A 72,089-nucleotide genomic window follows, 5' to 3' on the forward strand; every position below is an offset into this window, starting at 1 on the left:
GGGTTGGGTCACAACCCTAGCTAGAAATTTAGCTACTCATAGATGAAAATGAAGAAATTAAAGAAGAATAGAAGATTAAACTCATATTCAATGATAAAGAGATAAAAATCCAATGTAAAATAGACATACTATCATGAAATTTCTTAAAGCAGTAAATAAAAATGGCTCCCAACTTTTAGATATTCCAAAATGTTTTACCTAATTTTGTCAAAAAAGACTATTTATACACAAATGAAATTTTTGGACAAAATTGCCCTTTCGGAGGTTCTGCGGCCACACAATTCTGTGTGCGGTGCACACTTTGATGCAGATCTTGATAGGAGGGACTTCTACGACCACACAATTTTGAATTACGGTCGCACTTCTTCAGGTTCTGCGGACCGCACATTTCTGAGTACAGCTGCACTCTTGAGTTCTGCGGCCGCACAATAATAGTGCGGTCCGCACTTTTTGATGGACATAAAGTTGGGCCTCTCTGATCTTCCTCTTCTGCGGACGCACAATTATTGTGTGGTCCGCACTTTTCAAAGAAGCTCTGACAGAAATCCCTTCATGATCTGCGGCCGCAGACAAAATTCTGCGGTCCGCACTTTACCCTTTTTGCTTGGTTGTAGTCGTTGTCCAAAAATACTCCTTATTGAGTTGAATTTCATCGTTTTGGCACATTTTCCAATACTCCTGCAATAAATTATATTTTATCAGTTTTCGGAAATATCTTTAAGCATATTTGAGCTAAAATGGAAGTAAAATGGGCGCAAATAAGTAGTCAAAATCCCCATTTATCAATCATCTTCCTAAGAATCTTCTCGTTGTTCTTATTTGCCGCTTCAATGGCTCTATTGGCTTTTAGATGACAAGGGATAGAGTGGTGATGCACAATTTTAAATTGCTTGCAAACCTCCTTCATCAAGTGACTATTTAGATTGGCTGCATTGTTAGTGATAATGGTCTTTGGGATACTAAAACGACATATGATGTTGGGATGAACAAAATCTACCACTGCTTTCTTGGTGATTGCTTTGAAAGTAATTGCCTCCACCCACTTGGCGAAGTAATCAATGGCGACCAAAATGAATCTAAGAAGAGGACATAAGATGCAATTCCAATGGAGGCGAGTGAATCAGGTCACCATGAATCTGGAAGTGGTGACACTTGCGAACAAAACTGAAGCAATCTCGCTTCATAGTAAGCCAATTATACCCCGCCCTTAGAATCTTCTTCGCCAAAACATATCCATTCATGTAAGGCCCGCATACCCCTGAATGCACTTCACTCATGATCCGCTCAGCTTCAGTGGAATCTATGCATCTTAACACGTTCAAATCTGGGGTCCTTTTGTACATAATTTCTTCATTCAGGAAGAAACCACCGGTGAGCCACCTTATAGTTATTTTTTGATCTCTTTTGGCATGCTCCGAGTATTCCCGCATTTTCAGGAATCGCTTTATGTAATGATACCATGGTTCACCATAAGGTTCTACCTCAATTGCATTACAGTAACCATGTTGATTGCGAACTTGGATTTCCAATGGATCAATATGAGTGTTTCTCGGATAAGGGAGCATCAAGGCTAAGGTAGCCAAGGAATCAACTAGCTCATTGTGAAACCTGGGAATGTACCTAAACTCGATAGACTTGAATCTTTTGCTTAGGTCTTACACACATTGTCTGTATGGAATAAGCTTCATGTCTTGAGTCTCCCATTCACCTTGGGCTTGCTGGATAAGCAAGTCGAAATCTCCCATAACCAATAGTTCATGCACATCCAGATCGAGGGCCATTTTTAGACCCATGATACAAGTCATGTATTCTGTCGTATTATTGGTACAGAAGAATTGAAGTCGTGCCATTATAGGGTAATGTTGTCCAATAGGTGACATGTGGATCGCCCCGGTCCCAACTCCTTTGATATTGACAGCCCCATCAAAATACATTTTCCATACATGGCTGTCATCCAGAACTACTTCCTCTATTGAGTTGACCTCTTCATCTGGGAAGTATGTGCTCAGTGGCTCATAATTATCATCGACTGGATTCTCTGCCAAATGTTCTGCCAAAGCTTTTGCTTTCATTGTTGTGTGAGTGACATAGATGATGTTGAACTCCATGAGCATAATTTGCCATTTTGCGAGCCTACCAGTGGGAATTGGCTTTCAGAAGATGTACATCAAAGGATTCATTCTGGATATGAGGTAAGTAGTATAGGCCAAATGATAATGCCTTGGCTTCTGAGCGACCCAAGTCAAGGCACAACATGTTCTTTCTAAAAGGGTATACTTAGCCTCATAATTGGTGAACTTCTTGCTCAAATAATAGATTCATGTTCCTTTTTACATGTCACATAATGTTGTCCCCAGAGCATATCCAAAGGAATTATCCATCACCGATAGATATAAAAACAAAGGCCTGCCAGGTTCAGGTGGGAACAGTACATGGGTGTTTCGACAGATAATCTTTGATCCTGTCAAAAGCTATTTGGCAATCATCTGTCCACTTGATAACAACATCCTTTTTCAACAACTTAAAGATGGTCTCACACGTGGTTGTGAGCTGAGCAATGAATCTACTGATGTAGTTCAATATCCTGATCAAACTCATGACACCAGTTCTGTTCTTCGGGGGTGGCAGATCTTGAATGGACTTTATCTTAGATGGATCCAATTTGATGCTTCTCCGGCTGACTATAAAACCGAGGAGCTTCCCATATGGAACCTCGAATGCGCACTTGGATGGATTGAGCTTAAAGTAATACCTTTACAACTGTTGCAAGAAATCTTTCAAATTACACCATGATCAGCCTATGTCTTTGACTTTATGATGACATCAACATATACTTTAATCTCTTTGTGCATCATGTCGTGGAAAATGGTGGTCATGGACCTCATGTAAGTTGCCCCTGCATTCTTCAAAGCGAATGGCATGACCTTGTAACAATACGTACCCCATGGAGTGGTGAAAATGGTCTTTTTTGCATCATCCTCATCCATTAGAACTGGTGGTATCCGGCATAGCAATCCACGAAAAATTGTATCTCATGCTTTGCGCAATTATCTACAAGGATGTGGCTGTTTGGTAAAGGAAATTTATCCTTTGGACTCGCTTTGTTCAAATATCTGTAGTCAATACAGACTCTAGTTTTTCCATCCTTCTTCTGTACATGCACAACATTTGCCACCCAAGTAGTGTATCGGACGACTCTGACCATATTAGCACTGAATTGCTTCATAATTTCCTCTTTGATTTTATCACTCATATCTGTTTTAAATTTTTGTTGCTTTTGTTGGACTGGTGGAAAATCAGGATACGTGAGAAGCTTATGAACCAAAAGATAAGCACTTAAACCCAGCATATCATCATAAGACCAAGCGAACACATCTCTGTATTCAAATAAAATCTAAATCAAGGCATCTATGGTTTTTTGTTCTGTGTGAATGCTTATCTTTGTTTCTCTGATTTCTTCAGGACTTCCGATGTTAATTGACTCAATTTCATCGAGGTTGGGCTTAAGCTTACTTTCAAATTGCTCCAATTCTCTTTTTATTTCCTCAACAACCTCATCTTAATCATATTCAACCTCTTGATGCATTATTTCAAAATTAGACAGCTTTTTAATATTTGGGCGTGAGTTCCACATGCATGTCATGTTATTAAAGCCAGTATTAACAAAACTGAAATAGAAACAAAATGACAGGAATTAATAATAGGAAAAGATACAGAACTTAATACGAATCTGAACTGCATTCCATTGAATTTGAAAGGATTGAAGGGTTAACATCAAAATAAAATAATCATACTGAGATGTTTGGATTACAATAGTGAAAGTAACCCAAATACCAAAAAGAAGCTGCAAAAGCAAACTACAAAGACTCCTTCCTTGTGGGGAGAAGAGTTGCTTCCCAATTGTTGAGCATGGTGTCTGGGCAATTAGTTGATCGACACGACTAGTGCCTTCACCAGCGTGGATCATATTCACTTCAGCAAACATCTTTTCGAGGCCATGGTAAATTTCATCAATGTTTTCCTGCACCGAGGAATTTTGACCCTCTTGGAGTTGTGGCTTGACAAAAGTATAAAAAATGTGAGGGATCGGTTTCTGCAAGACCCACCCATGCTTCTTGCGGTGCTTGGCTTTGTCCTCATCTTCTTGTATTAGCCTGAAACCTAAGCCAAAAATACCCTTGTTACCAAAGGGAGAAATATGCATCAAAATTCCTTGCAATGATGCCCCTAGCCTTTTTATGGCTCATAACCCTATCTTAGCATAAGTGCAGCCACCATTATAGATGTGGCAGAAAGACGAGGATGCAGAATGGGCTTTCCTTCCTCAACATGGTCCACATCAACCACGTCGAAATCCTAATAGACAATGGACTCACACCCTTACTTGGCCTCAATACACGAGATTAATAGGTCTTTATAAATGGATCACTCGTCTTTTTCGTGAATAATAATTTCTTGCCTGTCATGTTTGAACTTGAGCATCTGATGCAAGGTGGATGGCACAACTCGAGCCATATGGATCCATGGCCTTCCAAGAAGAAAGTTATAAGAAGTTTCTGTGTCTAATACTTGGAAGACAATTTCAAAATCAACCGGCCCAATTGTCATGGTGAGGTTGATTTCTACAATGGTGTCTCTCACTGATCCATCAAAATCATGGATGCAGACATTGTTGGGTTGGATTCTGTCTGTATTAATCCTCATGCTTTGCAAGGTAGAGAGAGGGCACACATCTATGCTCAAGCCTCCATCAACCATGACTCGCATTACGTAGTGTTCCTCACATTTGATAGTCAGGTGCAAAGCCCTCTTGTTCCCGGCTCCCTCCTCAGGGAGTTCCTCATCAGTAAAAGAGATTCTATTCACCTCAAAAGTGTTGTTAGCCATCTTCTCTGAGACATATGCCTCATTCAGAATCTTGATTAGTACATAAGCATGCTCTTCTGAATGTATGAGCAGAGATAGTAGAGAGATTTGGGCAGGAGTCTTTCTCAGCTGGTCAATGATTGAGTAATCCTGAACTTTTATTTTTTTCAAAAACTCTTTCGCCTCTTCTTCAGTGACTGGCTTCTTTATTGGCATTTGGCCTTCTCTGATTTTCTTGGCCTTCCTCAACTCTTCTGGAGAGTAACACCTCCCCGATCGAGTCAAACCTCCAGTTTCCCCCACTTCTTCTATGGTTACCTTGTATTTGTAGGTCACCACAATTGTGTTGTAGTTCCAAGGAATGGTTTTTGTGTTTGTCACACGAGGTTGCATGTCGAGTTTGATTATGATCAACTCTATTATACCTTTTATACCACCTTGATTCTGCCTCATGATGGGGTGGCCTCCCAGGACATACAACCTTGGGCTTGGAACACTGGAGCGGACTTCCAACCTTGAGATTTTTGGAACAAATAAAGTTGCCTCTGAGATTTGGGCACGTTTCACAACCAACGACACATCTCGTCTTGGACTTACTTCTAGTCCTGTTCCTTCTTGAATCGTTCCCACTGTCATTTCTGCTTAACCAACCGGCTTGTATTCTTGATCTCGGCCAATCATTCCCATAAAATGAACATCATTGTGTATTGACAACTGGTTGTTGTCACATTAGGAGGGTCCTCGCCAATTGTTACCACAATCAACTTTTCAATGTTGAGTCTTTTTATGGCCCTTTTCAGAGTCGAACAGTCATCATTGGTATGCCCTGGGGGGTACCTGAATGATATTCACATCTAGTATTTACTTAAAATCCATTTGAATCGAGATACATATGGTAGGGAGCATTGGGTCCAATCACGCCCATCTGCTTCAACTTCTGGAACAAACTAGAGTATGATTCAGTCAATGGATTGAATTTTTCCACAGGCCTCTGCTTTTGACCATAATCCTGCCTGGGACGAGCATTGTAGGGTTCCTAAAAATTTTACTGCTAAGGTCGGGGGATCCTTAGAGCTGGTGCCCGTACCAGTTGATTGGAAAGCCGAGCATAAGACTGGGCATTAAGCATTGTGTACTGTGGTGGGCACATAGAGTATTGTGGAATTGGTGGGGGATAATAATGTTGAGGGTAGCTATACTGACCCTGATAAACTTTCATATAAGGGTGTGCTGCCCCTCTTTGAACTTCCCTGGATCCCAAAGTCATCATGTATCCTTCATCTCTCTTCTTTCTATTTTCCAAACTTCCCAAGCCATTTTGGATTGCTTGGATAGTGGCTTTGAGAGCAACTTGACTTATAATTCTGTAATTCTTGAGGCTATTTTCGACCATCTCCTCTATATTGATCGCTTCTGCAAAAGGATTACCCATTACGGACATCATATTTTGGAAGTACTCAGGATCTTGAGCCTCCAGAAAAATAGTGATCAACTCATGGTTATCCATGGGTGGCTTAACTCTAGCCGCTTGTTCCCTCCATTTGATAGCATACTCCATAAAGCTTTCAGTCGCCTTTTTTTTTTTCATATTGGACAGGGAATTGTGATATGGCGCAATATCAATGTTGTACTGAAATTGTCTGATGAAGGCCAAGGATATATTGTCCCAAACATGCCAGTGGGAGATATCTTGGTCAATGAACAATTCAGAGGCTATCCCCACTAGACTCTCACCAAAATAAGCCATTAGCAATTCTTCTTTTCCTCCTGCATCTCTCAGCTAGTTGTAGTACCTTTTCAAGTGGGTGATAGGGTCGTCATGTCCATCATATTTCACAAATATTGGGGTTTTGAACCCTGGTGGCAAATTGATATGAGGGAACATACATAGATCACTGAATGAAATACTTTTGTGACCACCTAGTCCTTGTATGTTCTTTATGTTCTGCTCGAGACTTTTCATTTTTCTGGCCGTCTTATCTGGCTCACCCGTCTTGGTGACCTTTTCAGTTTCCAATGGTGACTCGTACTGAGGAGTCTGATTGTATGGATCCGAGACCCTGGAAGACAAATTTGGAAAGTAGCATTGGGCATCATAAGCATGATATGGTGTCTCATTATTTGTCCTTGTCACAGGAGGTGGTGGCGGGATTGAATATGCCGGCGCGCCAGACATGACGAGCGGGTGTTCCTTGCAGGTGAAGCTGGAGGTCACACATTAGAGGTACTAGGGGCAGTAGGGAAGCTATAATTTGGCACATACCCTGGTGGTAGAATGTGATCGCTCATTGCATAGAGCGGAGGTTGAGTAGCCAGAGGTATGGTGGAAGTTCCCTCTAAGGGATCTTGAGGCGGAGGCTGACCGGAGACCCAAACCCGATACACATTAGATAGTTGTTGTTCCAATATTCTTATTCCCTTCGACTCTTGCTCAACTGACTGACCCTGGGGTCATCACTGACCAACTCGATTTCATCATTGTTAGTCATTGCTACCTTTTTCTTAGATCTGGTGAACTAATGATATGTTGCCAGTTTCACCACAAACCAACCACCTTAAGCTTACTATATAAGAGACAACAAACATGTTAGGGTTAAGCATTTTAAAGATATGAATCACACATAACATTCCATGCTCCTAACATTATCACCGCCTCTAACATGATTTTGGAAGGCTTCATGTTTCATTCTGGCTTATAAGGTTGCTGCTTATGGAGCTCTTATTTTCTTCTCTCTCACTTTTATTTTCGCTTTTCTTTTCACTCGCGTTATTTTGATCCCTCATTTTAGGGTCGATGGAAAATATTTCGATCGAATCTTTTGGAGGTTACCTACATATCATGTCGTATGAATCGGATCATTACGTAGTTGAGGGACATGACCTTTTTTAAAAAATTGGTTTTTACAAAACAAACATCTTTTTGGTTCATTTTCAAATTTTTCTAAAATAAAATAATTTTCGTTGATTTTCAAACTTTTCCCTTTTTTTGTTTTTGTTTTGTTTTGATACAAGACTAAAAATAAAAATTTACATAAAGACAAACATTTAAAAAAAGACCAGACTCGACTCAAACAGAATTTTTAAGATAAAAGGCAAAACAACAAGACTCAAAACACCAAAAGACCCTTACAGACTCGATGAAAACAAAGGAACAATCAAAGTGGACTGCCAACTAAAAGAAGACTCTGATCTCTGCAGTAGAATCCACCAGCATCACTGTAGTCAATGGGCTTATTCTTGCGGCTGACCCCAACATTGTGGTATATCCTCTCTAAGTATACATCTATGTGACAGGCGATGTTCAATGATACTTCTGCAAACCGCTCATGCATCATTCCATGGCAACTCCTGCATGCTCGGGAGCTATATGTGGCTACCTCGAGGATCTTTCCCTTAATGTGCTCCAAATCCAAATGCAACTCATAATTTCACTGACCACGGGTTTAGGCTAGATCCAATGCATCATGCTCGTGCTTCAAGGCCATATCTCTCTGGCACCAAATTTCTAGTGACTCCCCCTCTAACCGATCGATCACCTTTTGGTCGTGATGTCTTTCTATTTCAAACTCGGCGATCTGGCGCTCCTTACTTGACTCAACTCCCTCCAACGGATCCCTTAGACCTTGGATTAATAGAGCAAAACCTTTGCGCTCATGATCACGGACCACCTTGAATTGTGCTTCTATTTCTTCTTATTGTTGAACAGTAGTGACTATTTTTTTTCTGCCTAATCTGGGTCTTGAGTGCTTTCTTCTCTCGTTCTCAGTGAGATTTCTCTTCCTCGAAAGCATCATACTGCAGATCCCTATCCACTTTAACGATGCTGAGCTCTTCTAGTAATGCTCCAAAGGTAAATTCATAATCTCTTTTCATCTCTTATGTAACCAGCCTAACTCTGTTTCGAATCTCAGACTCCCAATCAAATGCATTCCTTATGGATCTTTTTGGATTTTGCTCCGGGATTGCCTGATTGCGAAACCACTCAAGATACGTGAGTCTCACCTCTCCACGTTCACGATCAGCTACCATCTCGTCTAAGTCAGAAAACCTACTACCGAACCAAACTTTGTGTGCATATGACTCACTTGGAAGTTCCTCTTCCTTGAATTCCCACACAAACGGACGCATGTCCTCAATCTGGGGCCTCTTTTTCTCTCTCCCTAGATGGCGCATGACACGTAGGGTGTGTAGGGTTGGAAACCTCTGAAACCTATTAGTATAAAGAACGGGTGATACATCGACATATGCATGACCCTAGAAGAAGAGAACCAATAATAGTTCCAAGTGATTCTATCAGCAGTCAATGAACCAATTAGTGCCTGCCAGGCCCTTACCCTCTCTAGAAGATTACAACTCGCGACCCTATTTGGGTGAAATCCAATGTAATTCAACCAATTATCATTGAAATTTACTACTATTGGACGATGATAAAGGTGCTCTATGAACCACATCTGCAACAGAATGTTGCATCCCTCGAAGTAATCTTCGCCATTTTGGCAGCGGGTCAAAGCTCGAAAAATATCTCCCAGAATCATGAGAAGAATAGTATGATCCTCGCTACTTTCCAAAAATGAGACAATCACAACCAATTGAATTCTGATGTGCCACCATGCTCTGGAAAGACCATGATTCCCATAAATGACATCATAAAAGCGCAGATTCTCAACTCCCCAGGCATTGTAACTCAATTTGTTGACGAATTCTAAGCCGGAGCAGTTCTCAAACCCTTTCACATCCCCAAATCTGTCATACAAATATTCCAACGGAACCCAACCTTCGTTCAAGCAGCCCATTGGAATTTGACGGAGGTATAACTTCTTCAAGAATTTTTTCTCGCCAACTTTTCTCGGAGCCGCAGGATTTTTCCCACGAAGGTTTCACCCCAATTCTGTAAACCCCCCTAATTCTTCCAATGTAGGCATCATTTCACAATCTTTGAACTTGAAGACATTAATCACAGGATCCCAAAACCCCACTAGGGCCTCGTTTAAATCTCTATTGGGCTTAACTCCATGATGTTTGTGAGGAACTTGAGGTGCATAAAAACTTGATTTTGTTCCCATGTGGCGAAACTAGCCCACAAATTACTGAGACTACTTGGGGTCTAATCTCTGATAAAGAACATAGGAGATGTCTCGTCCCTTACCCTTTTTTGACTTCTTCTTTGTTGAGAATGCATGGTGAACCTGAGAATAAGAAAGGTGTCACGACCCAAAACTCTAACCTGTCGTGATGGAGCCTATCGATGGTACTAGGCACGCAGACCTTTCAAAATACTTCAATATTTCATAAAAAGGATAATTCAAAGCCTTTTCATACTAGAAAGATTTTTACAAAAACCGGAGTTGAATTCAAAATAAAATGCGGAAAGATAGCCCCAAACATCGGGGTGTCACCAAATCATGCGCATCTAGATATCCAGTCTAATAAAAATAGTGTCTAAGTATCATACAGGAAAGAAAGAAAAACATAGAAGGAGAGACAAAGTCTATGGACGCCGGCAGCTACCTCGTAGTCTCCGGTACTCGATCACGCACAAACTCAATGACCTCCGTGAACAAACACACTTGGATATGCACATGAAATACAAGGTGTAGCATGAGTACAACCAACTCAGCAAGTAACAGAAAAAAATAAGGAACTTAGAAGCAGTGACGAGCTATATAATTACAGTTCAGTTTCAATAATTCCAGTAAAGAATAGACATGCTTTCGCATCCGGCAGTTTAAGTCCAATAAGTTTTATACAGTTAAAGTTCAGGCAATTCGGATATAGAATGTTTCAGGAATTTCACAACAATGACAGATAACAACTACGTGCATCAACAAATGAAAAAGCAAGTACAGCCTCTCAGACCAACAGTCACTCAACTCGTCACAACAACTCAAATCACTCGGCTCTCAGCCCTCAGTACTCACACTCAATAGGTACCTGCACTCACTGGGAGTGTGCAGACTCCGAAGGGGCTCCTTTCAGCCCAAGCGCTATATCGCTGTGGCGTGCAGCCCGACCCAATCATATAAGTAGCCACTAGTCTTGTTACGGTGTGCAACCCAATCCACAGTTCATAAATAGCCATAAGGCTCGTTGCGGCGTGCAGCACGATCCATATGCCCTCACATAGCTCGCAGCTCGACACTCAGGCCTATCTTAGTCACTAACCTCTCCAGCCCTCTTGGGCTTTCAGAAATCATAAAAATCAGCCAAAAGAGTTAATAACAAGTGTCAACAAGAAAAAAAAAAGGAAACGGAGATATGACTCGCAAGTAGCATTGTGACTGAGTTCAAGACAACAAATAGCAGTTTATCAACAAGTACTCGACCGATGTGAGTCCCAACAGTGATGACATATGGCCTAAGCATGGCTTCGAACAAGAATGACAGTCAAATTTCTAGAAGACAGAGGGAACATGTAATTAACAATAAGCTATTCGACTTTATAGTCTCACGGGACGGATCAAGTCACAATCCCCCATAGTGCACGTCCACATTCCCATCACCTAGCATGTGCGTCACCTCCAAAATAATCACATCATACCAAAATTCGGGGTTTCAATACCTCAAACCGCTCAAAATCCTACTCCGCAATGCCTTTTCCCCTCTAATCAATCTCCAAATGCCCTGAATCCAGCCACAAGCAGTACAATATAATTAATATAGGCTAAATGAATCAATTCAACAAGAAAAACACGAAATTAGAAGCCAAAAGCTGAAATAGGCTCAACCCGGCCCCCCGAGCCCATGTCTCGAAATCCAACAAAAGTCACAAAATACGAACACGCATCTACTCACGAGTCCAATCATACAAGAATTACTCGAATCCAACCTCAAATCACCTTCCAAAACTCGAAATTTTAGCCTATGAAGTTTCTACCATTTTCCCCCTAATTTACAACTCAAATCCCTAATAAGATGATTAAAATAGTAATAGATTCATGAAATATAGTCCAATCCGAGTTAGAATCACTTACCCCAACAATCTTCTTGAAGAAACCTCGAAATATTGCCTAACACCGAGCTCTCAAAGTCCCAAAATTGAAATGGGAATCAAACCCTTGAAATTTCATTTTTTGCCAGTTCTTCCGCATCTATGAACATACTGTCGCACCTGCGACGCCGCACCTGCAGAAGTTCCCTCGCAGGTTTGGAAATGACTTAAGGGACTGGATCTACATCTGCAAGCAAGAGGTCGCACCTTCTTGTGCGCACCTGTGGACAAGGGTCCGCTTCTGCGAGCTTTCCCTCCAGCTCACTCTCCGCATTTGCAGAGATTCAAGCGCATCTGCGGGCTCACAGATGAGGAAATTCCCTCGCACTTACGACCCCTGGCCATCTCCTCCATTCCCATTTCTGCGCTAATTCACCCATACGTGCGAGTACGCACCTGCGGTCTCCCCACCGCAGGTGCAAAACCACTAGATATCAGAAAACTTCAGCCACTTGCCTAAGTCCAAATTCAAACCGTTAAGTATTCGAAACACCCCCGAGGCCCCCCGGACCTCAACCAAATATATCAACAAGTCCTAAAACACCATACAAACTTATTCGAGTCCTCAAAACACGTCAAACAACAACAAAAACACGAATCACCCTTCAATCCAAACTTAATGAACTTCGAATTTCCAAATACTACAAAAGATGCTGAATCATACAAAAGCACATCCAATTGACCCCAAATTTTATACACAAGTCATATTCAACATTACAGACATACTCCAACTTTCGTAATCGGAATCCGACCCCGATATCAAAAAGTCCACCCCCGGTCAAACTTCCCAAAAATTCGACTTTCACCATTTCAAGCCTAAATTAGCTATAGATCTCAGATTCATAGAGGATCGGGGCTAATACACACAAAACAACCGGCCGAGTCGTTACAAAAAGGGGTTAGGACTTATATATATATATATATATATATAAAATTCAAAAAACCAATTTAGGACTCGATCTATTTTTTATTATTTTTTAAAAATTACCGGACACAAAAGGTAAAATGATAAAAAATAGAAAAAATGACTATTATTACGAAAACGACCCTTTAGTACTCCCAAGAGAGGTTTAAAGGTAGTCTCGGAAAAAATGACCAAACATAAGGACAAAATGATAAAAGGTAGACAAAATAAATAAAATAGCTATTTTTAAGAAAATAACCATTCGTTACTCCTAAGAGAAGTTAAAAGGTTGACTCGACAAATACGACTAGACAAAACTAGAAATGTTGGCTATTTTTACGAGAACAACCTTTCGATACTTTCGTAGAAGGTTTAAGGATGTATTTGGCAAATTAGCCGTACAGAAAGGCAAAAAATGGTAAAAAGTGAACCAAAAAAGGACAAAATAGCCATTCTCGGCAAAAATGGCCAGATACAAAGGCAACACAGTAAAAAGCAGACAAAACAGATGAAATTCTCATTTTTACAAAAATAACCTTTTAGCGCTTCCGTGGAGTTTTAAGGCTGTCTCGACAAAAATAGTCGGACATAAGGGAAAATTGGTAAAATATAAACCGACTATGTTTTCTCTTTTGATTTTTTATAAAAATTAATCCTTAAAACCATAGCACTAGACCACATCGTCCTTTTTATATATTTTTTAATAACGAATATTTGTACAGAAATCGGGAGAAATTCTCTCTTGTTCATTCAACTAATTTATCCTAAAGCCGATCAACATGCAAGCTTCCCAAATAATGTAACAAGTAGCATATAACATGAACATAATAGTTTCAAAAATGTACCTTTCCTAAAACAGAACCCGGCCCCTGTGCCGAGCACAACTAAGTCAAATGTACATGATGCAAATACAGTGAACCTACTAGGGATATTCTGCATGAGATTTGTTCTTCTAGATTTAAATCCTAGTGGAGAAGGTATCTAGACTGACTTACTCGAGCGGACAACTCGAGCCGACAACTCAAGCGGACAACTCTACATTTATGGAAATGAATTTTGGAATTTAATAAATGTCGACTATCGTGCTACACAAGCGAATCCGCGATTTATAACCAGAGATTGACTAATTTAGGAATTAATTAAATCTAATGGATATGATATGAGATTATTGAATTAGTTGAATGTTAAATATCACGCTACGCAAGCGAGTCCGTAAAGTTAAAGCGCACCTACTAATTGCCTAGCGTTTAAATTAATTACTAAGGAAATGAGATAATTAACTAGTAACAAAAATCTTATTTTTATTGGAAATTATTAGTGGTGACATGACTCTTAAAAGTTTGGTCTAACTTATTATTTTAAGGAATGGGCAACTTTGTTATCAAAATAGAACGTGTCAACTCTTATTGGTATTGGCCAATAAAATAAATGGGCCAGCTATTTGAGTATTTAAACTGCTGGCCAGTTTTGGACAATCTTAGCATTGGGCCTGATCAAGAAGAGAAATATTTTAGCCCATAATTGGGCTCATTTTGAGGCAAAGGTTCAAAGGCCTAACAACCTCTTTAAACCCCAAATTTGTAATAACATCCTGTTACTATGCTGAAGATCTGGCCTCTTTATTTTACAGTCATAGCCCCTTTTTAACAAAACATAATGGCAGGCACATCCAGTTTATAAAATAGCCACTTTAAACTCAAGTTAATAACTTAAAAAAAGATGAGTTGCACCTTGTAAACCAAAACCTTAAAACCTCTCACATACATCCACTAAACCTGTTTTTTTTCTTTCAAATAATAACTCCTCTTTCGTCAACTTAACGTCACATACAAGAAGCAAAAATATTAAGTTTGCATGTTTCGAATCCATACCTTATTAATAATTAAACAACTTTTAACGGACTATACATGAAATATTAGTAACTTCAAATCCTCAACCAGATACACTGGAATACAACCTCAACTATAAAGGTAATGGAAAGCATGATGTTTCAACTAACTTTAACAAATTTACATCCTTAAAAAATGTAACATTCATTTTTGGGCAAACTTCAAATGTGTCATGCTTTATCAGTTCAAAAACGAGATCACATCTTCATTAATGTGAAAGAATTTGCAATACAAGGTTAAAGAGTTACCCGGGTCATAGAATTACAAACAATACAACAGTGAAATGAACAGAAACAACAGTAGAAACAGCCTAGATAACCAACAAGGATGCTTGAAGCTAGTAGCTAAACAACTTCACAAATTTTCTAAGGGGTCTTTCTATTTTTCTCAAAGGTTTTACACTCTAAGAAACACTCACAAAGCTCATAATTTTCAGCTTACTATTAGTATTCAGCTGCTGATGTTTCTCAAAGATATGTATTTTTTAGAGCGTAAAAGATGCCTTCTAAGTATCATAGAGTGTGTCTATCCAGTGTGGGAAGAGTATCCCCTTAAGTAGGTAAAGAAAGATACTTTTTGGATAGATTTTGATTCACCAAAAGTCTGTCAAAAAAAGACTGATTTTGTGTGCTAAATATTGTTCAAAAGCTGTCCAAAAGGTGAAAAGACAGCCTGAAAATCTGCTGTAGCAGAAGCAAGGAAGAAAAAAGTTATCTCAGCCACCCTACTAGTAAAATATTGACTACTAGTACTCTATTTTATAATAAAATTACCTAAAGTTCAGATTTTACAATATTAGTACCAACCTATGTAAATAAAACCAAATCAAGAAACAAGTAACTAGAATTGATTAAATTGATAAGGCAAACATACTTGGATTACAATCAAAATGAGCATTCAAACGAACTAGATTAAAACCATTTCAACTTATGCAAATTAACGTAGAGCGACTGAAACTATAACCTATTGCACTAAACAGATTTAAACATAGCATCGTTGCACTATCGGACAACAATTAATAGCAACAAATGACTAACGATTAGACAATACGACTATTGCAAAATACACTAATGCAGCCAAACGAATCAGTAATGACCAAAACGAGCGAAGAAATCAAACGAAACCTAAACCTAAATCACAAAATCAAAAGCAGAAAAGGAACGAAAGAAAATAAAAAGAAAGGGAGGTAGGGTTTTACCACACGAGGGAAAGTCGATGCCAAATCGAGCAACGAAGAGATGTCGGGGACCTCGAACAACGGTTGTTCGATCTTGGAACACTCGTTTAATTTTGGTAGACGATGAATTTGGCGTCATACCAAAAGAAAACGGGTGTCCTTAGGTCGAATATACTTTAAAACTGAGGGCTAAGGTGGTTTAGGGGCAGCAATGGTGGTGGTGGTGGCCGGCAGTAGGGCGGCCACAGTGGCGGAGCGACGACATTTATGGGTACAATTAGGGGGGAAGTGTAGGGATCGTGGAGCTCTATCTATTCATGTATGTGTTGTGGGGTGATAGTGGCCGGAGTTCTTTAATTTTGTACAAATAAGGGCAGTTAGAGTTTCGGTTGAGGTTACATATACGGAGATTGGTGGAGATTTAAAGAATATGAGGCTTGAATTCATGGAGAGAAGGTTGAGAGGAAGAAATGGTAAAATGTTTTGGTGGTTTAGACGATGGCCGCTGGCTGCGGGAGATTTCCGGCGGTGGAGCAGGGCGGCAGTGTGGAGAGCGAGAAGAGAAAGTGAAGAAAGAAAGATTAAAGGGGAAATAAGGGTCAAAATTTGGGGGTTTTGAGGCTTTAAATAGTAGGGATGGGGTGAATGAGAGTCGTTGGATCATGAGGGAATGGAAGGGAAAGATTGAGACTTTGGCCACTTATCCAAAGCGACATAGTTTTAGGTTAAACTACGCCATTTTGAATCCTCCCGTGGTAGGCCCTCTACTGGACCGGGTTCAGGGTGCTTTGGGCTTAGATTTTTGAGTCAATTTTGGCCCAATTCAGCTAAAAATATAATTTAGCCCACACATTTATTCTCTTTTAATTAAACTACAATAAACTCATAAAACCTACACATACATGCATAATAAACATAAAAAAAGAAAAGGAAAGTGCAAAATTAGGCATTTAGAACGACTATGAATATTCTATACTCATGTAATGTTATACGGAATATATCGAGAGTGATGCTTTTTCAAGAAACTAAAATATTACCAAAATAACCACATTACTACTACAATCTGCAGGCATCCATAATTCCTAAATTCTACATAGATGTGAAACTTGAAAGATTTCAACACAATGAAGAAACTCTTGCATGTGAATCGAATAATGGAGATCCCACTTCTAAAAGTATCATAATTTACAAACCGAAACTTTTAAAGCTGATATTTTCTTTGCCGCTAATAATAAATTCGAGCCGAAAGTTTGATTTTATTTTGCTCCACTTTGATACAAGAGGGTATTACTTAAGAAACACTGCCTACTTATTAACTACTGGAGTATTTTATGAATTAAACCACAAATTTTCATATTAGTAAATAAAGTTTTTTACAATAATATCCAAAGTAATATTTTGCAAACACATGACTAACATAGTATCACTTATATTTTGCTTGTTGTGTATCTATATATAACTACAAGAATTTAGCCTTTTTCCTGCGATAAAGTCGCCACTAAAACAAACTAGGTCACTAAAAAAGGGTTTTGGTGGCGACACATCGGCCGTTGGCTATAGTAAGGTTGATGCTTTGCAGTGGCGACCATAAAAAGTCGCTACAAAATGTCAAGTTTTAGTGATGACCTTCACTGCCACATAACCAACCCATGAAAGTGCTCCACAAAAGGTTGCCACTGAAGAACGCACTTTTAGTGGCGACTCGATCGAGTAAACACTGTTTTCATTCGGTGGCATCTGAGGTCGCCACTGAAGTCAACTTTCTGCGGTAACCGAGGTCGCAACTAAAGCTTCCTCTTATTCAAAAAAATTTATTTGGCAGTTGTAAACCACTAATTGCCCAACAATATTAACATTATAACAAACAACACTAAATACACTACAACAAAATGATATAGGAATTTTTTATTACCAAATAGTCTATGCAACAACGTATACAATGTTTCATAATATTACATTGTACTCCCTCCGTTTTAATTTATATGAACCTATTTCTTTTTTAGTTCGTGTAAAAAAGAATGACCCCTTTCCTTATTTGAAAACAATTTATCTTTACGCAATGATTTATAGCAACACAAAATATATGTGCCTCATTTTACACCGCAAGTTGAAAAGTCTTCTCTCTTTTCTTAAATTTCGTGCCCAGTCAAATGAATTCACGTAAATTGAAATTGAGGGAGTAATTGTGTATACACATGAAGGAAAAAAAATCAAATTTCTTCCGACTCCTCCTTGGCCAACATCATTTCCCTCTTAGAAAGAGCTTGTTCCTGTATATAAACAGAAAGCTTCCAATTTACAATTATGTTTAGAACTAATCAACAATATAAGATCCAAAGAAACCAAAGATAGTGAAAATACTTCCAACCCGTGTATTTGTTTTACACACTACCCACTAATCTACCAGTCAAGCTAACTAGACTAACATTCACTATCAACTAGAATGGTTAATTTCTTATTCTAAACAAAAAGTGAAACAAACTAAGCTTTGAAATACAGAGGCTCTCATGCAATGGTGTTCCTACCGGTACTTATTTGTCATAAATTAACATCACCTAAAAATAAACCTTGTATTGCAATCTTCTACAAAGTTAGAAATACATAGTGATACAAAGGGAATCAGAAGCTAATGGTGTATGTGAAACACATGGAGATCAAATGTAACATCGAAAAGTTAACGTTTGGCTAATAAAGTGAAATGATGACTTGGTGTAAGAAATTTCTCATCATCATGACTCCTTAGTGAGTTCAGAATTACTAACGACTTTAAGCTATATAAATTAACTCTGGAATGCCTGAATCTTAAAATCATAAATCCAATCTTTCTAAGTAGATTGCCATATATTTATTAATTTCCTTTTATCTCATGGAAGAAATTTATAACTTTAGGTATTAATATTTGTTTTAATTGTGTTAGATTTATGAGTTTCATTGTGATTCTCCCGAACAGTAAATATATTTATGGTCACCTCTTCTTTTGATTTAAAAGAAAACAAAAGAAGAAAAGGTTGGCCCAACTTTCAGAAAAAGAGTCAATCAATATCAGCTTAGTAAATGAAAAGAGAATTAGCTTTTACAAAGAGATAGAGATAGAACTTTACCAAAAGAAGCTTGCTTAGATCATTTAAAAACATTTACAGCTTCTAAGTTTGTCTTTTCTTCCTCCTCCGCCGTTGTTTTTTTCTACATCTCCTGTAAATAAATAGTTTCTCCTTCAACACAAATTTTAAAAAAAAGAAAAGAAGGAAAGATACAACATATTTTAATATCCTGCAACTAACCTTACCCAGGAAAAATGAAGAAATGAACAAGTTAAACAGGGTCCTACACACCATAAGATACTAATAAGGACATGAGTACTAGACAAATAGAAGCAAACACTAAAATATTGGAAAACTTACTAGTTAGCAACTACAGAGCTTCGTACCATGGCTAATGTTGCGTAGAAAATTGCTGAATCAATCATCAAGTAATAAAATATTAAAATAATTAAACATAAAACTAATTTATTATAAAAGTAGAGAACGTGAAGTCAAATAGTCAAACGATCATGGTTTTGCATAAAAATCAATTAAACTAGAGAGGCCAAACTCCAGTTTGATGAGATTACATGTCAGTAGCTCATACTCAAGAAACATAATATTCATTTAATAATAATACACATAATACCAGAAAAAAGTGACAAGGAAAGCAATGAGTTACTCAAGAAACATAATATTTATTTAATAATGCACAGAATACTAGAAAAAAGTGACAAGGAAAGCAATGAGATACTCAAGAAACATAATATGTATTTAATAATGCTCAGAATACTTGAAGAAGTGACAAGGATAGCAATGAGTTTTCAGTTGAAAATTAGAAAGAAAGATTTATCTTTTAAGAGATGGAACTTATCGACTTTGGTCAGGTAAAAGCTTACTTTGAAGTACTAAGAATCAATACTTCCTTTTACTGGTATAGTTTTTAAGTTTTGTTGTGCTGAAATTATTTTCAGTCACAGTTCAATAGATCTCTTCACTAGGCCTACATGCCAGAGAACCTTTATCGTACATAAAATACCCACTATGAACCATACAATTCTATGTATTTGTATCTGTAACAGACCAGTCAATTAGTATTTAGTCTTACTTAGCCAGTCACCTGATATAACTTACAACTGCTACGCTTGAATACCTAGCGCCTAATATTGATTATATTAATTCATTACTCTTCAAAATGCATGTTTTGGAACTCCTAGTTCTATTAGAAGAATACACTTGTTTTCCACAAATTAAGATTGCAAAAGAACATAGTGTCTCTGAATCAGAAAATCCAAAGAATATTTATTTGTAAACTAAAGACTCCAAAATGGGTATGACAATCACAAAAAAGTAGATGAATAGAAAGCAGTAGGACCTTAGTTTCGCTGGTGGACTGAATGGAGCTAGAATCCAGATACATAAAGAGTAAAGATGATCACTGTCACAGGTCAACGAGATGAGATTTAGCTAGGGCTTGGGTGTATTTGTCTACCGATATCTCTCTTTGTTGGTTGTGTATCCTACCCATGAGAACATCACCATGTCTAGCAGAAATTAATCCCAAGAATACTGCTGCTGTAAACAAGCAAGAGGAAGAAAATATCAAGTTCACAATGCCAAAATAATGAATAAGCAGAGAAAGCACCAACTTATAAACACAAGTTGGTGTTACAAACAATCAGCGCTGAAAAATCTTACTCCATTCGTTTCAATCTACGTGAACTTATTTTCTTTTTAGTCCGTGCCAAAAAGAATGACCAATTTCCTTATATGAAAATAATTTACCTTTATGCAATGATTTATAGTCACACAAAATATATGTGTCTCATTTTATACCACAAATTCAAGAAATTTCTCTCTTTTCTTAAATTCCATACCTAATCAAATAGATTAACATAAATTAAAACAAAAGAACTATTTCAGTCAAATAGGTTCACTGGTTATATTTGAGGGAAAAAGATGAAGGAGTGGCGAAATCGTCGGTCGAACTTGCTAAGTAAGCGTCGTCGATGAATTTGGGGAATTTTGGGGAAAAAGGAATTTGGGACGTCGGTATAGTCTGTAAAGATAATTTACGGGTGGATCCCTTTGGGTTTGATATATCTAGCAACTTTTTTATTCTTTTAAAATAATTAAAGTAAAAAAAAAAGATTTTAAAAAATAAAACTTAACTCAACGACGAACAAGTTGGTGCTTTCTCTATTTTTTTCATCGAATAAAGATATTTCCTAAATTGCATAGATTTTATAATGTTTTAAACTTGCAATAATCTGTAAGATATTTTTTAGCAAAAGATTAGTGGCGACAACATCCCCACAAAAAGTCCTTGCCACATTGTGCATTTAGTTCTAGGCGAAAAATGGAAATTTGTACACATTCGTCGCGATGTAAATTATGTCGCCACTAATACAATCACTTTTAGTGGTGACCTTTTAGAGTCGTCACGAATAAACTAATAATTGTGGCAACTATAAGGGGTCGCCTCTAAAACTATTGCGTTTTGTGATAACGGTGTAAAATCGCCATTACTGACGATTACAAGGGTCTCCACTAAAGGTTGCCACAGAAAATCTAATTTCTTGTAGATAAGCACTACAAGAAATCGTCACTAGGAAATGGTTATATTTGAGGGAAAAAGATGAAATCGTTAGTCGAACTTGCTAAGTAAGCGTCGTGTGATGACCCAATAGGTCATTTATAGTTTTACACTTTATTTCTGTATTCCAAGACCTCGAATAGTTCCATTTAGCCTTTTTCTATTTGCGCACATAGTCCGCATCCTTTTTTTCGGAAGGTCTATATGAGAAATTTATGAAAAAGTGAAACTGTGCCTTAAAACTCATTTGAGTTGGTTTCGGTTAACATTTTGAGCAAACAGACCCGGATCAGTATTTTGATGGTCCCGATGGGTTCGTATCGTGATTTGGGATTCAGGCATATACCCGGAATCGAATTCGGAAGTCCCTAACTTGATTTATCACAATTTATTGAAAACTAAAAGTTTAAAGGTTTAAAGAATTCTTAAATTTGACTTAGTTTGACTTTGTTGCTACCAGGTTTGGATTTCGGTTTCAGAACTTGGTATAGGTTCGTTTCAGTATTTATGACTTGTTTGCAAAATTTGGTGCAAAACGGAGTTGATTTGCCGTGATTCGGACATCAGGTTGAGAAATTGAAAGTTCTTAAGTTTCTTTGAAATTTTTATTTGTTTTGGTGTCCAATTCGTAGATTTAGATGTTATTTTGGTATTTTGATCATGCGAGCGAGTTCGTATGATGCTTTTGGACTTATGTGTATGTTTGGTTTGGAGCCCTGAGGGCTCGGGTGAGTTTCAGATAAGTTGCAGATGATTTTGAACTTAAGGAAATGCTGGTTTCTGGTGCATGCTTCTTCGTAATCGCGAAGACACTCCCGCGATGGCGAAGAGTAAATTGGGACTGGGGAGGAATATATTCTTCGCGAACGTGAAGAGATGGTCGTGAACACGGAACAGTGGAGGGGTCTGTCCTTCGCGAACGCGGCCATTCCTTCGCGAACGCATAAGGGTAGAAAGGGGAACTGTGGGATGGAACCATTACTCTACGCGAACGCGAGCCCAGACTCGCGAAGGCGAGGTGGGCTAAGCCTACACGAACGCGTAGAGTATGTCGCGATTATGATGGCCATCAGGGCAGTGCTCTTCGCGAACACGTCAGGTGTCTCACGAACGTAATGAATACCTGACGCCCAGTCATTTAAACTCCTAAAAATCGGGATTTTCCTCATTTTCACCATATTTTCATTAGAGCTCGGCCTAGAGGCGATTTGGAGGAGAAATTTCATCACCCTTTTATAGGTTAGTATACTTTAACTTATTTTCTTCTATTTCCATCATCACCCATTAATTTCTAGCCTTAATCTTTGTTCTTTCATGGTGTAAAATTAGGGATTTGGGAATCATTGAGTTTGTTTTGCAAATTTTGGATTTAGACTTCAAATTGAGGTCGGATTTCAAAACTCATTACATAATCGGGCTCGAGGGTGAATGAGTAAATGAGTTTTGGTCCGAATCTCGGGTTTTGACCAAGCGAGCACGGAGTTGACTTTTGTTGACATTTTAGAAAAAAATATAAAGATCTTAGCTTTATGTATTGTAATTGATTTCCCTATCATTATTTGATATTATTGAGTCGATTGTGGTTAGATTCGATTGGTTTGGAGGCGAGTGTTAGAGGAAAGACCCCGATAGAGCTTTGATTTTCTTGCGGAGCGAGGTAAGTGTTGGGTTTAACCTTGATTTAAGGGAATTAGGAGCCCTTGATCTATGTGCTATGTAAAATTCATATGTAGCGGCGTATATGCGAGGTGACGAGTGTATATACGCCATCAAAATACTTGTTTCCATGCTTTTCCGTATTTCATTAGTTATTTTATTCCATGACTTAACTGTTACATGCTTTAATTGCTTCTCATGTCTTAATTTGCTACTTGTCATTTATTATTCTCGTATTAAAATGTTAGATTCTCCCATGGTTTCATGATTAACTGCTAATTGCCTTAATTGACTTACTTGTACCCTCTAGTTGTTATTTATTTGACTTGTCTTACTGCTTAGTATTGATTATTGTAAATTCTTAATTTGGGACCGCATTTCCTTTCTGGTAAAGCTTTCATATTCGTTAATAGTAGAGATTCTTATGATTTATGTTGTTGAATTGATTTCATTTATTGATTTATGTTTATAGATCGGGTTGTACACCGCAACAAGTGAAATAAGGGAGGATTGATATTGATATGGTGGGATCAGGTTGCACGCCACAATATGTGAAATAAGGGAGAATTGATATGGTGAAATAAAGGAGGATTATAATATTGATTATGATTATATGGTGGGATGAGGTTGCACGCTGCAATATATATTTTACTTGTTATTATTGATATTTACATGAGGGAGGATTGTGTTTGTGTGGTGAGATCGGGTTGCACGATGCAACAGTTTATGTATTTGGTATTCCTTGTTGTATTGTGTTGGATTCGGTGTTTTCATACAAAATTCTGAGAATTTGGTATCTCTAGTTTTACTGGTTTTCGAGGATTGAGTTTACGGTCATGAATTAACTGCTTTATTTTCCTATATTTCCTTTCTTGTCATTATTATTATACTGCATACAGGTTATTGTAAGTGACCCGCCTTAGCCTCGTCACTACTTCGTCGAGGTTAGGCTCGACACTTATATAGTACATGGGGTCGGTTGTACTCATACTACACTTTGCACTTCTTGTGCAGATTTTAGAGTCGGTCCCAGCGGCGATCAGTATATTGCTTGGGTTAAGGTACAACTGCTCGACGTTCATAGCCTTGAAGTCCCCTTCTACTTTATCTTAGTTGTGTATTTTCTTTCAGACAACTTTACTTTCATTCAAACCTTTATCTGTATTATTCTAGTAGCTCGTGCACTAGTGACACCAGTTATGGGTTGTATTAAGACATTTCGATTGTTATGACTTTTTCGCACTTTATTATAGTTCCATTATAGTTGTTTCAGTTTAATAGGAAACAGTTAATTTGATTTGTTAAAAATAGCTTAAAACCATTCTAACGTTGACTTTCCTAGCAAGTGAAATATTAGGCGTCATCACGGTCCCGAGGGTGGAAATTTCGAGTCATGACAAGCTGGTATCAGAGCACTAGGTTGACTAGGTCTCACGAGTCACGAGCAAACTTAGTAGAGTCTGGAGGATCGGTGTGGAGACGTCTGTACTTATCTTCCAGAGGCTATGAAGTGTAGGAAAAATATCATTTCTTTCTTACTCTATCGTGCGATTTTATTCTATCATTGCTGATTGAACCTTTCTATTCTTGTCCTCTAGCAGATGGCGAGAATACCCAATGCATCTACCGTCAGATAGGAGCCAGATCCCCATGTGGAAGCTATGACCAGGGGCAGAGGTCAAGGCAGAGCCAGAGCTCATCCTAGAGCTCGAGCAACAACACCCGCAGTGGAGCTTCAGGTGGATTTGAGGAGGAGGTTCTAGCTCACACTATTCCCTTCGGACATGCTTAGGTCCCGGAGGGGTTCATAGCCGCTCCATTACTTCAGGACGCTCTAGTCCATTTGGTGGGTCTTATGGAGAGTGTGGCCTAGACTAGTACCTTTCTGGTGGCACCAACCGTCTCTTGAGATAGGGGAGGAGCACAAAATTGATATACTCACACCCTAGAGAAGGTGGCTCCCTTGTATCAGACTCCAGCAGCTCCGCCAATTGGGGTAGTTCAGCCAGTCGTTGGGGCACATGCTAGTGATAGGCCCGCTTTGTCTTCTAAGGCTATGTTGAGGTTGGATAAGTTTACCAAGCTCTTTCCTGTACATTTCAGTGGTGCATCTTCTGAGGACCCACATTACTTTCTGGACCATTACCATGAGGTGTTACGCAACATGGGTATAGTTGAGATCAATAGGGTCAATTTTATAGCATTTCAGATGACTGGTTCCTTCCAGAGATGGTGGAGAAATTATATGTTGACTAGACCAGCTGGGTCGCCTACGCTTACTTCGGATCAGTTCTCACAGATATTTCTAGAGAAGTTCATTCCTATCACCCTGAGAGAGGAGTATCGCAGGCAGTTTGAGCGTCTCCAGCAAAGTAGTATGATTGTTACCCAGTATGAGACTCGATTTGTGGACCTAGCTCGCCATGCCACTATCTTGCTTCCTACTAAGAGGGAGAGAGTCAGGAGATTTATTGATAGGCTCACTTTCACTCTCAAGCTACAGATGGCCAAGGACACCGAGAATGATATATCCTTTCAGACGACCGTCGATATAGCCAGACGGATCGAGTTGGTTCGTGTTCAGGAGAGGGGGCCAGTGTCAGATAAGAGGCTCCGTCATTCCGGTAGTTTCAGTGGTGCCTCGTTTGGAGGTAGGTGTACTTTTGGTAGAGGCCATCCTTCCAGGACATTTCATTCAACTCTTCATGCATCTTACAGTGCTTCAGGGAGTCATGGTCCTATGTGCCTCATTCTGGATAGCTAGCCTACAGTGCACCTCCGATTCAGAGCTATCACCGTGGTTATTTGGCCCGTTGGGGTCAGCTTTAGCTTCAACATTCACAACAGCAGGATGGGGTTTTTTAGTGTGGCGGTATTGGTCATTGATGGTAGGCTATAATCACGTATTTTAGTCGCTTATTGCACTCTAATTCACTGTACTTTACTTGTTTTGAGCTTTAATTGATAATGTTTTGCCCTTATTGTGTGTTTTATGCCTTGTAGGAGCGATTCCGAGCTATGTAGATGTTTTGGAGCTAAATCAAATAATTGGAGCTTTAAAGTCTGAGTAAAAGCCCAAGGATCACTTCTGGACGTCAAAAATCAAGGAAAGAAACAACACTCTGAGGAAATGCACTCATGCGACGCATCAATGCAAATGTGCGTCAGAAATTTGAGAAGTTCAGAGACTTCTAATTTCTGACAGAAAAGTACACTAATGCTAGGCATAATGCGTAGCATCGGTACAAAATTCTGTCAGACAAGATAAGTTCAGAGAGTTTACGACCTTGAAAATTTCACTAATGCGACGCACTGGCGACGCACGGTGCGATGTACAATGCGACACATGAAAAATATTAAGTTTTCAAGTTTTCCTATTTCCTCTAGGAAAGGGTGATTTCGTTTAGGCCCGACCCTACTTGGTATAAATACATGGAAAAACGTTATTTTCTAGACTTTTGACATACTTTAGACCTAAGGAAGCTAAGAAGGAGTTGGAGGAGTAAAAGCACAAGGATTTCATCATTCCGTCCTCACTCAAGACCCGAGTTTGGATCGAATTTATGTCTTTCTATACTTTAATTATATATGTGATAAATTTCTCCATATCTATGGAGTAGTTCTCTTTAAGGTTTGATGGATTTGGTGTATTGATGATTGTTTGTGGATTATAACTCTAGTTTTATGTATTGAAGAATTTTTGGATGATTTAATTGTTGCATCTATATTTACTAGTTCATGTAATCGAGAGAGGCATAACTGGTGATATCTTTGCATTATATTATTGGTTGAGTTCATTAATTCTTCTTAGTAATCGAAAGAGGCTAGTTGAATCATTGATTAAACCTTGTTAGGAGGATAATCGAGAGAGGTTCTCCTAAAGACCAATCCACTACGCATTCTTGCATATCATCACGTGCTTAAATTGGTTCATCTTGTGAGGTTAAAACTTAATCGAGAGAGGAGTTTTTCCTGAACGTTTGAACTAATAATTGAGTGAATTCGAGAGACTCACTTGAACATTAGAAGTTAATTATCTAGAGTTAGATCCAAAACAATTATCTTGCACCTATCCTATCAAAATCCTATTTTCTTTCACTGATAACTTTCTTTGCTAAATCCTTATTTCGATTGTCATTAGTCAATAGCTTAATACTCTTAGTTAATTTTAGTTAGAAATCATATAAATCTCAATTGTTGATCCTCTTGGATAGCAATTAAGCTAGAAACTACGAGATTGCTATTTAAATCCAATCCCTGTAGATACGATATTATACTATACTATATTTGATTAGCGAGCATAATTTAATTGTGTGTTTCGAGCTCGTCAAATTTTGGCGTCGTTGCCGGGGATTGGAAATCAATAGTGTTTAAAACGTTTGTAGTGCTAATTCAGGATTTTGTTTCTTTTTATTTAATTTTTTTCCTCTTTTTAAGGTTGGTGTTCTTTGACTGTGCGCAAGTTACAGGTTATGATTGGTGCATGACTCGAACTTCTACAAAGGAAGTGCTATCATACAAGCCAGAAATAGAAAAACAACTACGACAGCCGAGGAAGGAAAGAAATCTAATCGAGACATCAGATAAGGTTGGGCAATCCTCAACCAAAGAACTTATGACTGGAAATAGTGAGGATAATGTAGATTTGGCCGCGAGAGAAGCAACCTAACGACGACAACAAGTTGTACGGGATGCTGAGGAAGCAACTATTATAGATGCACAAATTATCGATGAAGAAGAAAATGATTGGAGAATTGCTCAAAATCAACCCTTGGCTGCAGATAAGTTTGGAAATATAGCTCCCGGACAAGGGAGACCACTTGGCGATTATGCTAGACCGGTCTACAATCAAGGATTATCAAGTATTAGACCACCTCCCATTTCAGCTAACAACTTTGAATTGAAGCAGGGGTTGCTTCAAACCATTCAGAATTGTTGTATCTTCAGAGGGAAGCCAAACGAAGATCCAAACACACATCTAATGGACTTTGAGGAGATTATGAACACCTTTCAATACAATGGGGTGTCACAAGATGCAGTGTACTTAAGGTCAATTCCCTTTTCACTCAAAGATGATGCAATCAATGGCTTCGGCACTTGCCCACAGGATCGATAAGAGCATGGGAGGAGATGACCAGAAAATTCCTTGACAAATATGTTTCCTCAGCTAAGACGGGCAAGTTTAGAAGAGAAATCCATAATTTCTGCCAGAAAGATACGGAAACTATTTTTGAAGCATGAGCTAGGTTTAAGGAGATTATTTGAAAGTGTCAACATAGCGGAATTGAAATTTGGATTAAACTCCAAGACTTTTGGGAGTGATTGACACCAGCCTTACGTAGCACATTGAGCGACGCAGCTGGAGGCCTGTTGATAAAAAAGACTTCAGATGAGATAGTCACAATCCTTGATAAGTTATCTGAAGATGCAAATTAGTGGCCCTCTGAGAGTGCTGAAAGAAGAAGATCAACTGGTGTTCACCAGGTTTATGCTAACGTATTTGTGCAAGTACAGTTTGATGCTATGGCTAAAGAGATAAGGAAGCTGACCTTAGCCTCGATACAAAATGAGCCTCACACAATTTGTGATATATGTGGAAGAGGACACCCTACTCATGAGTGTCAAGCCTCAAATGAGGAAGTGAATGCTGTGGGAAACTACAATTTTAATGCAATAGGTCAGAGGCACCTCGATTTTTCATGGAGTTCACCTGGGGGTATCGCGAATGAATGGCAACAAAATAACTCTAGACCTCAGGGACAAAGAGCTCCAGCATTCCAAAATAAGCAAAGGGAGCAATTTCAGCCTCAACAGCCCATTCAGTCTGGCATAGAAGATCTCATGAAAGATCCCACCCCGATCCAAGATGATGTGATACTTGAAAAAAAAAGTGGGAAGCAACTGAAAAATGATGTGGATAAAAAGAAGAAGGGCTCGATGAAAACTGAGAAGAAAAAGAAGGAAGAAACTTCGAGAAGGGAGGAACCCGAAGAGAGCAAGCATATACCTTCTTTAACTATCCCTCAAAATCTATGTAGAGAAAAGCTGGACAAGCAGTTTTGGAGATTTCTGGATGTGCTGAAACAGGTTCATGTAAATTTTTCATTCACATAAGTTCTCTCACAAATGCCTGCCTATGCCAAATTCTTGAAGTAGATCCTGACAAAGAAGAGGAAAATAGAGGAGACCTTGGTGGTGAACCTCATAGAGCATTGCAGTGTGATCTTACAAAATAAACTCCCACAAAATTGTAGAGATCCATGGAGTTTTACTATACCTTGCTCTTTAGGCTTTATTAATTTTAATAAGTCTTTATGTGATTCTGGTGCCTCAATTAATTTAATGCCTTTATCTATTTACAGGAAACTAGAGAAAGAAATTAGTGAGATAAGGTCGGTGCTAATATCTTTGCAACTGGTAGACCAAACGACTTTAATACCCAAAGGGATAGTGGAAGATGTGTTATTTCGGGTGGATAAGTTCATATTTCCTGTAGATTTTATAGTGATGAATATGGAGGAGAACAAGGACGTCCCCCTCATCCTAGGAAGACCATTCTTAGCGACAGGTAGAGCTATATTTGATATACATGAGAGCAAACTCATGCTTAGAGTGGGTGAGGAGACTATGACTTTTGAGATGAATGCAGAAAAGGGAGCACAAAAGGACAAATCAACTGCGAGTGTTGAGTGGAAAGTGAAGGGCTCGAAATTGAAGGCTGCATTGAGTGAGAAAGATATGTGTGGGGTGTAAACCCAAAAGGCTGAGAAGAAGCTGTCAGCATGGATGTCCGCATTAGTCCGGAGACGAGGAATGGAGTCCGACTTTGACTCAGACCTCGACTAGATGTTCAGGAAAGTTTTCTTTATCTTATGCTTTTTCATTGTGTGTCATGGGGACATGAAACAACTTAGAGAGTAGGGCGGGGGATATTTGTATGTTGTATATATGTATTTTAGTTTTAGTTTTGTTAGTTGTAGTAGATAGAGATAATTTTTGTTTTTTGAAAAAACCATAAAAAGTTAAAAATTTGCGATTTTTTCCGATGATGGATATCATTCGACGGGTTTCTTGAGGGATTAAAGTCGAAAGAAAAAGACAATTCTTTTTCTTTTGATAGGTAGTGTATTCCCCCTTGGGTTTTCTTTGTGTCGGGGTTCTTTTCCAAGGATTTTGTTTGAACCAGGTGTAGTTAGTTTTTATTTTGTAGAGTAGTAGGAAACCTTGTGCTATGAATTGATTGGAAGGAAATACCTCTTTAACTTTATTATACCTCGAGAATAGTAATTGCTTTAGTTGTGATGCTTGGGCTCAGTGTTTGACTCTTGTATAAGTACCTTAAAGTGTATGATCTTAACTTTACTTAACTGCTTTGACTAGAGTGTCTTTATGAGTCCGATACTGAGTGAATTATGTTCCATGTGTGTGTGAGGTTTTGAGTATTTTGTACATTGCATTTGGTGTCTAGAACTTACCCCGTATGTTTACAAAGCGAAATAGTTGTTTTAGTCAGTCTTAGAAGTGATATAGGCATTTATTTGTTCAGCAAAATATATGTTTTACCCACCTAATTTTTATGTATTTTAGTTAACCCCATTGAGCCTATAATCCTATTTCTTTGGCAACCATATTACGAGCTTTACCCTTTTGTTTGAATTGACCGTTTATTTGAACCTTGAACCTCTCGTGAGCACTTGAATTTGTTATGAACTTTTTAAAAGTTAAAATGTGTAGTGGTTGGTTTGGCCTTTGAGTGGAACTATTGAAATAAGGAGAAATGTGCATTGTTTAGAAATTGTAAGAGCCACTTGAATTGAAAAAAAAATAATTAGTTGCATTTTGGTGCAAATATTCCTTGATAAGTGGTAACTCTTCTTGTAGTTGTGCCTAAAGAAGTAGGGAGTCAACGTATATTGATGTGAAGGTGGAGTTATGGTTTGACATAAGTGTGGGGTTTTGAATGGTTAATTGTATGTATTAAAGTGTTTAGGGAGGTGTAGTCACGCTTATATCTAAATGTATCCTACCCGTCCCGCAGCCTACATTACAACCAATTAAAATCCAACTTGATCCTTGACTAAATAAGCTAAATTAGTATAATAGTACACTACGGGCAAGCCTATGGTACGTCTTTTGTGGCATATGAATGTTGTTCCTAAGAGTGAGTGAATTCTTTCTATCTTGAGTTCCTGATTATTCTTAAATTTTATTGTGTATGGAACTACTCTCTATTGTTGTGTGAGGGAACTTGATTCACGAAGAAAAGGTAATGTCGTTGACCTCTATGTTAGAGTAAGTGATCGGGTTGTGAAAATTGCGTGGTGCTTTTGAGTCAAATCTTGAGGCGAGGAATTACGTTAGATTGCTTAATCTGTTTTAATTATTCTTGGTGTGATGAGTTAGGAGGTTTTAAAAGGTCGTGTCTAAATGAAATGTAGTTTGATTTCTTGAGGACGAACAATGGTTTAAGTGTGAGGTGTTGATGGAAGGATATAATCATGTAATTTAGTCACTTATTGCACTCTAATTCACTATACTTTACTTGTGTTTGAGCTTTAATTGATACTTAATTTGCACTTATTGTGTGTTTTATGCCTCGTAGGAGTGATTCTGAGCTATGTAGATGTTGTGGAGCTAAATCAAATAGTTGGAGCTTTGAAGTCTGAGTAAAAGCCCAAGGGATTAAGTCGGGATCCTGTTCGGGGGGTCGAGGATCACTTATGGACGTCAAAAATCAAGGACGAAGCAACACTCTGAGGAAATGCAATAATGCGACGCACAATGCGTAGCACCGTGCGACGCATCGGTGCAAATGTGCGTCAAGAATTTGAGAAGTTTAGAGACTTGTAATATCTGAGGTCTAACAGAAAAATACACTAATGCTAGGCATAGTGCATAGCATCGGTACAAAATTCTGTCAGACAAGCTAAGTTCAGAGAGTTTACGACCGTGAAAATTGCACAAATTATGAGAATTTGGTATCTCTAGTTTTACTGGTTTTCGAGGATTGAGTTTACGGTCATGAATTAACTGCTTTATTTTCCCGTATTTCCTTTCATGTCATTATTATTATACTGCATACAAGTTATTTTAAGTGACCCACCTTAACCTCTTCACTACTTCGTCGAGGTTAGGCTTGGCACTTACAGAGTACACGAGGTCGGTTGTACTCATAATACACTTTGCACTTCTTGTACAGATTTTAGAGTCGGTCCTAGCGGCGGTCAGTAAATTGCTTGGGTTGAGTTTAATTTTCTCGGCGTTCGTAGCCTTGAAGTCCCTTTCTACTTTATCTTAGGTGTGTATTTTATTTCAGACAACTTTACTTTCATTCAGACCTTTATCTGTATTATTCTAGTAGTTCGTACACTTGTGACACCAGTTATGGGTTGTATTTAGACATTTTGATTGTTATGACTTTTTCTCACTTTATTACAGTTCCATTACAGTTGTTTCAATTTAATTGGAAACAGTTAATTTGATTTGTTAAAAATGGCTTAAAACCATTCTAACATTGGCTTTCCTAGAAAGTGAAATGTTAGGCACCATCACGGTCGTGAGGGTGGGAATTCAGGGTCATGACAAGCTAGTATCAGAGCACTAGGTTTTCTAGGTCTCATGAGTCACGAGCAAGATTAGTAGAGTCTGGAGGATTGGTACGGAGACGTCTATACTTATCTTCTATAGACTATGAAGTTTAGGAAAAATATCACTTCTTTCTTACTCTGTCGTGCGATTCTATTCTATCATTCCTGATTGAACCCTTTTATTCTTGTCCTCTCGCAGATGGCGAGAACACGCACTGCATCTACCGTCGGACATGAGCCGGAGCCCCATGTGGAAGCTACGACCAGGGGCAAAGGTCGTGGGCGAGGTCGCGCCAGTCCGTTTTCTTTGTCTTATGGAGAGTGTGGCCCAGGCTAGTACCTTTCTGGTGACACCAACCGTCTCTCGGGATGGGAGAGAAGAACATAATCCTACTACTCACACCCCGGAGTAGGTGGCTCTCCAGTTTCAAACTCCAGCAGCCCCACCAGTTAGGGTAGTTCAGCGGGTTCGTTGCGGCACAGGCTGATGATAGGCCCGCTTTGTCTTTTGAGGCTATGTTGAGATTGGATATGTTTACCAAGCTCTTTCATGTATATTTCAATAGTGCATATTCTGAGGACCCACAGGACTTTCTAGACCGTTACCACGAGGTGTTACGCAACATAGGTATAACTGAGACCAATGGGGTCGATTTTGCATCAATTATGATGACTGGTTCCGCCCGGAGATGGTGGGGAAATTATATGTTGACTAGACCAGTTGGGTCGCCTGTAGTTACGTGGGATAAGTTCTCACAGCTATTTTTAGAGAAGTTCATTCTTATCACCCTGAGAGAGGAGTACCACAGGCAGTTTAAGCGTCTCCAGTAGGGTAGTATGATTGTTACCCAGTATGATACTCGATTTATGGACCTAACTCGCCATGCCACTATCTTGCTTCCTTTCGAGAGGGAGAGAGTGAGGAGATTTATTGATAGGCTCACTTTTACTCTCAGGCTACAGATGGCCAAGAAGATCGGGAGTGATATTTCCTTTCAGACGGTCGTCGATATAGACAGACGGATCGAGTTGGTTCGTGCTTAGGAGAGGGGGCAGGTGTCAGATAAGATGCCCCGTCATTCTGGTAGTTTCAGTGGTGCCTTATCTGGAGGCATGGGTACTTTTGGTATAAGCCATCCTCCCAGGCCATTTCATTCAGCTCTTCATACATCTCACAGTGCTTCAGGGAGTCGTGGTCCCTATGTGCCTCATTGTGGATAGCTAGCCTACAGTGCACCATCAGATTCTATCATTGCACCTCCGATTAAGAGCTATCACCGTGGTTATTCGGCCCGTTCCGGTCAGCTTCAGCTTCAACATCCACAACAGCAGGATGTGTGTTTTGAGTGTGGCGGTATTGGTCATTGATAGTAGGCTATAATTACGTGTTTTAGTCGCTTATTGCACTCTAATTCACTGCACTTTACTTGTGTTTGAGCTTTAATTGATAGTATTTTGCACTTATTGTGTGTTTTATACATTGTAGGAGTGATTCCGAGCTATGTAGATGTTGTAGAGCTAAATCAAATAATTGGAGCTTTGAAGTCTAAGTAAAAGTCTAAGAGATTAAGCCAGGATCGTGTTCAGGGGTCGAGGATCACTTCTGGACGTCAAAAATCAAGGAAGAAGCAACACTCTTAGGAAATGCACTAATGCGACGCATTAGAGCAAATGTGCGTCAGAAATTTGAGAAGTTCAGAGACTTGTAATTTTTGAGGTCTGACAGAAAAATACACTAATGTTAGGCATAGTGCGTAGCATCGGTACAAAATTCTGTCAGACAAGCTAAGTTCAGAGAGTTTACGACCATGAAAATTGCACTAATGCGATGCATGAAAAGCATTAAGTTTTCAAGTTTTTCAATTTATGCTAGGAAAGGGTGATTTCGTTTGAGCCCGACCCTACTTGGTATAAATACACGGAAAAACATTATTTTCTGGAATTTTGACATAATTTAGACCTAAGGAAACTAAGAAGGAGTTTGAGGAGCAAAAGCACAAGTCATTCCATCCTCACTCAAGACCCGAGTTTGGATCGAATTTATGTTTTTATATACTTTAATTATATTTGTTATGAATTACTCTATATCTATGGAGTAGTTCTCTTCAGGGTTTGATGGATTTGGTGTATTGATGATTGTCTGTGGAATATAACTCTAGTTTTATGGATTGCAGCATTTTTGGATGATTTAATTGTTGTATCTATATTCACTAGTTCATGTAATCGAGAGAAGCATAACTGGTGATAGTTTTGCATTATATTGTAGGTAGAGTTCATTAATTCTTCTTAGTAATCGAAAGAGGCTAGTTGAATCATTGATTAAACCTAGTTAGGAGGATAATCGATAGAGTTTCTCCTAAAGACCAATCCACTACGCATTCTTGCATATCTTCACGTGCTTAAATTTGTTCATCTTGTGAGGTTAAAATTTAATCGAGAGAGGAGTTTTTGCTGAACATTTGAACTAATAATTGGGTGAATTTGAGAGTCTCACTTGAACATTAGAAGTGCATTATCTAGAGTTAGATCCAAAACAATTATCTTGCACCTATCCTATCAAAACCCTATTTTCTTCCACTGATAACTTTCTTTGCTTATTCCTTGTTTCGATTGTCATTAGTCAATAACTTTAGACTCTTAGTTAATTTTAGTTAGAAATCATATAAATCTCAATTGTTGATCCTCTTTCATAACAATCAATCTAGAAACTACGAGAATACTGTTTAAATCAAATCCTTGTGGATATGATATTATAATATACTATATTTGATTAGAAAACATAATTTAAGTGTGTGTTTTAAGCTCGTCAGTCATATCAGGAGGCTCTGTTCGAGATTATTGGATGGCATGCCATAACAGAGTTCTCCTGCCATAGTTCCAACACCGTTTGCTCTACTGCCAGCTCAGCCAACTAGAGGCGACGGTCAGGCTGCCAGAGGTAGAGGTCATGCCGTTAGAGGAGGAGGTCAGGCCGTTAGAGGTGGAGGCCAGCCAGCTAGAGGTTATCCTAGGGCCCAACCTCGATGTTATTCTTTCCCAGCTAGGCCTGAGGCCGAGTCATATGACACCGTTATCACAGGTATTATTCCAGTTTTCCATAAAGTTGTTTCAATTATGTTTGATCCGGGATCTACTTATTTCTACGTGTCATCCTATTTTGCTTCATATCTGGTTGTGCCTCGTTATTCTTTGAGTGATCTTGTGTATGTGTCAAGGTGGGAGATTCTATTGTTGTAGATCGTGTCTATCGCTCGTGTGTGATTACTATTGGGAGTCTTGAGACTAGCGTAGATCTCCTACTTCTTGATATGGTAGATTTTGATGTTATCTTGGGTATGGGTTGAATGTCACCTTATCATGCTATATTGGACTGTCACGCTGATAAGTGAGGATTTTGACTACTTATTTGCGCCTTTTGACTTTTGTTTTAGTTCAAAACTATTTAAGGGTATTCCCGAAAACTGATGAAATATGCCTACTTGCAGGAGTATTGGAAAATGAGCCATTACAATGAAATCAAACTCAATAGGAGCGCTTTTGAACAAGGACAAAAATAAAGAATAAAAAGCTAAAGTGCGGACCACAGAATTTTGTGTGCGGCTGCAGAAGAATTAACAAATCTGCAATGTAAGGTGCGGACCGCACAATAATTGTGCGGCCACAGAAGTCAAGGTTCAGAGAGTTCTAACTCCAAGAGCTGCGGACCGCACTATAATTGTGCTGCCGCAGAAATCAAATGTGTGGCCGTACCAGAATTGTGCGGTCCGCAGAACTCAAGAGACGCGTCCACAATGCAGAATTGTGCGGTCGAAGATCCAACTCCTGTCAAGAGCTGAAGCAAAGTGTGGACCGCAAACAGAATTGTGCTGCCGCAGAACCTCCGGAAGGGCAATTTTGTCCAAATATTTTAGCTGTGTATAAATAGACCGCTTATCTTGTTGATTTTACATTGGATTTTCATCTATTTTTCTTTCAATATGAGTTTTATCATCTTTTCTTCAATACCCTCTATGCATAGCTAAATTTCTAGCTAGGGTTGTGACCCAACCCTAGTGTGGGATCCTAATGGGTGTTTGATTTAGGGCTTATTTATGGATGGGTAAGTATAATTTAGCCTAGTTCTTGCTATAATTATAAAATTAATGGTTGCAAATATTGGTTCAAGCCTATTTGACTTGGTCTCTACTTGAAAAAGAGGGACTTAATCTAGGAAAACTTGGTTAACAAAAGTTTGGGATGAAATCAAGAGATTGATAGTCCCAATTAAAGGGTTGAACCTAAATATAGTAAAATTCGACTTGAGCAATTTGTCATCTGTTTAGTTCAATACCCATTTGGACTTGAGAAAGCCAAATTGGGCAAAACCACTCTCTTACCAAGAGGTATTGAGTGTGTATTTGAGTGTTGATTGCTATAATACACCCCGACCAACGAAACTCGCTCTAAAGCCCATAACCCGTTAGGAAAATACCTAGGTGGAAGTCACACCCCTAGACCTTTTACATATTTGAAAAACAACAACAAAAATATTCTTCTCTAGTTTCAAAGTTTTCAATTGCAATCCTTAGTATAATTTTAGAAGTAAAATCAAAACAAAGTTTGTGGAAGTGAAACTTAGACAATTCACGTGCTTAGACCAAATACATACCACTCATACCATCTATGCTCAATGTGGATTCGATCCCGACTCCTAGTTGGGCATTATTATTACAATCGACCGCTTCACAACCCCAATTTGAGGTGTGACTTGGGCGAGATCACATGCCAAGATGGTGACTTTAGCCATGACGGGGTTACCTCGATTAGAGTGGAGAGGGAATCCTGGCCACTCTATCATCAGAGTTATTTCTTATGTGAAGGATTGAAGTATGATCGAGAAGGGATGTCTAGCTTATTTGGCCTATGTCCTTAATTCTAGAGCGGAGGTTCCTTCCATGGATTCAGTACCAATTGTTCGTAAGTTTCCGGAGGTGTTTTCTACAGATCTGCCAGGGATGCCATCCGACAGGGACATTGACTTCTATATAATTTGGCTCCAGGCACTCAGCCCATTTCTATTCTGCCATACTGTATGGCCCGCCAGAGTTGAAGGAATTGAAGGAGTAGTTGCAAGATTTGCTTGATAGGGGTTTCATTAGACTTAGTGTCTCTCCCAAGGGTGTGCCCGTGTTGTTCGTGAAGTATAAGGATGGGTTGACAAGGATGTGTAATAGACTATCGGTAGTGGAACAAAGTCACCATCAAGAACAAATATTCGTTGTCGAGGATTGATGATTTATTTGATCAGCTTCAGAGTGCCAAAGTGTTTTTAAAGATTGCTTTGAGGTATGGCTACTATTAGTTGAATATTAGGGCATCTGATATCCCTAAGATGGCTTTTTGGACTTGGTATGGGCATTATGAGTTCCTAGTGATGTCATTTGGGTTTACAAATGCTCCAATAACATTTATGGATTTGATGAACCGGGTGTTCAAGCACTACTTGGATTCTTTTGTAATTGTATTCATTGATGATATCTTGATCTACTTTTGCAATCGTGAAAAACATGAACAACATCTTTGGATTGTACTTCAGACTCTGAGAGATAGCTAGTTATATGCCATGTTTTCAAAGTGTAAGTTTTGGTTAGACTCAGTCGCCTTTTTGGGGCATGTTGTATCGGCAGAGGGCATAAAGGTGGATCCTAAGAAGATTGAGGTAGTTCAGAACTGGCCTAGACCTACTTCAGCTACAGAGATTCGGAGTTTTCTGGGTTTGGTAGGTTATTACATCCGGTTCATGTAGGGGGGAGGGTTCATCCATAGCAACCCCATTGACTAGATTGACAAGGAAGGGTGCCCCATTTAGATGGTCGGATGAGTATGATTCGAGTTTCCAGAAGCTCAAGACTGATTTGACTACGTCACCGGTGTTGGTGTTACCCACAGGTTTAGAGTCTTACATGGTGTATTGTGCTTCATCTTGTATGGGTCTCGGTGTAGTATTGATGCATGATAGTAGGGTGATTGCATATGCATCACAATAGTTGAAGGTGCATGAGAAGAATTACCCTGTTCATAACTTAGAGTTGGCAACCATTGTTCATGCGCAAAAGATTTGGAGGCACTATCTTTACGACGTGTCGCATGAGGTATTCACAGATATTCGGAGTATATTGTATTTGTTCAAGAAAAAAGATCTCAACTTGAGGCAGAGAAGATGGTTGGAGCTGTTGAAGGACTATGATATCACCAATTTGTATCACCCTTGGAAGGGCAATGTGGTGGCCGAGTATGGGTAGCCTTGCGTATATCCCAGTTATTGAGAGACCGCTTGCAGCACATGTTCAAACTTTGGCCCATCAGTTTGTGAGGTTAGATATTTCAGAGCCTAGTCATGTGCTAGCTTGCACAGTCGCTCAGTCTTTCTTGTATGAGCGCATCAGAGAGCGTCAGTATGATGATCCCCATTTGATTATACTTAAGGACATGGTGCAGCACGGTGGTGCCAAGTAGGCTACTTGGATATGATAGGGTTTTGAGGATGTAGGGTAGTATTTGTGTGCCCAATGTGGATGGGCTTCGTGAGTTGATTCTTGAGGAGGCCCACGGTTCCCGGTATTCTATTCATCCAGGTGCCGCCAAAATGTATCAGGACTTACGGCAACATTATTTCTGGAGGAGGATGAAGAAGGGTATAGTTACATATGTAGCTCAGTTTCTAAATTTTCAGCAAGTAAAGTACAAGCATCAGAGGCCTAGTGGTTTGCTTTAGAAGTTAGAGATTCCTGAGTGGAAGTGGGAGCATATCACTATGAATTTTGTTGTTGGACTCCCACGGACTTAGAAGAGGTTCGACACGGTATGGATCATTGTGGACAGGTTGATCAAGTCGGCATATTTCATTCCAGTGGCAGTTACCTATTCTTCAAAGTGGTTAGTTGAGATCTACATCCGCGAGATCATCCGTCTTCACGGTATGCCCGTGTCTATCATTTTTGATCGAGGTACACAATTCACCTCGCATTTCTGGAGGGCCGTACAACATGAGTTGGGCACGCAGGTTGAGTTGAGAACATCATTTCATCCCTAGATGGACACACAGTCCGAGCGCACTATTCAGATATTGGAAGATACGCTTCGCGCTTGCGTTATGGATTTCAGGGGTTCTTGGGATTTGTTCTTTTTGCTTGCAGAGTTTGCCTACAACAACAGCTACCAGTCGAGCATTCAGATGGCTCCCTATGAGGCATTATATAGGAGGCGGTGTCATTTGCAAGTTGGATGGTTCGAGCTGGGGGAGGCTCGATTGTTGGGTACAGATTTAGTGCAGGATGCCTTGGATAAGGTGAAGATTATTCAGGATCGACTTCGCACCACTCAATCTAGGCAGAAATGTTATGCCGACCGTAGAGTTCGTGATGTTGCATTCATGGTTGGAGAGAGGGTATTGCTCTGGATTTCACCCATGAAGGGTGTGATGATGTTCGGAAAGAAGGGCAAGTTGAGCCTCAGGTACATCAGACCCTTTTAGATTCTTCAAAAAATGGGTGAGGTGGCCTACAAGCTCACATTGCCACCTAGTTTATCATTAGTCCATCCGGTGTTCCATGTGTCCATGCTCCATAAATCTCACGGTGATCCGTCCTATGTGTTAGATATCAGCTCCGTCCAATTGGATAAGGATTTGACTAATTTGGAGGAGCCGATGGATATTCTAGCCCGGCATGTACGGCAATTGAGATCTAAGAGTTATCATTAAGTTCGAGTGAAGTGGAGAGGTCAGCCGATCGAGGCATCCACGTGGGAGTCCGAGTCGGACATGCGGAGTAAATATCCACGCCTTTTCACCAGCCCAGGTACTTTTCTATGTCTGTTCGAGGACGGACATTTATTTTAGAGGTGGAGAATGTGATGACCCGATAGGTCATTTATAGTTTCTATTTATTTTTATGATTCGAGACCTCAAATAGCTCCATTTAGCCTTCCTCGATTTGCATGCATAGTCCGTGTCCTTTTTTCTGGAAGGTCTATATGAGAAAATTTATGAAAAAGTGAAATCGTGCCTCAAAACTCATTTGAGATGGCTTCGGTAAACGTTTTGATAAAATGGAACCAGATCAGTATTTTAATGGTCCCGGTGGATTAGTATCGTGATTTGGGACTCGGGTGTTTGGCCAAAATTGAATTCGGTAGTCCCTAGCTTGATTTATCATAATTTATTGAAAACTAAAAGTTTAAAGGTTTAAAGAATTAATAAATTTGACTGTAGTTTGACTTTGTTACTACCGGATTCAAATTTCGATTCCGGAACTTGGTATAGGTTCATTTCAGTATTTATGATTTATCTGCAAAATTTAGTGCAAAACATAGTTGATTTGACGTGATTCGGACGTCCGGTTGAGAAATTTAAAGTTCTTAAGTTTCTTTAAAAATTTCATTTGCTTTGATGTCCGGTTTGTAGTTCTAGGTGTTATTTCGGTGTTTTGATCATGCGAGCGAGTTCATATGATATTTTTGGATTTGTGTGCATGTTTGGTTTGGAGACCCAAGGGATCAGGTGAGTTTCAGATAGGTTGTGGATGATTTTGAACTTACGGAAAAGCTGGTTTAGTTTCTGCTGCTTTCTAGTGCATGCTTCTTCGTGATCGCGAAGACACTCTCTCGATCGCAAAGAGTAAATTGGGACTGGAGAGGAATTTGTTCTTCGCGAACGCGAAGATATGGTCGCGAACACGGAGCAGTGGGGGGGGGGGGGGGTCTGTCCTTCGTGAATGCGGCCATTCCTTCGCGAACGCGAGCCCAGGCTAGCGAACGCGAAGCCGAGGTGGGTTAATCCTACGCGAACACATAGAGTATGTCGTGATCGCGATGGCCATATGGGCAGTGCTCTTCGCGAACACGTCAGGTATCTCGCGAACGCGATGAACACCTTACACCAGTCATTTAAACTCCTAAAAATTGGGATTTCACATAGTTTTCACCATCTTTTCATTAGAGCTCGGCCTAGAAGCGATTTTGAGGAGAAATGTCATCACCCTTTCATAGGTTAGTATACTTTAACTTATTTTCTTCCATTTTCATCATCAACCATTAATTTCGAGCCTTAATCATTGTTCTTTTATGGTAGAAAATTAGGGATTTGGGAAGAATTGTGGGTTTTAGAAATTTTCGGATTTAGACCTCAAATTAGGGTCGGATTTCAAAACTAATTATAGAATCGGGCTCCAGGTGAATGGATAAATGAGTTTCGGCCCGAATCTCGGGTTTTGACCAAGTGAGACCGGGGTTGACATTTGTTGACTTTTTCAGAAAAATGTAAAGATCTGAGCTTTATGTATTGTACTTAATTTCCCTAGTATTTTTTGATATTATTGAGTTGATTTTGGTTAGATTCGGTTGGTTCGGAGGCATATTGTAGAGGAAAGTCTCCGGTAGAGCTTTGATTTGCTTGCGGAGTGAGGTAAGTGTTGGGTTTAACCTTGATTTGAGAGATTTAAGAGCCCTTGAGCTATGTGCTATGTGAAATTCATGTGTAACCGCATATATGCGAGGTGTCGATTGTATATACGCCTTCACAATATTTGTTTCTATGCTTTTTCGTATTTCATTAATTATTTTATTCCATGACTTAACTATTACATGCTTTAATTGCTTCTTGTGATGACCCAAAAGGTCATCTTATGTTTTAGAACTTGATTCTATTCTCTTAAGCCTTACAAATATTATTTTTACCATCCTCGATTTGTCTGCGCAGTCCGGATGTGTTTCCGTAAAACCTTTATGTTGAAAATTGATGAAAATAAGAAATTTTGCCTTAAAAGTTGATTTTAGTAGACTTTAATCAATATTTTTGGTAAACGGCCCCGGATCCATGTTTTGATGGTCTCGGTGGGTCCGTATCGAATAATGGGACCGGGGCGTATGCCCGGAATCGAATTTAGAGGTCCCTAGCTCGAGTTATGAATTTTTGATAAAAATTAAAAGTATGGAAATTAATTGTTTTTAAGAATTGGTTGATATTTGGCCTTGTTGATACCGGGTCCGTATTTTGGTTTCGGAGCCTGGTATAAGTCCAATATAATATTTATGACTTATCTATGAAATTTGGTGAGAAACGGAGTTGGTTTGACGTGATTCGAACATCCGGTTGTGAAAATAGAAAATTTAATTTTTGGTGTCTACTATGTCGTGCTTCGCGATCGCATAGTTACTCTCGCGATCAAGAAAAGGAAACTGGATAGGGGAGAATTTTACTCTATGCGAACGCGAGACCATGGTTGTGAACGCGGAGCATTGGGTGGAGTTACTCGACGCGAACGCGACCCGTCGAACGCGAACGCATAACATTAGCTAGGTTGGGCAGGGGACCTGGGAAACTCTATGCGAATGTGAGACCTGTCTCGCAAACGCGAAGGTAAGGCAGGCTAAACCTTCGCGAACGTGTACGGCCTCCCGCGATCGTATAATTCCTTAGGAGGTTGCTCTTCGTGAACGCGACCGCGATGAACACTGTCGCCAAACACTTAAAACAGAATAAAAACAGGACTTAAGCCATTTCTTCAACTTTTCAAAAGCCAAACGGGCTAGAGGCGATTTTCGAGAGATATTCTCTTCCCCTAAGTGTTGGTAAGTGATTCTAAACTATTTTCTTTCAATTACCCATTACATTTCATGAATTTTCAACCTAAAATCTGGAGTTCTCATGGTAGAATTGGGCGTTTGGGGTAGAAACTAGGGATTTCGAAATTTGGGGGATTTAGAACTCAATTTGAGGTCGGATTCCACAACCAATTATATATCCGGGCTCGGGGGTGAATGGGTAAATGGAATTTGGTCCGAACCTCGGGTTTTGACCAAGCAGGCCCAGGGTCGATTTTTGGACTTTTTGGGGGAAAAGTTTGGGAAATCTAAATTTATACAATGTAATAATTGATTCCATTAGCAACATTTGATATTATTGAGTCATGTTTGAATAGATACGAGGGTTTTGGAGGTGAATTCTAGAGAAAAAGTTGTGATTGAGTATCAAGTGGCCTTCAAAGCGAGGTAAGTGTCTTGGTTAACCATGACTTGAGGAAATTAGGAACCTCAGATTAATTCCTATGTGAAATTCATGTGAGCGACGTATATGTGAGGTGACGAGTAATTATGCGCCTCCAATTTACCTGTTTTCCTTGTTTCTTTCGTTTTTCTTATATTCTCTCTTTCCCATGCCTAATTGCTACGTGTTTAGACTAATGTTGTTAAATTAATCGTTCTTATCATGTTTACGGATCTTCTGGTGATAATTGAGTACTTATTTCGAAGTTGAGATTTATGTTGTGGAACCAAATGCTGAAGTAAGGCTTGTACTTGTTATTTTATCTCCATGTTGTTAATTGTTTATTATATTATGGTAAGGGAGAGTGTTAATGCATGAAGGGTGACGTCATGCTATGTTGTGAGTGTAAAAGCACGAAGGGTGATGCCGTGCCATATTGTGAGTGTAAAAGCACGAAGGGTGATGTCGTGCCATATTGTGAGTGTTAATGCACGAAGGGTGATGTCATGCAATGATATGAGAGTTAATGCACGAAAGGTGATGCCGTGCATTTTCTATTGATTTTTTGGTGAAGTTGAGATTAAAAGCACAAAGGGTGGTGCCGTATATTTTTCCTTTACTGTATTCGTGTTCCTGTTGATTCATAGTATATTGGCTGTTCCAGTTATCATTCTGCTATAGTTCTTTATCTCGTATTTCCCCCAGCATGTTTCCCCCTCCCGATATTTCCTTTCTAGCTCTTCATTACTATTATTTGGATATACACTGTTAAATTGTACAGACTGATTTGTAGGTGCCATTCCTTATCCTCATCACTATTTCGTCGAGGTTAAGCTCGACACTTACCAGTACATGGGGTCAGTTGTACTGATACTGCACTCCGCACCTTTTGTGCAGAATTTGGTACCGACTCAGGTTGATCAAGGTTTTTGCTGTTGGACTCGCTATCCGGAGACTCAAGGTAGATCTGTCGGCGTTCACATACCTTGAAGTCCCCGTCTATCTTTTCTGTATTACTGTTTCTTTCACTCAAACAATTATATTTCTCTCAGACTATTATTTGTAGTAAATTCTAGATTCCTCGTGAATTGTGACTCCAAATCCGGGTGGTAGTAGTAAAAACAATCTTGATGTTATTCCGCACTCACTATATTTCATCTTAGGTAAATTTGTTGTTAATTACTAAATGGAATAAGGATTGATTTTCCTGATTCTCTAACGTTGGCTTACCTAGCAAGTGAAATGTTAGGTGTCATCACGGTCCTAACATTGGAAATTACGGGTCGTGACAAATTGGTATCAGAGCACTAGGTTGCCTAGGTCTCACGATTCACGAGCGAGCTTAGTAGAGTCTCGAGGATCAGTACAATGACGTATGTGCTTATCTTCTAGAGGCTATGAAGTTTAGGAACAAATTTCACTTGTATTCTTCTCTGTCGTGCGATGTTGTTTTCTCAATACTGATTGAACTCTTCTACTTTTATTCTCTCGCAGATGGCGAGAATGCGTACCACATCTTCAGCCGAGCAGCATCCAGAGCCTCCAGTGGCAGCTCCTATGAGGGGTAGAGGTCGAGGCCTAGTTAGGGGCAAGGCCATAGCCTGAGCAGCAGCACCACTGGTGGAGCCTCATGTAGAGTTTGATGAGGAGGTTCCAGCCCAGGCTGTGCCAGTCGGACTAGCTCAGGTTCCAGATGCTTTTGTCCATTTGGTAGGCCTTATGGAGAGAGTGCCATAGATTGGCGCATTTCTCATGGCACCAACCGTCTCTTAGGCTGGAGGAGGAGCCTAGAATCCTGGTACTCACACTCCGGAGCTGATGGATCCCTAGTAGCAGACTCCAGCTGCTCATCCGGTCGGAGTAGTTTAGCCAGTTGTTGGGCATAGACCGGTGATGGGTCAGTTATGTCTTATGAGTATTTATAGAGATTGTACAGGTTTACCAAGCTCTTCCCAGTTTACTTCAGTGGTGCTCCTTCAGAGGATCCCCATGAGTATCTTAACAGATGTCATTAGGTGATACGGAACATGGGTATAGTGAAGACCATTGGAGTCGATTTTGCCGCATTTCAGATGACTGGTTCTGCCAAAAAATGGTGGAGAGATTATTTGTTGACCAGACAAGCGGGGTCGCCTGCTCTTACTTGGGACCAGTTCTCTCAGATCTTCCTAGAGAAGTTTCTGCCTATCACACTGAGAGAGGAGCGTCTCCGTCAGTTCGAGCGTCTCAAGCAGGGCAGTATGACTGTTACTCAGTATGAGACCTATTTTTTGGATTTGGCCTGTCATGCTATTCTCCTGCTTCCTACCGAGAGAGAGAGAGAGAGAGGGGGGTGAGGAGGTTTATTAATGGACTTGCTCAGCCTATCAGATTGTAGATGGATAAGGAGATTGGGATTGAGAATTCTTTTCAGGCGTTTGCCAATGTTACCAGGAGATTCGAGATGGTTTTATCTCAGAGGAGTGGTCATGGTTCTGACAAGAGGCCTCGTCGCGCCGGTGGATTCAGTGGAGCCTCATCTGGAGGCCGGGGTACTTATGGCAGAGGCTGTCCCCTCCAGGATATTTCATTCAGCACTCTAGGCATCCCACGGTGCCTCAGGTAGTCGTGGTCCTCAGATGCACTATCCCAACCAGCTAGCCTACAGCGCACCACTAGCCCCTATTAGTGCACCTCCACTCCAGAGTTATTAGGGTGGTTACTCAGGTTGACAGGGTCAGTTTCATGGCCAGTAGTCACAGCAGCCGAGGTCTTGCTATACTTGTGGTGATCCGAGGAACATTGCTAGATTTTGCCCTCGAGCATTGGGCAACTCACAACATTAGGGTTCTCATGCCATAGTTCCGGCACCAGTTGTTTCACCACCTGCTCATCCAGCCAGAGGCAGGGGTCAGGCAGCTAGAGGTAGGGGCCAACTGTTAGAGGTGGAGGTCAGGACGTTAGAGGTGGAGACCAGCCAGCTAGAGGCCATCCTAGGGATGTAGTTCAGGGTGGTGGGGCCCAGCCCCAGTGTTATGCTTTTCCAGCCAGGCCTGAGGCTGAGTCATTCGACACTGTTATCACAGGTACTGTTTCTGTTTGCAGTAGAGATACTTCAGTTCTATTTGATCCGGGATCTACTTACTCCTATGTGTCATCCTATTTTGCTTCATATTTGGTTGTGCCTCATGATTCTTTGAGTGCTCATATGTATGTGTATGTGTCCGCACCTGTAGGAGATGCTATTGTTGTAGATTGTGTTTATCGTTCTTTTGTAGTCACCATTGGGAGTCTTGAGACTTGTGTAGATCTTCTACTTCTCGATATGGTTGATTTCGATGTCATCTTGGGTATGGATTAACTGTCACCTTATAAAGCTATATTGGATTATCACGCCAAGACGGTGACCTTAGCCTTGCCAGGGTTGCCTCGATTAGAGTAGAGATGGACTTCTATCCATTCCACCAGCAGGGTTATCTCTTATGTGAAGGATCAGCATATGGTCGAGAAGTGGTGTCTAGTTTATTTGGCTTATGTCCGCGAGTCTAGTACGGAGGTTCTTTCCATGGATTTAGTGCCGGTTGTTCGTGAGTTTCCAGAGGTGTTTCCTACAGACCTGCCGGGGATGCCACCCGACAGGGATATTGATTTCTACATTGATTTGGTTCCGAGCACTCAACCCTATTCCATTCCTCCATACCGCATGGCCCCGCCAGAGTTGAAAGAATTGAAGGAAAAATTGCATGATTTGCTTGATAAGGGCTTCATTAGACCTAGTGTCTCGTCCTGGGGTGCACAGTTGTTGTTTGTGAAGAAGAAAGATGAATCGATGAGGATGTGTATAGATTATCGACAGTTGAACAAAGTCACCATTAAGAACAAGTATCCATTGTCGATAATTGGTGATATATTTGATTAGTTTCAGGGTGCCAAGGTATTTTCGAAGATTGATTTGAGATCTGGCTACCATCAGTTGAGGATTAGGGCATCCGATGTCCTTAAGACAGCTTTTTGGACTCGTTACGGTCATTATGAGTTTCTGGTGATGTCCTTTGGGTTGACAAATGCCCCAGCAACATTCATGGATTTGATGCACCAGGTGTTCAAGCCCTACTTGGATTCCTTTATGATTGTGTTTATTGATGATATCTTGATCTACTCCCACAATCGAGAGGAGCATGAGCAGCACCTTCGGATTGTTCTTCAGACTCTGAGAGACAACCAGTTATATGCTAAGTTCTCAAAATGCGAGTTTTGGTTGAGTTTAGTTGCTTTCTTGGGTCAAGTTGTATCAACAAAAGGTATTCAGGTGGATCCTAGGAAGATTGAGGTAGCTCAGAATTGGCCTAGACCCACATCAGCTATAGTGATCCGTAGTTTCTTGGGATTGGCAGGTTATTATCGTCGGTTTGTGGAGGATTTTTCATCCATCGCAGTCCCATTGACCAGGTTGAACCATAAGGGTGCCCTGTTCAGATAGTCGGACGAGTGTGAGGCGAGCTTTCAGAAGCTCAAGACAGCTTTGACTACGACACCGGTATTGGTGTTACCCTCAGGTTCAGGATTTTATACAGTATATTATGATGCATCTCGTATTGGTCTAGGTGCGGTATTGATGCAGGATGACAAGGTTATTGCATATGCTTCGCTGTAGATGAAGGTTCACGAGAAGAATTACCATGTTCATGACTTAGAGTTGGCAGCCATTGTTCATGAGCTAAAGATTTGGGTGGCACTATCTTTATGGCGTGCCATGTGAGGTATTCATGGATCATTGGAGCTTGAAGTATTTGTTCAAGAAGAAAGAGCTCAATTTGAGGCTGAGGAGGTGGATGGAGCTATTGAAAGACTATGATATCACCATATTGTATCATCCCGGGAAGGCCAATGTGGTGGCCGATGCTTTGAGTAGAAAGTCATCTAGTATGAGTAGCCTTGCATATATTCCAATCGGTGAGAGACCTCTTGCACTAGATGTTCATGCTTTGGTCAATCAATTCGTGAGGTTGGATGTTTCTGAGCCTAGTCGTTTTCTAGCTTGTACCGTTGCTCGGTCTTCATTGTTTGAGCACATGGGGGAGCGGCAGTATGATGGCCTTCATTTGCTTGTCCTTAGGGACACGGTGCGACATGGTGATGCCAAGCAGGTTACGGTCGGAGATGATGGAGTTTTGAGGATGCAGGGTAATGTTTGCCTGCCTAATGTGGATGGACTTCGTGAGTTGATTCTAGAGGAGGCCCACAGTTCCTGGTATTCTATTCATCCGGGCGCCACCAAGATGTATCAGGACTTGAGGCAGAATTATTGGTGGAGGAGGATGAAAAAGGATATAGTTGCATATGTAGCACGGTATCTAAATTGTCATCAAGTCAAGTACGAGCATCAGAGACCTGATGGTTTGCTTCAGAAGATAGAGATTCCAGAGTGGAAGTGGGAGCGTATTACTATGGATTTCGTTGCTGGACTCTCACAGACTCCGAGGAAGTTCGATGATGTTTGGGTCATTGTGGACAGGCTGACTAAGTCAACGCATTTTATTCCTGTGGCAGTTACATATTCTTCAGAGCGGTTGGCAGAGATTTACATCCCCGATATCGTCCGTCTTCACGGTGTACCCGTGTCTATCATATCTGATCGAGGTACGCAATTCACTTCGCACTTTTGGAGATAAGTACATCAGTAGTTGGACACGCAGGTTGAGTTGAACATATCGTTTCATCCTCAGATAGATGGACAGTCCGAGTGCACTATTCAGATCTTAGAGGATATGCTCCGCGCATGTGTTATAGACTTTGGAGGATCGTGGGACCAGTTCTTGCCCCTTGCAGAGTTCGCCTACAACAACAGCTACCGGTCGAGCATTCAAATGCCTCCCTATGAGGCATTATATGGTAGTCAGTGCCGGACGCCAGTTGGGTAGTTCGAGCCAAGGGAGGCTCGGTTGTTAGGCACATACTTAGTACAGGATGCCTTGGATAAGGTCAAGATTATTCAAGATCGACTTTGCACAACTCAGTCCATGCAGAAGAGTTATGCCGACCGTAGAGTTCGTGATGTTGCATTCATGGTCGAAGAGAGAGTGTTGCTTCGCTTATCACCCATGAAGGGTGTAATGAGATTCGGAAAGAAGGGCAAGTTGAGCCCTAGGTATATCAGACCCTTTGAGATTCTGGAGAGAGTGGGTGAGGTGGCTTACAAACTCGCATTGGCACCTAGTTTAGCAGTTGTTCATCCGGTATTCCATGTGTCCATGCTCCGGAAGTATCACGGTGATCCGTCCCATGTGTTAGATTTTAGCTCTATCGAGTTGGACAAGGATTTGACTTACGAGGAGGAGTCGGTAGCTATTGTAGCCCGACAGGTTTGCCAGTTGAGATCAAAGAGTTACCCTTCAGTTCGAGTTACCCCCACCTTTTCAACAGCTCAGGTACTTTTATATGTTCGTTCGAGGATGAACGGTTATTTTACAGGTGGAGAATGTGATGACCCAAAAGGTCATCTTATGGTTTAGAACTCGATTCTGCGCTCTTAAGCCTTAAAATATCATTTTTACTCTCCTCGATTTGCGTGTGTAGTCCGGGAGTGTTTCCGAAAAACTTTTATGTTGAAAATTGATGAAAATAAGAAATTTTGCCTTAAAAGTTGATTTTAGTTGATTTCGGCCAATATGTTTGGTAAACCGTCCCGGATCCATGTTTTGACGGTCCCGGTAGGTCCATATTGAATTATGGGACCTGGGCGTATGCCCAGAATCAAATTCGGAGGTCCCTAGCTCCAGTTATGGATTGTTTGATGAAAATTAAAAGTCTGAAAATTAATTATTTTTAAGAATTGGTTGATGTTTGGCCTTGTTGATACCGGATTCGTATTTTGGTTCTCGAGCCCGGTATATGTCAAATATAATATTTATGACTTTTCAGTGAATTTTGGTGAGAAACGGAGTTGGTTTGACATGATTCGGACTTCCGGTTATGAAGATAGAAATTTTAAAGTGTTTTAGGTGTTATTTTGGCATAATATTAAAGATAGAAATTCGGACGTAGTTTTAGGTGTTATTTTGGCGATTTGATCGCGCGAGCAAGTTCGTATGATATTTTTAGACTTGTGTGCATATTTGGTTTGGGGCCCCGAGAGCTCGGGTGAGTTTCGGATAGGCTAAGCGATGTTTTAGACTTGGAAAATTTGGTGTGTTTATGTTATATCTGGTGTCTGCTATGTTATGCTTCGTGATCGCGTAGTTACTCTCGCGATCGCGAAGGGTAAACTGGGCTGGGGAGGATTTTACTCTATGCGAACACGAGACCATGGTCGCGAACGCAGAGCATTGGGGGGAATTGCTCTACGCGAATGCGTCCCGTCAAACGCGAACGCATAGCTTTAGCTAGGCTGGGCAGGGGACCTGGGAAACTCTATGCAAACGCGAGCCCTATCTCGCGAATGCAAAGGTAAGGCAGGCTAAACCTTCGGGAACATGTAAGGCCTCCCTCAATTGCGTAAGTCCTCAGGAGGCTGCTCTTCGCGAACGCGACAGTGTTCACGCGATCGCGATGAACATTGTCGCCCTACACTTAAAACAGAATAAAAAATATGACTTAAGCCATTTCTTCAACTTTTCAAAAACCAAACGGGCTAGAGGTGATTTTCAAGAGATATTCTCTTCCCCAAAGTGTTGGTAAGTGATTCTAAACCGTTTTCTTTCAATTACCCATTACATTTAATGAATTTTCAACCTAAAATTTGGAGTTCTCATGGTAGAATTGGGCGTTTGGGGTAGAAACTAGGGATTTCGAAATTTGGGGATTTAGACCTCAATTTGACGTCGGATTCCAAAACCAATTATATATACGGGAACGGGGTGAATGGGTAAATGAATTTTTGACCGAACCTCGGGTTTTGACCAAGCGGGCTCGGGGTCAATTTTTGGACTTTTTGGGGGAAAAGTTTGGGAAATCTAAATTTATACAATGTAATTGATTCCTTTAGCAACATTTGATATTATTGAGTCATTTTTAAATAGATACGAGTGGTTTGGAGGTGAATTATAGAGGAAAAGCTATGATTGAGTATTAAGTGGCCTTCAGAGCGAGGCAAGTGTCTTGGTTAACCCTGACTTGAGGAAATTAGGAACCTCAGATTAATTGCTATGCGAAATTCATGTGAGCGGTGTATATGTGAGGTGACGAGTACTTATGCGCCTTCAATTTAGCTCCTTTCCATGTTTCTTCCGTTTTTCTTATATTGTCTCTTTCCCATGCCTAATTGCTATGTGTTTAGACTAATGTTGATAAATTAATCATTATTATCATGTTTACGGATTTTCTGGTGATAATTGAGTATTTATTTCGAAGTTGAGATTTATGTTGGGGAACCAAATGCTGAAGTTAGACTTGTACTTGTTATTCTATCTCCATGTTGTTAATTGTTCATTGTATTATGGTAAGGGAGAGTGTTAATGCACGAAGGGTGATTATGTGCCATGTTGTGAGTGTAAAAGCACGAAGGGTGATGTCGTGCCATATTGTGAGTGTAAAAGCACGAAGGGTGATGTCGTGCCATGATATGAGAGTTAATGCACGAAGGATGATGCCGTACCATTTCTATTGATTTTATGGTGAAGTTAAGAGTAAAAGTACAAAGGATGATGCCGTGCATTTTTCCTTTACTGTATTCGTTTTCCTGTTGATTCATAGTATATTGGTTGTTCAAGTTATTATTCTATTGTAGTTCTTTATCTTGTATTTCCTCCAGCATGTTCCCCCCTCTCCATATTTCCTGCCTAGCTCTTTATTACTATTATTTGGATATACACTGTTAAATTGTACAGGTTGATTTGTAGGTGCCTTGACTTTGCCTCGTCACTAGTTCGTCGAGGTTAGGCTTGACACTTACCAGTACATGGGGTCGGTTGTACTGATACTGCACTCTGCACTTTCTGTGCAGATTTTGGTACCGGCTCGGGTTGATCGAGGTTTTGCTGTTTGACCCGCTATCCAGAGACTCGAGGTAGATTTGTCGGCGTTCACAAACCTTGAAGTCCTCGTCTATCTTTTCTATTGCCTTAATTGACTTACTTGTACCCTTTAGTTGTCATTTATTTTACTTGACTTACTGCTTAGTATTAATTATAGTAAATTCTTAATTTGGGACGAGATTTCCTTTCTGGTTCAGCTTTCATATTCGTTAATCGGAAATTCTTATGATTTGAGTTGTTGAATTGATATTATTGATTGATTTATGTTTATGGATTGGGTTGCACACCGCAACAGGTGAAATAAGGAAGATTGATATTGATATGGTAGGATCGGGTTGCACGCCTCAACAGGTGAAATAAGGGAGGATTATGTTACTGATTCTTATTATATGGCGGGATCAGGTTGTGCGCCGCGACATATATTTTACTTGTTATTATTGATATTTACATGGAGGAATAAGGGATGATTGTGTTTGTACGGTGGGATCGGGTTGCGCGTCACAATAATTTATATATTTGGTATTCCTTGTTGTATTGTGTTGGCTTCGGTGTTTTCATACGAAATTCTGAGGATTTGGTATATCTGGTTTTACTGGTTTTCGAGGATTGAGTTTACGGTCATGAATTAACTGTTTTATATTCATGTATTTCCTTTCTTGTCATTATTATTATACTGCGTACTGGTTATTGTAAGTGACCCGCCTTAGCCTCGTCACTACTTCGTCGAGGTTAGGCTCGACACTAATAGAGTACATGGGGTCGGTTGTGCTCATACAACACTCTGCACTTCTTGTGCAGATTTTGGAGTCGGTCCCAGCGACGGTCAGTAGATTACTCGAGTTAACTATTGGATGAAGACTTAAGGTACAACTGCTCGGTGTTCGCAGCCCTGAAGTCCCCTTCTACTTAATCTTAGTTGTGTATTTTTTCAGAAAACTTTACTTTCATTTTGGACCTTTATCTGTATTATTCTAGTAGCTCGTGCACCTGTGACACCAGTTCTGGGTTGTATTTAGACATTTTTATTACTTCTTCGCACTTTATTACAGTTCCATTACAACTATTTCAGTTAATTGGCATAAGTTAATTTAATTTGTTCAAAATGGATTAAAACCATTATAACGTTGGTTGTCCTAGCAAGTGAGATATTAGGCACCATCACGGTCATAAGGATGGAAATTCCGCGTCTTGACAAGTCGTTAGTGGCTAGGAAGATATTTGGAGGATTTGGGGAAAAAAGGAATTACGGGACGTCGGTATAGTCTGTAAAGATAATTCACGGGTGGATCCTTTGGGTTTGATATATCTAGCAACTTTTTTATTCTTTTAAAATAATTAAAGTAAAAAAAAGATTTTAAAAAATAAAACTAAACTCAACGACGAACAAGTTGGTGCTTTCTCTACTGTTTTCATCAAATAAAGTTATTTCCTAAATTGCATAGATTTTATAATGTTTTAAATTTGCAATAATCTGTAAGATATTTTTTAGTAAAATATTAGTGGCAACAACATCGCCATAAAAAGTCCTTGCCACATTGTACATTTAGTTCTAGGCGAAAAATGGAAATTTAGTACAAATTCGTTGGGATGTAAATTACGACACCACTAATACAATCACTTTTAGTGGCGACCTTTTAGAATCGTCACGAATAAACTAATAATCATAGCAACTATAAGAGGTCGTCTCTAAAGTTATAGCATTTTATGGCAACGGTGTAAAATCACCATGGAAATCCTTACTTTAGTGACGACTCCAGGGGTCGCTACTAAAGGTTGCCACAGAAAATCTAACTTCTTGTATATAAGCACTAGAAGAAATCGTCTCTAGGCACTGGTTATATTTTAGGGAGAAAGATGAAGGAGTGGCAAAATCGTCATTAGAACTTGCTAGATAAGCATCATCGGTGGCTGGGAAGGAATTTGGGAGATTTTGGAGAAAAAGGAATTTGGGGATGTCGGTAGATTCTGTAAAGATAATTCAAGGGTGGGTGGATCCTTTTGGGTTTGATATATCTAGCAACCTTTTTTATTTTTTATAATAATTAAAGCAAAAAAAAAAGATTTTTAAAAATAAAACTTAACTCAACGACTAACAAGTTGGTGCTTTCTCTACTTTTTTCATCGAATAAAGTTTTTTTCTAAATTGCATTGATATTATAATGTTTTAAAATTGTAATAATCTGTAAGATAATTTTATGCAAAAGATTAGTGGCGACAACATCAACACAAAAGGTCTTTGCCTTATTATACATTTAGTTCTAGGCGAAAAATGAAAATTTAGTACACATTCGGCGCGATGTAAATTATGTTGCCACTAATACAATCACTTTTAGTGGCGACTTTTTAGAGTCGTCACGAATAAAATAATAATTGTGAAAACGATAAGGGGTCACCTCTAAAGTTATTGCGTTTTCTGGCAATTGTGTAAAATTGCCACAGAAATCCTTACTTTAGTGACGACTCCAGGGTTTGCCACATTCCACATAAAATCTAATCTTGTAGAGAAGCACTACAAGAAATCGTCTGTAGGAACTGGTTATATTTGAGGAAAAAAGATGAAGGAGTGGCGAAATCGTCAGTCGAACTTGCTAGATAAGAGTCCTTGGTGGATGGGAAGGATTTTGGGAAAAAAGGAATTTTGGGACGTCGGTATAGTCCGTAAAGATAATTCAGGGGTGGATCCCTTCGGCTTTGATATATCTAGCAACTAGCAACTGTTTTATTCTTTTAAAATAATTAAAGTGAAAAAAATAATTTTAAAAATAAAACTTAACTCAACGACGAACAAGTTGTTACTTTTCTACTTTTTTCATCGAATAAAGTTATTTCCTAAATTTCCTAGATTTTAGAATGTTTTAAAATTGTAATAATCTGTAAGATAATTTTAAGCAAAAGATTCGTGGCAACAACATCGCCCACAAAAAGTCTTTGTCACATTGTATGTCGCGACCCAAAATTCCACCACAGGTATCGTAATGACACTTAATCTCTAAGACTAGATAAGGCAAGTACATTTACATTTCAAGCCTTTTTTTTTTAATTCAATGCAGGTGCCAAAAACCAACAGAGAAAATAAATATGAAAAACATCCCAAGACTGGTAATATTGAGTTACGAACTCTAACTGAATACATGAAATGATCTCAAGGATCGAATACTCAATACTGTTTGATTAAAATTAACAGTACAATAAAATGAAAAGACTTCAAGGGACTGCGACGACCAAACAACTCTATCTTGAATCCTTGCGATCACACTTTAACTCTGTCCGAGTGCGATAGCTCAAATATCTGGCTCTGCACAAAATTGTGCAAAAGTATAGTATGAGTACACCACGGTCGGTACCCAGTTAGTATCAAGACTAACCTCAGTGGAGTAGTGACGAGGTACAATCGAGACACTAACTAGTCTAATAACCTGTGAAATATAGTATACAAAAATAATAAAAAACAAATAACAATAAGGGCAACACAAATCAACCAGTGATATGCACAGCAAGGCAACAAGAACACCATTAATATTGCTCAACAAATAATAAATACAAGTACACCCAATTAAATCAAGTCCTTCAAATATAAATCTTTCATCTGTATGCTTCTCAAATAATACTCTTCAGGATATAATACTTTTCAATAAATATATTTAGAATATACTCCCTTCAAATAAATATCTTTCACATATAATTCTTCCAAATAACTTTCTTTAAAATATAATTTCCTCAAATAAATATCTTTCAAATATAATTATTTCAATAAATCTCTTTCAAATATAATTTCCTCAAATAAGTATCTTTCAAATATAATTCTTTCAATAAATCTCTTTCAAATATAATATTTTGAATATAATTCTTTCAATTAAAAGTCACCATGTGACACCCCATTTCATAATCATAAAAATACGGGTCTCAGCCCTTTTTCATATTTTTCGTAAACACGGGTTTCATCCCACTTTCATATTTCAACGGCACTTCGTGCCCATAATTAAATCATCATGTTTCCTCAGCACCTCGTGCCCACTTTTCATATCACAGCTGCACGAATAGTTCACGTGCCAATAATAAAATCATCATATTTTTCTGGCCCCTCGTGCCCATGTTTCGTATCCGTTGCGGCGTGTAACCCGATCCCATATAACATTATTTGCCCGGCAATAGCCATAGGCTTACAATTTCAACATAAATCAGGCTATTATCAAGTTTACCGACAATAATAAACACAAGGAATACTCCAACATCACATGAAAATTACGAACACAATAACTCCACATCATCACATATCATCCCTGACAATAGCTACCCTTATCTCTCCTATAGCCACCCTTATCACTCCTATAATAGCCTCCCTTATCCCTCCGCCCTAACAATATCAATAGTCACCCTTATCGCTCTTATTGCCACCCTTATCTCTCATATATCCATCCTAATCACTTCCCCCAGACAATATCCCAACACATATAGCAATAGTGAAATGCCACCCTTATACCCATATAATATCAATAATAACTCAACAATTTATACTGAATATTATCACGGTAACATAAAAAAAAATCAATTCATATCAGAATTTTGCCAATGGCCACAACCAATTCCAAAGATATAACAAATCAGTTAATTTCACAACAAATAGCATAAGACTCCACACAATGTATATAAAATCTCAAAAATAATCAATAGAGGTAGAAAATAATCAGCATAGGGCAATGCCTTCATTAATCCAAAATTTGATAATTATATTAACACTTCTTCTTAAGCCCATTTAATTAATTATTTGCAGAGAAAAAAATCATAATGAAATTAAATTCCAGAAATATTAAACCATCAAACTCACAGAATTCACATAAATATACAAGTAACATTCACATCAAATCGTCATATAAAAATAAATTCCATAAATGTGAATTGAGGCATGGAAAACAGATGATTAAATAAATGCCAACAATTATCCAATTTACTACACAATATTCCCAAGACTTTAACTCAATAAATTTTGTGCATATAGCCCGAGTACGTACTCGTCACCTCGCGTACACGGCTTTTCACATTTCACAAATGGCACATAAGATTCGATGCCTAAGGGGTAATTCCCCCACTCAAGGTTAGGCAAGACACTTACCTTTTTGTAGTTATGCCGATATTCCAAAATTGTCTTCTTGCTTGAATTGACCTCCAGACTGCTCAAATCTATCCAAATTAATTGTATAACTTCATTACGATTCATCGGAAATAATTTCGGATAATAAAACGTCGACTTAGAAATTTATTCTAAAAAATCAACAAAAGTCAATGCGGCCCCGCCTCTCGGAACCCGACATAATTTTCACGAAATTCGAACTCCCATTCCGATGCGAGTTCAACCATACCAATTTTATCGAATTCCAATAATAAATCGTCCTCCAAATCTTGAATTTCCATTTTTAAAAAGGTTTTACAAAAATTCTCATTTCCTCCATTAAACTCGAATTAAATGATGAATATAACCATAGATTCATGAAATATAATCACTTTCCGAAATAGAACACTTACCTAAGCCAAAGTATTGAAGAACTCCTCCACAATCGCCCAAAAATCGAGCTCCAAAATTCTAATCGAAAATGGCAAAATGACCAATTTTGGTCCTTAATGTTTATGTCCGAAACCGCTTCTACCGAAAGAATTTCGCATCTGCGGTTTCGCTTTTGCGGGACAAAATGCTCTTCTTCTATGATCACTTCCCAGTCACAAAGATCCCATCTGCGGAGCAATTTTTGCTTCTGCGATTATCGCAGGTGCACAACATTTCCGCTGCTACGCTGCCTCTTCGCTTCTGCGTAGAAAACATCGCACCTGCGATTGCGCAAGTGCGGAAGTCTGTCCGCATCTGAGACCTTTATCCAGTTCTGCCCAGGTCACTTCTACGATTAAATCCTCGCTTCTGCGAGGTCGCTTCTTCGATCATAATTCCGCAGAAGCGATCACACCAGCAAGTTCAAAATTCCAGCAGTCTTTTTCAAGCCCAAATTGATCCATTTGCCCTCCGTAATTTACTCGAGGCCTTTGGGACCTTAACCAAATATACCAACATGTCCCAAAATACAATACAAACTTAGTCGAGGCTTCATGCCACGTCAAACAACGCCAAAATTATGAATCATGCATCGAAATAATTTATGAATTTTCAAATCTTCCAACTTCTATATTTTACGTTGAAATGTATCAAATCAATCCGGAATGACTTTAAATTTTTCACACGAGGCATAAATGATATAATGGAGCTGTTCCAATTTACAGAATCGAAATCCGACCTCGTTATCAAAAATTCAACCTTCGGTCGAACGTTCCAAAAATCTTCTATTTTCTAACTTTCGCCAAAATGCGTCGAATTGTCCTACGGACATCCAAATACAAATACGGACATACGCCTAAGTCTGAAATCACCATACAAAGCTATTGACATCATCAAAATTCCATTCCGTGGTCGTTTTCTCAAAAGTCTCTGGTCAAGTATTTCCATTTAACGTTTAAGAAATGAGAGTTTCTCTTTCAATTTAATTCCGAACCTTCCAAAAACTAATCACGACTGCACACGCGAGTCATAATACATATTACGAAGTTGCTCAGGACCTTAAGTCTCTGAACGGGTCCTTAATTCTTAAAACGACAAGTCAGGTCGATATATTTTCCACCTCTTAACATACGTTCTTCCTCGAACGTGCCTAGAATCATTCTGAGGACATTAAATTACTGAGTGTATTCTTACACACATACTCGTGGGTGATTCTTTGTCCCATAATTTAATATGGGTCCGACAACACCATCTCAGTTGAGATTATTTCTTTTATCCATACTTATAAGGTTTAAAGCCAATTCCTTACTCTCCAATCAATTTCAAATGCAAGATTTTTCATATTAACATAGCGTGTTAGTCTCAACCGGCGGTAGGAATTTCGTGCCCACACACACATTATACGTATGCCCATAACCACATCTCTGATCATAATAGATGTTCATAATTAATTCCAGCATCATCAATTAACCTCATATTAACCAAAACCTCATTTCAATTTTTTGTAATATTGACATCAACACGCGAGGCATAAATACCTCATAATTATTTACCCGAATTAACGAGTCACATTTAACGCCACCTGGGCACCCACTTTATAGGCTAAAACTCTATATTTACAGCACGAATATGGCTAAATATGCACAGAAAAATGTACAAGAATTATCAAATAAGCCTAACATGCATGACTCCTTATTAATACTATAGTACAAATTTTAGTTTCAAAAAAGGAGAATTTAAACTCATAAAAGTTTTCACCACAAGGACCTCGTCTTTACATAACTTTCACAGCAGCTCGTAGCCCAGTTTAAATATTTCACCTCATATAAAAATGCGAGGATCTCGTCCTCAACTCCGAATCACAAGTATTTTGCACATTGTGCCAACTGAAATTTTCAATTTCCTTTCTTTCTTCTTTCCAATAAATTCCGTAAACAAATTCACAACACATAATGAACCCTCATACCAATAGGGCATATAATTCAAAAAATTTAGATCAATTATTCTGAAATCACATCAAAACCTACTGTAGTGAGTAATATAAAGTCACTTTTGGACTTATAGCCCTCAGTAGTGTACAAAATAAAATGATAGACACGGGCTAACATCTTCAAATCTCCCAACAGGGATAAAAATGGGAGTGGAGTACAAATTCACTAATCCACCATATATAAGGAGCATGAAAGGAGTTCTCACCTCGATAATCGAAATCGAAATCGAATCAAAATAAGAATTGTGCTCCTTTTATTATAAATTAAATCATACCTGTAACTACACCATCTGGTGTATCGGCCTCAGCCAATTCATAGCAATTATATCAATGGGTCGGGACTCCACCTCTTAGGCGACCTCTACCCGCCTGTCCTCCACCCCTAACTGGCTATGCACGTGGAGTATTAACTGGAATAAAGCTTGTAGCCTGAGTGTTCTGATGAAATACACCCCTTCCAAGTCTGGGACAATTTCTCTTGATGTGTCTAGTATCACCACTCTCATAACAATCCCTATGTGGCTACGACTGCTCATACTAAATCTCTACCGGATAACTGGAATAACCACTATAATAACCACATGTCGGTGGTGCGCTAAAAGAATTAACTGAAGCACTATGAGTATTCTGAATTGCGGAATAGGCTGACCGATTGCCTGAGCCTCCGCCATGATGAGTCATAGCTACAGAGTAGAATCCACTAAATCCTCCAAAGTTCTGAGACCTTTTGGCCTCCTTAGCCTCCTTATCCTCACTTTGAACATGTTCTAACATCCAAGTAATATCTACTACTTCCTGAAATGGAATGTCAGTCTTCAACTCTCGATCCATACATATTTAAAATCATAATTGAGCTCTTCAATAAATATGCGGACTCGCTCTCTAACTGTAGGAACCAAGATAGGTGCATGACGGGCTAACTCATTGAACCTGATATCATATTCTGACACCGTCATGGTGCCCTGTCGCAACCGTTCAAACTCTGTGTGCCAAGCCTCCCGGAGAGTTTGGGGAACAAATTCTTTCAAAAACATTTCCGAAAATTGAGTCAAAGATGGTAGTGTAGCATCGACTAGTCTATCCTCTTCATAAACCTGTTACTATTGATACGCTGCTCCTGACAGCTGAAATGTAGTAAAGGAAACTCCGCTTACTTCTACAATACCCATGGTACGGAGAATACAGTGGCACTTTTCTAGAAATCCCTAGCAGTTGTGCCACTAAAGTAGGTTGACTATATCTCTTAAACCTCTCAAGCCCCTTTTGTTCTTCTTCTAATGCCTCTGGCCTGACCTCAGACATGACCAGAATAACAGGTTGTACAGGCACCACACCAGAACCTGACCAATGTAGATATGTTGCTCTAGAGTACGGGCCGTAGGAGTCTGAGCTCCTTGTCGCGCCCCTATTTTTCTCGCAAAAGCAGATTTCGACATGTGACAACTCTTTTAAGGAGGTATTAAAAGAGAAAAGTCTCCATCTTACGATTTTTAAGGAGCATTAGGGCACCTATTTGCAAATGACTCTATTTTAACTAGTCAACGCCACCAAAGATCGGGTAAGGGCTCAAGTTACCTCAAAGAGTTGGTGTTACGCACTTCTCGAGGTCCACAACTGTGGGTCCCGACCGAACTTAAATTATATGGATTAGTTTATGTGATCAAGTAAGCAAAGAGAGTACAAAAGCTAAGAATTGATTACAAAGAGATCTTGAATAGGGAGGTGCAACTATTTTTTCATTTTAATAGAAAAGAAAGAAAGTGGGGGGGGGAGGGGGGGTCCTAAGTTCTTTAGCCTAAAGGATCACCCCGTGCAACATAAATAATATTTTGTAACTCCCTTGACATAGGGTGTTGCTCATATTATCCAGAGGACACAGGCTATCATCTCCTGCTACCCGATTACTATGTTAATGTTGTTTACCTAAGAGCAATCTAATTCAATTCTAAGCCGTACCCTACGCGTGTACTACCCGTCCCATACCTATGGTCCGGGACGTTTTGGACCTCTATTTGGATGGTTATAAACCTCACTTAGGCTGCTCAGAAATGTCAAAACTACGCGACATACAAAAATACATTGGACTTCACATATAGGCAGTTAAGGTTCAAGTTTGCCTCCACACTTAAGCAACAAATGCACACAAGACAAACTTCATGTTACGCAATTTAGAATTAAGAAATTTAAATCCCTATAGACATCATTTCTACGTGACAAGGCATCGGGGTTGCAAACAGTTTCAAAGGCCAAGCGTTGCTCATAAATAGGATTATACGATTTGCATGTTGATTAATCAAATTGCAGATTTTTGGTTATTAAGCATGTTGTGTCTAGGTGACTCGTGCAGTACGAAATAATGAAAGGACCATTGGGAAGATCCCAGAAGTGCGTAATACACTATATTTAGAGTTACAACATTGACTCTTATTAAGATGAAACAGTGTTGTCCTATAGACATGATCTCTAATGTTTAGCACTTGGAGCTGATTTAATCATTACACTCAACCCTATAGATATGTTTTCTAGGTTAACAGTGCGATGCAGTAATGAATGAGATGATTAAAATCCTATAGGCATGGTTTGTAGTGAACAGTACGAGATAATAGCAAATGAGGTGATCAAAATCATATAGGCATGATTTCTAATGAATATGCTATAATGAATTGAAAGAAATTTCATTGACATTTGTTCCTATAGGCAGGTTTTCTAGTAACACGTAGCAGTAAGAATAATTGCAACATTTGAATTCATGTTTGCCAATAGACAGTGTGTGTGTTTATCCTAATGACATGGTTTCTACATTGCACATATAAATTGAACGACACATATAGTAAGTGAATCAATAAGTCCTATAGGCATGTCATCTACCCATTTGGTATGCAAATATTAGAAATCTACTCATTCCCCATTTACTAACACCCCAATCGTTTATATAAAGTTATTACAGGACCATTAATGAGTAAGATACAAATGTTATACAAATAATGACAATAGGCTCACAGCAGGCCCAAATGAAATACCCAGCACTATCTAGGCCTTCAGTAATTCTCACACAGCATACCCAGACTTCTAACAAGGTGTCGTATTCATTAACACAACCCCAGAATCCATATAGGATCCCAAAGTCGATTCATATAACCATATTGCCAAGCATTGCATCATTTAAACCAACTGACTTATATGTACAATAGATAATAGGAAGAAAGGGGTTGAATGTGGGTAGTTTAAGTTTCAGGGAATGACTAAGGACCCAAATCCTAGTGTGTCAGAGTTCACAAGGGCCTCAAATGGACTCCGAGTAGTGCTCACACTAGGGATGTTAGTAGTAAAGCCTAGGTAGCCTTGGCTTTCAGCCGGGTAAGAGTGAGAAATTTAAGAGAGCATAGGTAATAAGTGAAGGAGTGTGGACTAAGGTTGAGAGACAGGAATTAGGGATACAATTATAACTTAAAATAGAAATGGCCAAGTTAAGCATATAAAGCAGATAATCAAACATGTCACAGGATTTAAAACCAAGTTTAGTAAGGATTTAGAAGCAGGTTCGACAGTTAGCGCATAGGCAGTCACATATTGGTAGAGTTAAGGAAAGAATAAGTTTGTATGATTGACAAAGATTATCATGCACAAATGCCCAATACCAAACAGGTGAAAACCTAAAGGTCCAAATTATTCTAAGTATATATCCTAGTGTCATAAAATAGCCATGTTCCTTTCATATCAGACAACAGAACTGCGTTAGACATGATGGGGCAACATAGATTATGATAACTACTGGTGAATCAAGTGAGCCAAAAATATGATGAGGGACATATTAACAAGGAACTAGTCATAGTTGGTGGAGAAGGATCTTAACACAGACTTAAAACATACTACATGGCAAGATTACCATTACAGAGATTCATAACAGAATGGGAAAACAAGCTCATGTCAAATAGTAAATGTAAACATTCAGGTTTTTTGACACAATAGACTAATTAACTACAGAAAGTACAAATTATGCAGATGAAGAATATTCAAATAACATAATTGACATTTTAAGCAGAACTAAACACTAAAGAGATGCTAACAAGTGCAAAGGTCACACACAGAAGTAGTTCAGAACACATTGGCTAAATAGATTTAAGAGAATCTAAATTGCTCAAATTAGGCAAAAGAATGTTTCAGAGTAGCCACATTATGTGAAATTAAATGCTAAAAGAGACCTAAAACTGAGGTAAAGCTAGCAGAATTGCACACAAGGGCAGTCCAGAAACATATTAAGCTATGAATTTTAGAAGTGAGAACGTATGCGAATCACAGACACATAAGAATGAAATTGCAGAAGTCCAGTAACTTACCAGTTAAACGAATAATAGTAAAGAGCAAAAATTCCACAAGTTTACAGAATCTCAATGCGTCAAAGTTCCCAGGAGCTTCGAAAGAACTCCGGGCAATGCTCGCACTGAGAGAAGATTGAATAATAGAGTCTTAGTGTCCGTGGCTTTCAGCCAGCCAAAAATAGAATACAGAACAAGAGAATAGCATAACAAAGCCTCACTTTTTTAGTGAAAATATGTCGATTCAAGTCTGTCCTAAAAGGGGAATGGAGAGGGGTTTATATAGTAGTAGACATTTAACGAACAAACAAGGAGAGAAATCCGGTAAACCCTAATGTTTTTTAGGGAAAGTGTAAATCACAGAAATTTAAACGAAATCGGACTCATATAATGCAGTGTTGAACGAATGTAGACAAAACAGTGCTCAAAGTCAAAGATTCTGACCCATTTTTGTTTGATTTTGAAGATTATTGCTTGCCATGTTTAGGCAAGCACTTAGGTAACACCACAAACGGACAACCAGTAGTGAGAGGAGACCAATAAGGTAAGTGAATCAGTGATTGATTCCATTTTAGAGCCGGATTTGGAGAAGTTGAGGTGATACAGCAGCTAGGGTTTCTCGGAGAAGAAGAGAGAGTAGAGAGGATTTAGGGACGACAGGTTAAGAAAAAAGGATAGGGTTTGGGCGGGTTTGGTTAATTAAAGAAGGAGAGTGAACGAAGGTCGTTGATCTTGAGAGATCGACGGCTGGGATTCAATAACGAATGGGGCGGGTCATAAAATCGGGTACCGACAGGGTATTATACAAGGTTCGCCTGGTTTGGGCTTGGGGTCCATTAAGCTAAGGATATTGGGCCAATTTGGTTCAAAATTTAGTTTAAAGCTAGGCTATTATTTAAATACATGAATATAATTTATTCAAAAAAAAGTGGGGGCCGAACCCTAGTTTCTGAGTTTCCTACATATCCCTGGTGTTACGGAAATCCGGTCGTGTGTAGTTCTGGACCCAACGGTGAACAAACCGATGTAGTTGTTATAGGAGTGGTCCTATGTTTCGAAAAGGGTTCCTTTGGGTAGGATAGTATCGGATGAATTTATGCGAAGTCATGAATGCGAATTTGAAACGTTATGGATGTATCACTGAGAAAATATCTAAACGGTCATAGAGTAAAAGGCAGGTAATTGATGGTGGTTGGTTACATTTAAAATAATTGCAGGATGTGAACATTGAACGGAAACCGAAGCGAATATTGCTCCCGTTAGGAGAACGATTACTTTCTTGATTACCTGCAAAATGTAAAACACGATGCATGCAAGTATAAATGGATTATTGCGAGAATTTAAACATGATGCACATTCCCTTCGAACCATGAGGGTTGTCTTTGGACGGTGAGGATGGTGTCCTTAGAACATGATGTCCTGGGCCATGAATCATGTGATAAGGGATTCGCAGGCCATGAAATGATGTCCCCGGGCCATGAGAATGGTGCCTCCGAACCATGACGCCTTTGAATAATGATGGGCACTTTCAAGAGATCCTCGGGCCATGGAATGGTGTCTTCCGGCTATGAGGATGAAGCCTTCAGAACATGACGCCTTTGGAAAAAATGGCGATATTTCAGCCTATGAAATGCAAAATATGATGTTTGGCCGTATGCGAAGATGAGACAAGACAAGGCTTAATCTTGGGTAAGATGAGGGCAATGCTTAGCTTTGGGTTAGTAGAGGATAATGCTAGGTCTTAGATGGCATAATGGAAATAGCCTTTATTCACAAGGAAAAGGTAGTGCTTAGCCTTGTGGAATTAGGGAGGCAATGCTTAGCCTTATGCAGGAAGATGAGACAATGCTTAGTATCATGCAAGTAAGGGAAGTGATGCTTAGCTTCATGCAGGAAAGGCAGTGCTTAGCCTTATGCAATTCAAGAGGCAGGGCTTAGCCTCATGCAAATAGGGAGGCAAGACTTAGCCTCATGCAAATAGGAGACAATGCTTAGTCTCATGCAAAGAAAGGCAGTGCTTAGCCTTATATAGTTAAGGAGGCAGTGCTTAGCCTCAGGCAAATAGGAGACGATGCTTAGTCTCGTGCAAAGAAAGCCAGTTCTTAGCCTTATGCAGTTAAGGAGGTATTGCTTAGCCTCATTCAAATATGAGACAATGCTTAGTATCATACGGAAAAGGCAATGCTTAGCTTTATGCAATTAGGGAGGCAATGCTTAGCCTCATGAAAATAGGAGACACTGCTTAGTCTCATGGGGAAAAGGCAATGCTTAGACTTATGTAGTTAATGAGGAAATGCTTATCCTCATGCAAATAGGAGATACTTCTTAGTCTCATGCAAAGTAAGGCGGTGCTTAGCCTTATGTAGTTAAGGAGGCAGTGCTTAGACTTATGCAGTTAAGGAGGCAATGCTTAGCCTCATGGAAATAGGAGACAATGCTTAGTCTCATGCGGAAAAGCCAATGCTTAGCCTTATGCAATTAGGTAGGCAATGCTTAGTCTCATGCAGAAAAGGAAATGCTTAGCCTTATGCTATTAAGGAGGCAATGCTTAGCCTCATGCAAATAGGAGACACTGCTTAGTCTCATGCAAAGAAAAGCGGTGCTTAGCCTTATGTATTTAAGGAGGCATTGCTTAGTCTTATGCAATTAAAGAGGCAGTGCTTTGCCTCATGAAGAAAATGATGAGTGATAGTGAGAAAGTAGTGTATTTCTTAGCTAGAGATGCTTGTGATAGATAATTTGCTGTCTTGAAGGTAGTGACCTTATGTGTCTGCAGATATTGTTGTCTTACTGTGCCTTCATCCAAAGAAAGATTGTGAGTTTTGTGAGGGAAGGTTGGTCTGTGCTTTCACCTTCTTGCTTTGCTTTTGCTCCTGTCTTGAGATCCTATTTGAGTTACCCTGGGCAGCATTTGTTGTTATAGAAATAAAGTTTTTTTAAAAGATATGCGTGCATTTGATGAGTGTAGTTATTTGAAATATGGTAGTATGTAATATTAAGTAATCTAGTTGAGCCAATGACTGTGACATCTTTTAGATACATTGCAACCTCCTTGCTTTAGAATTTTGAGGGTCCTCCTCAAAATTCTGCCCCAGTTTAAAAACAATCCTTTGACTGTTTTGCATATGACGAAGTTGGCTGGACTAGCTTTAGAATTTTGAGGGTCCTCCTCAAAATTATGCCCCAGTTTCTGACCATGGCAAAAATGAAGATTTTATTAAGATATGACCGAAGACATAGGGCTTCCTACGTATCCCCTCTTAAATGGAAATCAGGTCAAGCGTAGTTACGTTATATCAGATGAAGAAATGTAAATAGTCTAAACATAATATCTTTTGACTGCGTCTGAGTTGATGGGTTTTGCCAAATTTCTCCGTCCATTTCTGCAAGTATGAGTGCTCCTCATGTTAGTACTCTGTGAACCATGTATGGTCCTTGCCAATTGGGTGAAAATTTCCCTTTGGCTTCATCTTGATACAGGAAGATCTGCTTTAGCACCAACTGTCCCGGTGTGAATTGTCTAGGCCTGACCCTTTTGTTGAAAGCTCTGGATATTCGGTTCTGGTAGAGTTGACCGTGACATACCGCATTCATTATTTTCCCATCAATGAGAGCCAGTTATAAATAGCCACTTCGTATCCATTCTTCATCACTGAGTTCAGCCTCTTATACGATTCTCAAAGAAGGAATTTCTACTTCGGCGGGAATAACATCTTTAGTATCATAGACCAAAAAATAATAAGTTTCCCCTGTTGATGTGCGAACCGTGGTACGATATCCAAGTAGATCAAATGGTAGCTTCGCGTGCCATTGTTTGTGATTATCTACCATCTTTTTTAATATCTTCTTGATGTTCTTATTGGCGGCTTCCACAGTTCCATTCATTTGTGGCATGTATGCTGTGGAATTCTTATGCTTGATCTTGAAGGTTTCACACATGGATCTCATCAAATCACTATTAAGGTTGGCGGCGTTGTCGGTGATAATTGATTCTGGCACCCCGAACCGACAAACAATATGATCCCTAATGAAATCTGTGACGACCTTCTTAGTTACAGCCTTGTAAGATGCGGCGTCAACCATTTTGTGAAATAATCTATTGTGAGGCCACTAGAATGAACCTGTGCCCATTTGAAGCGACGAGTTTGATTGGACCGATGACATCCATTCCCCAAGCAGAGAAAGGCCAAGGTGCACTTGTTGCATTGAGTTCATTGGGTGGCACTCGTATCATATCAGCATGTACTTGGTATTTATGACACTTTTGGACATACCTGATACAGTCTATTTCCATAGTCATCCAAAAATAACCTGCTCTTAATATCTTCTTAGCTAAAACAAAGCCATTCATGTGCGGTTCGCAAGTTCCGGCATGTATCTCTTCGAGCAATTTGGATACTTCCTTGGCGTCGACACACTGTAATAATCCTAGATTTGGAGTCCTTCTATACAAAATTCCTCCGCTTTGGAAGAAGTGGTTGGATAATCTTCGGAGTGTGCGTTTCTGAGTATGATTTGCGTGCTCCGGGTACTCTCCTTTTGCCAAATATTCTTTGATGTCGTGGAACCATGGATTTCCATCCATTTCCTCTTCAACATGAGCACAATAAGTTGGCTGACTATGAATCCCTACTGGGATAGGATCGATGAAATTCTTGTCTAGGTGTTGTATCATGGAAGATAAAGTGTTCAGTGCATTTGCGAACTCATTCTGGATTCTCGGAACATGTTTGAACTCTATTTTTGTGAATTGCTTCATCAACTGTTGTACATAGTACAAATATGGTAATATCTTGGTATTCTTTGTAGCCCATTCTCCTAGAACCTAATGTACCAAAAGGTCTAAATCTCCAATTACCAGCAATTCATGAAAGTTCATTTCGATGGCTAACCTGAGTCCTAAGATGCATGCCTCGTATTCTGCCATGTTGTTAGTACATGTAAACCTTAATTTTGCGGATACTGGATAGTGTTGACCTATTTCTGACACTAAAATTGCTCCAATACCCACTCTTTTGAAATTCGCAGCCTCATCGAAGAACATTCTCCAACCATCATAGGCTTCGGTGATATCTTCTCCTACGAATGATACCTTTTCATCGGGATAATACGTTTTTCAGTGGTACGTATTATCCATCTACAGGATTTTCTTCGAGAAGATCCGCCAATGCTTGCCCTTTGACCGCCTTCTGGGTTACATAGATGATGTCGAACTCACTCAGTAGTATCTGCCATTTCTCTAACTTCCCTGTAGGCATGGGTTTTTTGAAGATGTATTTTCGTGAATCCATCCTTGATATGAGATATGTGGTGTAGGCAAAAAAGTAGTGCCTCAACTTTTGAGCTATCCATGTCAAAGCACAGCAGGTACATTCTAGTAAAGAATACCATGATTCGTAGGGTGTGACCGTCTTACCCAGATAGTATATGGCCTGCTCCTTTCTCCTGTCTCATCGTGTTGTCCAAGACAATCCCGAAAGCCCCATCTAGTACAGATAAATATAGTAGCAGAGGTCTCCCATGTTCCGGTGGAACCAGAACAGGCAGTTTGGATAAGTATTCCTTGATGTTGTCAAATGCTTTTTGGAACTCTTCAGTCCAACTTGTTGCAGCGTCTTTTTTATCATTTTGAAGATCGGTTCACAGATCACAGTTGATTATGCTATGAAACAACTGATGTAATTGAGACGCCCTAAGAAACTCATCACAACTTTCTTGTTCTTCGGAGGTGGAAAATCTTAGATAGCCTTGACCTTTGATAGGTCTAGCTCAATTCCTCGGTGGCTGACGATGAACCCTAGCAGTTTTCCAGTAGGGACTCCGAAGGCACACTTTGCGGGGTTCAGTTTCAGGTTGTACCTTCCTTTGAAGTCAATCAAAATATTTCCTCAAATCCGCTATGTGATTTGTACCCTTTTTAGATTTGATGATGATGTCGTCCACGTACACCTTTATCTCCTTGTGTATCATGTCGTGGAAAATGGTTGGCATGGCCCTCATGGTGTAATAAAGGTTGTCTTTTTGGCATCCTCTTCATCCATCATTTTGTAACAATATACTCCCCATAGTGTAATAAAGGTTGTCTTTTTGGCATCCTCTTCATCCATCCAGATCTGATGATATCCCGGGAAGCAATCCACAAAGGATTGAAGTTCATGCTTGGCACAATTGTCCATCAGTATGTGTATATTGGGAAAGGGAAATATTCTTTGGGACTTGCTCTGTTTAAATCCCGATAGTCGACACACACTTTGACCTTCCCATATTTCTTTAGAACCGGCAAAAAGTTAGCCAACCAGGTCGGATATTCAACCACTCTGAGAACCTTGGCTTTGATTTCCTTGGTGACTTCCTCTTTTATTTTCAAACTCAAATCTGGCTTGAACTTTCTGAGTTTCTGCTTTACCGGTGGACACATAGGGTCGGTAGGTAGTTTATGAGCCACTATGGACGTGCTCAAACTGGTCATATCATCGTAGGATCAGGAAAAAATATCCTCATACTCTTTCAAAAACTGGATGTATTCTTCCTTATCTGACGGCGATAGATGAATGCTTACAAGCGTTTCCTTGACTGTTTCTAAGTCTCCCGAATTAACTGTTTCAGTCTCATCCAAATTGGACTTAGGCTTGTTTTCAAAATTTTCCACTTCTCTGACGATTTCCTCCCGTATTATATCCTCTTCCAGATCCTCTGAATTACTATCCCTATGTTTCGTTGTCTCATTACATGTCACAGTCGTAGGTTCATCACGATAAGTAATAATAATTTTGTAGAAAGAAATAATGTAAGGAATAATAATAAATACTAAAAACGAAAATCCATTGATAAAGAGTTAAAACGTCAAACAAGTGCAGTTCGATGATTCGAGCAATTATTTCAAAACAAGATATGCTTAACACAAAATAATGAAAATGTCTTAGATGCTCATAAAATTGCTTTCAAAAAATAAATTATGCTAATTGCGAGGCTACCCAGGAACTCGACGGGCCCTTGATGGTGCAACAATCCAGTTCTTGAGAACAACTCCCTTCTCCACGGTCTGAATAATAAGGTCTTCCTCATCATTCTCCTCAACTATCAAACTGCAATCCATGTCTTTATCATCCAGAAACAAATTCTTTATGCCAGCTAAAACTTCATCTTCTTCGGACCCCCACATCATGTCAACTTGATGAAATGACTGGTGCAAATGTGGTACTGGTTGTTCTATAGGGTAATAAGGAGCACGCCATGGTGGCGACCAATTATGACACTCTTTCCAGGTGTATTCATACCCAAGCCCAAAGGTTATGCCATGACGCTTTAGCTGTATCGGTTTGGTGATCCCCTAGAGATTCTTGCCGAGACCCTTACCGGGTTCATACCTTGTCCATGATAGTATGATTTCTATATTACGGCTCCACCATTTGTCTTTCTCAATTGCGTTTATGCGCTCGATGCGATAGTATGTTTCTCCACCCAACTTCCTTCTATTCTCGACAACCGGAACAACTCTATTGGTATAAATAGGATTACTTTCGTCTCCATGGATAATCACTTCCTGATGGTTCCACTCAAACTTCACAGACTTATGTAGAGTAGAAG

The 72,089-nt window shown here is 39.5% G+C and overlaps 1 protein-coding gene, 1 long non-coding RNA gene and 1 other non-coding gene across 3 annotated transcripts; all 3 read right to left on the reverse strand.

The window, feature by feature from the left end:
* Window positions 1–766: 766 nt before the first annotated feature.
* On the reverse strand, window positions 767–2,072 carry LOC138902989 (uncharacterized). Its single transcript, XM_070190897.1, has 3 exons — window positions 1,664–2,072; window positions 1,201–1,570; window positions 767–1,076 (listed from the first exon to the last, which is right to left on the reverse strand). Exons 1-3 carry the CDS (start codon window positions 2,070–2,072, stop codon window positions 767–769), a joined length of 1,089 nt encoding a protein of 362 aa, XP_070046998.1.
* A 15,631-nt stretch (window positions 2,073–17,703) lies between these two features.
* Window positions 17,704–19,230, reverse strand: LOC138903628 (uncharacterized). Its single transcript, XR_011412960.1, has 2 exons — window positions 18,926–19,230; window positions 17,704–18,094 (listed from the first exon to the last, which is right to left on the reverse strand). It is a non-coding gene; the product is annotated as an uncharacterized lncRNA (long non-coding RNA).
* Window positions 19,231–28,274: 9,044 nt separating this feature from the next.
* Window positions 28,275–28,381, reverse strand: LOC117277338 (small nucleolar RNA R71). The gene has a single exon (XR_004507606.1). It is a non-coding gene; the product is annotated as a small nucleolar RNA R71 (small nucleolar RNA).
* Between the last annotated feature and the right edge of the window lie 43,708 nt (window positions 28,382–72,089).

This window comes from Nicotiana tomentosiformis, chromosome 12 (genome assembly GCF_000390325.3).
Source record: "Nicotiana tomentosiformis chromosome 12, ASM39032v3, whole genome shotgun sequence".
Taxonomy (NCBI): Eukaryota; Viridiplantae; Streptophyta; class Magnoliopsida; order Solanales; family Solanaceae; genus Nicotiana; species Nicotiana tomentosiformis.

What these genes read in the sequence shown, in the direction of transcription:
- LOC138902989 (XM_070190897.1), bottom strand. Translation starts at nt 2,072, where the DNA reads ATGAAAGCAAAAGCTTTGGCAGAACATTTGGCAGAGAATCCAGTCGAT. An exon ending in GCTTATTCCATACAGACAAT is followed by an intron (nt 1,571 to 1,663) that starts GTGTGTAAGACC and finishes TGGCTACCTTAG; the next exon opens with CCTTGATGCTCCCTTATCCG. An exon ending in AAGAAGATTCTAAGGGCGGG is followed by an intron (nt 1,077 to 1,200) that starts GTATAATTGGCT and finishes TCCTCTTCTTAG; the next exon opens with ATTCATTTTGGTCGCCATTG.